We start from the raw sequence: 72,089 nt of genomic DNA, 5'->3' as shown, positions 1-72,089 counted from the left end.
TCGGAGATGAGAGGTGACGGTGGTGGTTGATGTTCTTATTTGGTGGTGTGTTGTTGCTGAGAAGGTGGCGTCCGGCGTCGATGTGGGCCAGGGTGGGGGTGCGTCCGGCGTCGAGGTGGGCCAGGGATGCGCTGCGCTTCTTGTGGTGTTGGAAAGGTGGCTGGGTTCACTAGTGGTTGTGGCTGAGAGAATGTAAGGGGAGGTGGTGGTGGTGGTCTGGTGGAAGGGGATGGTTGTTGGGGTTAGTTTTTTTTTTAAAAAAATTTTGTTTTTTTTTTTTAATTTTGTTTTAATTTCTTTATTTATTTTTCATCCAATTACATATTGACACGTGTGCAAAAAAAATAATTCACAAATGTTTACCTGATTAACCGGTTGCAAGTCATTTGGGTGCAACTAAAATTAATACCCCCTAAAGTTGGGAGTGATAGATAATAAACGAAAGTTGGGATTAATTTCGACGGATGAGGCAAAGTTCAGATTAATGGGAGCAATTTTTCCTTAATTAAACTAACCTGAAATAGATTACTACTTGAATGAACAATAGATTAGTTAATACTTGGAAGGATTGTTCGTTGATGTACAATTATATATGCTAAAAAAATTTGTTAATTTTTCACTTTTTCGTTTGAAAGCTGGAAGAGGTGAGTTTAATTTATTGGTAGTTATAATTATAGACAGTGATGAATGAATCTATAGGAATTACAAAAATATATATATAACACAGTACAATGTAACCGTCAAGAATATAACTGCATGGTATTGGTAATTGTATCCAGTTTTTTTTCTTTATTAATTTACTATATTATCCTTGTAGAATATCTTTGTCTTGTATAGCTCCTCCCTTTTATGAAGGATATTTATGGAAAATGAAAATTCCCAACCAAAATAGGTGTTCTGTTTAAAGAGTAACATAGATTTGAGTATATAAAGTTAATTTACATATAGTTGACTGATAATCATCTATTAGTCGCCTCAATAGATTTAAGATAACTTTTTGCCAAGCTGGAATTTTTTTTAATACTCCATATATATTATTAACTTAATCCTTTATTTGTATAGTATTAATTTAATCCTCTTATAATGTAAGTTAGTCCAAACTATTATGCTTAAACTATTAAGAACAATATACGTCGTATTATAGTTGCATACTCTAAAACTCACATTCATATACTTATTAATTTAATTTTTTTTTTAAAGCGTGGAGCAAAGAGAATTGCTGTCATTTTTTTTTATGGATTATGTACAATCTTTGTTTTTTGTCATGTAATTTAAAAATAAAATAAAATAAATAAAGTAATTAAAATTCTTCTAATAAAGTACTATACATATATATCTAATAAAATTTATATAATACACATATATCTATTAAAATCTATAGAATATAATAGTTACATAAAGGAACTTATCAACTAAAGTACTTAAAAGAGTACTAATAGAAAAAGTGTCGAGATTTTCTAAAGTATGTACAATCTAAGTAAGCAAACACATATACACATAAAAGTTCCTAAGAAAAAGTTGAAGATAGATTTTGCGCCCATCTTATGATTTTTTCACTGAGTTGTTGATATCATTATGTATCCTGCAATGTAGAAGATTGAATTAGAGGTAGTGAAAATGTATAAAAAAAAATTATTATGTATCCTGCAATGTAAAAATTATTAATAATTAAATGATAAAGGTAGTACAAACCTTTGGAGTAAATGTGCACACTCTTATTCCCAACTGACGGATGTCACAAATTTGACTTTGTAGGGTAGAGGAGAATGTGTACTTGGAGATAATATTGTGAAAACATATGCATTGTACAAACACAATTGACACTTCTCCTTAAGTTTTGATCCTTCATTTACCTATAACAATATAGCGGGACAACAGTTAAAAAATGAATTAACTTACATGTATAAATTAAATTAGTTGAAATCAATAATAAATATCGTAAATGATTAGGGGATTTTGCTCCCACCAATCGGAATGCGCCACGTGGGCCAATCAGGTCCTGCCAAGTGTCCCCCAGTTGGAACTGTCAGGGCTTGCCACGTGGCACACGCTTATTCGTCCATCTTGGACCTGTTATGTCATGACACGTGGCATACTCCATGCCTAATGGAGAAACCGGCCACCCAGGCCCAACTTCCGAGGGAAGCCCAATCGGCCCTAGGTTAACCTAAACCTAGGATTGGCACGTTTCCCAAGGTTATAAATACCTCCCTTAATCCTCATTAAGGGGGAGGACAGAAAAAACACATTGATTACACACAGAGTTACAGGCTGATTACGCTAAAAACTCACACTAAACACTCTCACCTAGAGAGACCCACTTACTTTAATTTCCGCATTAATTACTCCTTAATCAAGTACTAACTTGACCGTTGGAGGCGGAGCTCCCACCACCAGGAGTCTCCGTTGTTTTGCAGGTACAGGCGTCCGGTTCCAGTCTCGGAATTGTAACCCTCCCGCAGGACATCAGAAAACCCCGAAACATTTGGCGCCGTCTGTGGGGAGAGTACTTCTGAGATGGCATCCAAGTCTGTACCGACTCCTGAAGAGAGGCGTCCCCTAGACGACCCTCAAGTTCAGTCGGACCATGATATTGAGAGTGAATTTGAAGTTGAAGCTCACACAGCTTCAGACGGGACCCTAAGGGCCCGACGTACCCGTCATACCGAAAGGAGGGAACGGGAACATCTTCAAACAGAAAGCGAGCCAGCAGGCGCACCGCTTGTTCGGCAACAGCCGACTGATGGATCTGCTCCCATCACAAGAAACGAACTCATGACCTTCATGAGGGACTTCAAGGGAGAAATTCAAGAGTTGATCAACAAAAAGCCGCCTGCTCTGGTCAAGGAGGAGTCGGCTAAGAAACCCTCCACTTCACTGAAGAGGAAGCCAGTTCAAGGGCGAGAGGCGACTCCTCATCCTAAATCTAGGAAGCGGGAGCCACTTGCCCTTGATTTCACAAAATTCCATTTTCCTACAGGAAATAGGAAACCTGTTCGTCATATTCAGGCGGACGGGTCGAAGCAAACATTCACAAACGCTCGGCTACTGCTAGAGCAGAAGAAGAGTGGCCGATTGTCAGAGTCGGCCTCTACTTCAAACTTTCAAGACAGTCTGCGAAATGCCTCGATGAGGCATACTCAGTCGTATCATGAGAGTCAGTCAGGCGGTACCTCCCGTCAGTCCGGCTTTGATAGCGACCAGGCGGTACCAAACTTACCATTAATGCCGCAACAACAGTATTTTTTGCAGCCACCTCCGTTTGGTGGACCTGCAGCAAAAAACGTCCAACCTATGGACTGGCAGCTACGGTTGCTTAGACTTGGTGAACAGCCGTCGGCCTTCTCCAAGGAAATGACTGAAGCCGCTCAGCCGGCCAAAGTGAAAAATGTATTAGTAGGCGCCTATGACGGCACTACTAACCCAGAAGACCATCTCATGGCCTTCACCAACCTGATGTACCTTCAAGGGTTGGATGATCCCACCTGGTGCAAGTGTTTCCCAGCGACTCTCAAAGGAATCGCACAACAATGGTTCGGCAACCTGCCGACTGGTTGTGTAAATAGCTTCAGGACGCTTGCTTACTTATTAACCTCCAACTTCGCCATGAACATCCCTGCAAAGAAGACGACCCTTGATTTAGGAACAATTCAGCAGGGCGAGAAGGAGGGGCTTCGTTCTTACATCAGGCGTTTTAACCTGATGAGAATACAGATTCAAGGGTTACCGGATGAGGTAGCCTATACTGACTTTTTCAGAGGTCTCAAGGACGGGTCGACCTTCAAATTTGACTTGGTCCGAAAGAGGGTGGAGACTCTTCAAGAGGCCTTGATTGAAGCGGAAGCCTATATACAGGCGACTGATCTTTGTACGGTAAAACAGTCGGACGGGAAAAGGTTCGACAAAAGAGAAGGACGACAGAAACAGTCGTCAAACAAAGATGAGAAGAGAAAAGAGGTCTGGGCGGCTGATTCCTCCAAACAGCCGGCCCAGAAAAAGAAAAAAGAATTCAAACCATACTCACCAAAGTATGCGTTTAACAAGGATAACCAGTTTATCCTAAAAGAAATCAAGGGACGGATCTCAATTGAGAAGCCGGTCCCCATGAAGGGTTCTGCAAACAACCGAAACCAAGATAAATTCTGTGCTTATCATGATGATGTTGGTCATCACACCAATGACTGCATCAGTCTCATGCGGTATCTGGACCGCCTAGCTGAGCAAGGTGATCTTGACACTTATGTCAAGAAATCCGCGGGGAACACTTCCTCAAAAAAGCAGTCGGCCAAAAAGAATCAACAGGCCGACAGCTCCGATACAGATGATGCAGTCGTCTACACCATTGCAGGCGGCTTCTCAGGAGGCGGCCCCACTATTAGGGGCAACAAAGACAATATCAGGCGGTTAGATGTAAATTCCGTTCACCAAGAACGGCCGTCCAAATATTCATTTCCTGAGATTGTCATCACTGAAGAAGATCTAGGAGGGGTAAGAGGGCCGCATGACGACCCTATCGTTATTGAATGTAAAGTGGCCAACCAGAGAGTTGGCCGAATCCTCATAGATACCGGAAGCTCCTCAGATCTCATAAGTAGCAAATGTCTGTCGAAACTAAAATATCAGACTGATTGCATACATCCGGCCTCCCACCCTTTAGTAGGGTTTGGAGGAGGAGTCGTCCACCCAGTGGGACGAGTGGATTTACCCATCCGTCTGGGCGAAAAAGGGGAAGGACGACACATGGTAGTCCGTTTCCTGGTAGTAGAAGAACTCTCGGCCTACAACATGATTCTGGGACGACCAACCCTGAATAATTCCAAGGCTGTTATAATCCCATCTCTTATGTTGCTCAAGTTTGAGAGGGATAATGGAACAGTCGGCTCCCTAAGGGGAGATCAGAGGATGGCCCGAGAGTGCTATCTCTCGGATGTCAATCCCACTGTTATGGCCACTGGGTCAAGTGGTGAAAAAACAGACCTTGACAATGTCAAGAAGATTGCGCCTGTTCAAGAAGCAGGCGACAAGAAGAGAAAGGCATCCCAGACGGGGGCCGCAAGAAAAGAAAGAAAATAGCAATCATTGGCAGAGGAGCGGTCGGATGAGTTCCGCCCTCAGCCGACTGGTGAGCATACGGACCTGATCTTAGACGACTCACGTCCTGATCGAACAGTCAAAGTTGGGACGACTGCTCTGAGAGACCTTGGTGACGACTTTCACACACTATTGAAAGAATACAAGGACATCTTTGCATTCAAAGTCCATGAAATGCCAGGCATTAGTCCTGATCTGGGGGTACATAAACTGGCCGTGGATCCAAAAAAGAAGCTAGTACGGCAGAAGAAACGGAACCATGGCGAAGAAAGAAGTCAGGCGGCAGCCGCCGAAGTTAAAAAATTACTTGATGCAGGGTTCATTCGGCAATGTTACTTCCCAGACTGGGTTGCAAATGTGGTGCTTGTTAAAAAGCCGAATGGCACCTGGCGAATGTGTGTAGACTACACAGACTTAAACAAGGCGTGCCCCAAAGACAGTTACCCTCTGCCTAAAATTGATAATCTGGTCGACTCAACAGCCGGCCATGCTTTGATAAGCTTTATGGACGCCTATTCTGGTTTCCATCAAATTCCTTTGTGGAAGAAAGATCAGGAGAAGACGACCTTCGTCACTGATCAGGGGTTATACTGTTACACGGTCATGTCGTTTGGTCTTAAGAATGCCCCGGCTACCTTCCAGCGAATGATAAACACTGTGTTCTTTGATCAGATTGGGAGAAACGTCGAGGCATACATTGATGATATGATTGTCAAAACTAAACTTCAGAAAGATCATTTGTCGGACCTCCGAGAAACTTTCGCCACACTCAGGCGGCACCATGTCATGCTCAATCCCAAGAAATGTGTCTTTGGAGTTGAGTTTGGGAAATTTCTCGGATTCCTTATCAATCAGAGAGGAATAGAAGCGAACCCTGAGAAGGTGCAGGCGGTCATTGACATGCAGTCGCCTCGTACCATCCGAGAGGTTCAGAAGTTAACAGGTTGTCTGGCGGCCTTGGGAAGATTTCTAAGCCGATCAGGCGACAAATGCCTATACTTTTTTCAGGCAATTAAGAAAAAGGCAAGGTTTGAATATGGGCCGGATGCTGAGGCCGCCTTCCAGAAATTGAAAGTTCACTTGCATTCCTTGCCGAGGCTGGTCAGCCCTTTGCCCAAAGAAGTACTCTACATGTACCTGGCCGTCTCTGATCATGCGTTAAGCGCTGTTCTCCTTGCTGAAAGAGACGGTTGTCAGCTCCCGGTCTACTTTGTCAGTCATGTACTGAAAAATGCTGAGTTGAGGTATCCCCTAGTGGAGAAATTTGGGCTTGCACTCTTCATGGCTGTTAAAAAATTGAAGCCCTACTTTTTGGCACATGCAGTCGTCGTGTATACAGACCAACCTATCAAGCGGCCACTGACCATCATGGAGTCGTCAGGCCGAATGATCAAATGGGCCATAGAAATACAGAGCCTCGAAGTTACTTTCGAGCCTAGAAAGGCAGTGAAGGGGCAAGCCTTTGCTGACTTTATTGTTGAGATGACTCGTCCTCCTGACTCTCAAGTTCCAGACCAAGTCTGGAAGGTATATGTGGACGAAAGCTCTACTTCAAATGGTTGTGGAGCAGGCGTCATATGTCAGTCGCCAGAGGGCGACAGGTACGAGTATGCTCTACGCTTCAGTTTTCAGGCCTCAAACAATGAGGCAGAATATGAAGCTTTACTAGCCGGAATCCGCATGTGCAAGGCGGCAGGGGCAAGAAAAATAGACGCCTGTTCCGATTCACAATTGATAGTGAGTCAGTACAATGGCGAATACGAAGCAACCCATCCGGTCATGATCAAGTATTTACAGGCGGTCCGACAAGCAGTCGGCTCCCTTGAGGATTTCCATCTGATCCAAGTGCCGAGATCAGAAAACAACCAGGCGGATGCACTGTCAAAATTAGCATCATCCGCCTCCTCTGATACTCCTCGAACTGTTTTTTGGGAAGTAATGGAGAAGAGAAGCATCGAGGAAGACCCTATTGGAATCCTAGACAGAAGCTCAACCTGGATGGATCCAATCAGGGCATATCTGACAAATGGTACCCTGCCGGATGACCATCAACAGGCGGCAGCACTGAAAAAACGAGCAACCTGTTTTGAAATAATAAAGGGAGAACTTCACAAAAGGGGGTACCTTCAACCTTTCTTAAAGCGTGTTACTCCAGAAAAGGGACGAGAGATACTAGACGATCTTCACTCTGGTTACTGTGCTTCTCATATAGGCGGTAGGACGCTTGCTCAAAGGGCAAGGCGGCAGGGCTACTTTTGGCCTACTTTGGAAGCAGATGCAATGGAGATGGTGAAAAAATGTGACAAGTGCCAAAGGTTTGGAAAGCTAATTCACCGTCCGGCTACTGACCTCACTACCATTCATAGCCCACTACCGTTTGCTAAGTGGGGCATGGACATTCTGGGTCCATATACGCCTGCTACAGGCGGAAGGAGGTACATACTTGTTGCCGTCGACTACTTCACTAAATGGGTAGAGGCGGAGGCTGTAAAGGGAATCAAGACGAAGGATGTAATTTCATTCATTTGGAAAAATGTCATCACTTGGTTCGGGGTTCCCATGTCTATGGTTTTTGATAATGGTCCCCAATTTGAGACGCCTGTTCTCAAAAGCTGGTTGGGTGACCAAGGAATTGCACACTACTTTGCATTTGTCGGCCGTCCACAAGCAAACGGCCAAGTAGAAGCCTTTAATAAAATCATCTCAGACGGTCTCAAGAAAAAGATTGAACGAGCAGGCGGCCTATGGGCGGATGAACTACCACATGTTCTCTGGGCCATTAGGACGACTGAAAAAGGGGCGACTGGAGAAACTCCATTCCCCCTAACTTATGGTGCGGAAGCTGTTCTTCCAATAGAACACTACGAGCCGACTCTTCGAGTAATGCTATATGACGAAGAGGCAAACTGGGAAGCCATGCGCCTGGCATTGGACTCACTTCCTGAAAGGAGAGGCAATGCTGTCTTGCGCCATGAAATTTACCGCCTGAGAATGACTAGATCATACAACAAAAAAGTACACAGGCGTCCACTCAAAGTGGGGGACTTTGTACTTAGAAAAATGGAAGCAGTTGGTAGGGCTAATGAGTCTGGCAAACTAACTCCCAACTGGGAAGGACCCTACCGAATCTGTGAAGAGGTCAGGGACGGTACCTACCGTCTGGAAACACCAGACGGCAGACCGTTGCCTCGAACTTGGAATGTAGACAATCTTAAGAAATATTTCTTTTGAATGATGTAAATAGTCAAGAGCTACTTAATAAAAGTTTGCATACTTACTATTCAATTTTGTACTAAGAGGGGCACGCCTACTAACAAATAGTCGGCTACTCTCCATGTTTAATTTTTATTCTTACTTAAGAGGGGCATGCCGTCTGTACCTTTACAGTCGGCTACTCTCCATTGAGTATTTTTACTCTACCTTCAGAGGGGCATGCCGTCTGTACCTTTACAGTTGGCTACTCTCCATTGAGTATTTTTACTCTACCTTCAGAGGGGCATGCCGTCTGTACCTTTACAGTCGGCTACTCTCCATTGAGTTTTTCACTCTATCTTCAGAGGGGCATGCCGTCTGTACCTTTACAGACGGCTACTCTCCATTTTCTCACCATATGGGCACGCTGTCTGGACATATAGTCGGCTACTCTCCATAGAAGAGGGCCGACTGGTTCCAAACACACAGCCACCCCCCTTATACTTAGCTAAAAAGATTAGGGCCTGGCCGACCCTGTGCCTAACAGGCGGCTACCCTCCTTTTACTTAGAACCTACGTTCACCAAGAACTTACCAAGGCCACAGGCCGAATGATCAGACCAGGCGCCAAGCCAACTGATCCAATCTTCAAAACTAATACGACCTGTCCCAACATCATAGCAGGCGTCCGGCGGCATCCCTCCGGATGAAATTCGTCGCAGAGAGCAGCTCCCTTTTGGGTGGAACATTGCTCTATAAACTAATTACACGACACCTATACGCTTGTCCCCAAGGGCAACCACGTAGCCGTTTTTGAGACAAGGATAACTCTATCACTAACCAAATCAGTGGTAGCAGTTGACATCTGAGTCAGATGACCGACTGTATTACTTGGGATAAATGCAGGGGGTACCTCTTGAGTTAATAGCCAACATTGGCGAATCAAGGGGTCTAGCCGGCCTCCGCCGCCTGGTACCTCTACTTCTCAAGCAAGAGTGACGGCGACTGAGTAACACCAACGTTAACTCAGTCACTCCCTCAAACTTAGTATGGAACCTAAAAGGTTTTGAGTAGACCGCCTGTTTTTTGGCAAACAGCGGCACTCAAACCCCTATTCCTACTAGGTAACCTCTTGAGTTAATAGCCAACAAACATTGGCGAATCAAAAGGATCAGCCGGCCTCCGCCGCCTGGTACCTTTACTACTCAAGCAGGAGTGACGGCGATTGAGTAACTCCAAAGTTAACTCATAGTCACTCCCTCAAACTTAGTATGGAGCCTAAAAGGTATGAGTCGTCCGCCTGTTTTTCGCAAACAGGGGCTCTCAACCACTACTCCTGCTAGGTTAACAACTTATGAGTTAAAAGCCAACAAACATTGGTGAATAAAGGGGAACAACCGGTACCCACCGCTTGATACCTCTACTACTCAGTTCCTTGGCAACTAAGTAACAATCCTGTTCACTTGGTCAGACCACTTTCCTACTTAGTTAAATTTACAAATGACAGGACCGCCTGCCTAAAAAGGATCCAGTCTTTAAAATAGTTCGAATACTGATTGGATAAATGGCCGACTGATCGTCTATCCTGGAAACAGACAACCAGTCGTCCAGGGGCATAGGCGGCGTGACTAACTATCCGTACCTGTCTGCAACTATCGGCTATGTAAAATAGTCGGTGTAGTGAACAATTGGATATTAGAATATTCAATACTTAGACAAATTTGAAGCAAAACAAAAATTCATTAAAAAGAAGCCGGTCATTAAAGACCGGCAAAATATTCAAAGCCCCGCCCCCCTGGCCGGGTAAATACAAAACAAACGGCACGCAGGCCGTGGAAAGAATACATAAAGCTTAAGAAGGGGGCAGATCTTCAATATTAGCAGCTGCCGCCTGGTCAGCACTCTTCTTGCTGGACTCGGCTTCAGCTGCATCCTTTTTTGATGCATTACCCCCAAGCGGCACAAGCGCCACTACCGGCTCCTCCTCCTCCAACGCTTCCTCCAACGCCTCTTCCTCAGCAGCCGCCAGGATCTCTTGATTATATGTATCAGAACACTGGCGGTACTTTTTTTCCCATGAGGCAAAGTCGGCATTGGGGAAGAGGCGGCCCCAAGTCATGCGCTGGATTTGAGCGGAGTCTTCCATCATCTCCCGGACCAGCTCTTTATTCTCTTGCTCGGCCTTTTCCGAGAGCTCCTGAGTAAGACTCTTCTCCTAGGTCACCAGGCGTTCCTTTACGTTGGCCAAGGATTTCTCCAAGGCTTCGTATGAGTACATCTTTAGGCGAAGAGGTTTCAGCTCGGCCTTGAGATTGGTGATGGTCGCCTCCAGCTCGCCATTTCTCTTCTGGGCCGCCTCTAACTGAGCCCGAACAGCGGCGGTAGCCTGCGCCTGATAATAAAGAATATCAATGGTCAGAACTTCATTTTTAGCAATTTGAAACATTGCCTTATCACAGTCAGAGGCGGCCATAGCTTTTGCAGCCTTTACCTCTTTGTTCTTCCGGTCAAGCGGCTTGCGAAGGCCGTTCACTCGGAGCAGGGCCTAAGTACAAAGGAACAGGCGTCAGTTTCCAAAAAAAAGAAAACAGCCGTCCTGGAATTCAAATACTCAAAAATATGCTAAGTATACCTCAGTAAGGACCCCTGCAATTCCGTCTAGGTCAAGGGTGCCGACACCCCTGACCGCCTCCCTTTCAGGTGGAGGAACGACCCTGATCATAGACTTGGCCACCTCTACCAAGTCAGGCTCCTGAGGGCCGGCTGCATAAAGCATAAACAAACGGATTAGACCTAGTAAAAAAGGGAGCAAGTCTAAAATTTACAAGGACAACTTCATACTTCTAGGCGGCCCAGTTGGAGTTTTAGAAGAAGTGGCCGGCTGTTTCTCAGCCGCCACATGTTTCCTGGCAGAACCAGGAGAGCTCGCAACAGTCGTCCTCCGGGCCTTGGGGTCCGGTTGTTGGGAAGATGAAGCTCTTGGAGCACCCGTCTAAAAGAGAAGAAAAAAGTCAGTATATGCATAAGCCAACTCCAAAAAGAGGGTGAAAGGTTCGGAGCTCACCAAGGGTGCCCCCTTCTTGGGGGAGTCGGTTGAAGCTTGTTGCATGATGGAGGCCCGCAACATGGCCGCCGCAGTCTTGGAGGCGGTAATTTTGCTCATGGCGTCAGCTGCAAAAACAAACAGCAAAGTTAATAAAAGTCATAACAAGAAATGTATGGAACAACAGAGTATTCGACAGGCCGAATACCTCTTGAGCACCGACTGCTGAGGCCACAGGAGGCCAAAAAGTACTCGTCGTAGAGCCATTTGAAGCTCGGGACGCAGTGCAGGGGTACTTGCTCTCGTACCCCTGAAGTAGAGTCGACCCTCGACTCTACTTTAAAGAGTCCTTTATCAAGGATCACTTTCTTAGCCTTGGGGGGAACAGGCGGCATGCTACGGCCGCCTGCAAGAAGGGGCGGATTCCTGTTCCACCTATTGAAGCGCTTGTTCAGCTCAGTGTCTGAACTCTCAATGATGAGGAAGGTGCTCTGCCAGTCCTTCCACTTGTTTGCTTTACCTCTCGTCATGAGGTAGCCCCTGTGGCTTGTCAATTGATACCAGCCGGTACCGCCTGCCTTAGGAGTCCGGCTGAAATAGTTCATATGGGCGAAAGCCTCGAAGCTCGGCTCCACCCCGTGCAGTTCGCACCCGGCCACATAGCCGAGTACGTTGACCCAGGAGTTTGGGGCTAACTGCCATAACCCCAACTCATACCCATCCAAGATCCGCTGAACAACCGGATGTAATGGGAAGCGCAGCCCAGCCTTGATGGCCGCCTCGTAGCAGCCAAAGCAGGCGCTATCATAACTGGTACCAGCCGGCCAGACGACTGTGTCTTCTGGATCCGGCACAAACACTAAAAAGTCAGGGCCCATTGTGTGGTTTGCGATAAAGCTCTCCACTTTCTCTTGCATGACTGTAATCCGGCCCCGAGGTACCGTGCAGTAGTAAGGGGTATTTTGCTCTCGGTAAGAGGCGGATGGCTCCGCCCAATTGTCCCCCTTCTCAACTGCGTGAGAAAGCCTCGCCTCTTGCAGGCGGCTGTTTTTCTCTTCTGTGTCCAGAGAAGCATGGCCAGAAGAGCTAGACTCGAAATCGCCCTCTGACGAGTTAAAAAATGAATTAACTTACATATATAAATTAAATTAGTTGAAATCAATAATAAATATCGTAAATGATTAGGGGATTTTGCTCCCACCAATCGGAATGCGCCACGTGGGCCAATCAGGTCCTGCCAAGTGTCCCCCAGTTGGAACTGTCAGGGCTTGCCACGTGGCACACGCTTATTCGTCCATCTTGGACCTGTTATGTCATGACACGTGGCATACTCCATGCCTAATGGAGAAACCGGCCACCCAGGCCCAACTTCCGAGGGAAGCCCAATCGGCCCTAGGTTAACCTAAACCTAGGATTGGCACGTTTCCCAAGGTTATAAATACCTCCCTTAATCCTCATTAAGGGGGAGGACAGAAAAAACACATTGATTACACACAGAGTTACAGGCTGATTACGCTAAAAACTCACACTAAACACTCTCACCTAGAGAGACCCACTTACTTTAATTTCCGCATTAATTACTCCTTAATCAAGTACTAACTTGACCGTTGGAGGCGGAGCTCCCACCACCAGGAGTCTCCGTTGTTTTGCAGGTACAGGCGTCCGGTTCCAGTCTCGGAATTGTAACTCTCCCGCAGGACATCAGAAAACCCCGAAACAGTAAATATTCATGTAAATGTATTAGTATATCGGTTCAATCCATTCCTTAACTTCAGATATTGTAGAACGAAGAAGAAACTCAATCTGTTTGTTGAATAATATTAGACGCATTGACCCACTTGAGTCTCTAATAGTAATTGTAAGAGCAACCCTAACAAAATATAAATGAATAAGAAAGCTACGACTAAAAAATATAATGTTGCAAAAACTTTAAATAAAAATTAAATAAATAACTCACCCTTGAATAATTTGCACATCTTTTTTGTGACACTTATAAAATATTACTTGACCAACATTGTAGTACACCTTATTGTTGCAAATAGAGCACGCGTCATACCAATTGAAATTTTTTTCATTTGTATCGATCAACATTCCAAGTATTATGTAAATTTTCCCCTGAAATAAATGACAGGTTAAAAAATATTGAATAGACATTCAAAAATAGCTAAGTGATTTAGTAATGCAAGGTAAAAATCATAATAAAAATGTAGGTAAAATTGAGATAAATTACTTTTGGCATTGATGGAAATTGAGATCTTGTTGTATGTCGTACATTTGATGTTGTAAGTGCCTTATCCAATGAAAAGTCACGTGCTTGTATCCACTTGACTTTTAATTGTGCAAAATAATCATTGTGAAACCTGAGATAAATACATATGATATTGTAGTGAGTGAAATTTTTTTTTTGAGATAGTATCGCATACATTACATTTCCTTTTATTATATAATGGGTGTCATCGTTTTAAGCCTATCAAGAGTATGTAGTTGTTATGGTGATATTCCAATTCTTATCCTTTTTAATGTCAAATAATTTTGTAGGTGATAACATATATCAAACAATTAAAGTATATAATTATCTACACGTTTTTGGGATGACACTGGTTTTAAAAAATCTATAGTCTATAGTACTATATAAAGAGAAAGGGCATTTTGGTTGATAAAGTTAACTTTTTCCATAATACCCTTCTCTTTTGCACAATTACATCTAATAACAACAATTCAAAAAAAAAAATCATAACTTCCCTTACGTGGTACTAATAAAAAAAAATAACTTCTCTTGGGTGGTTAACTTAGGCCTATTTTTTTTATATTCACTTGTACTAACAAACTTCTTGTTTGTTGTTTAGTACTAATTCATTTGCATACATATATATCTTTCCCTAAATAACTACCCCTTATTCATGTTAAAAAAAAAAAACACTACCCGTAAAAACTAACTACTCATGCCACATTAAAAAAAAAAATAACTACCAATAAAAACCTTTTTTTTAATTTTTTTTTTTTTTACAAAATCAAAGTACAAAACCTGCTTTTTATTTTCGTTAAAGTAAAATTGCTTTTTTTTTTTGTTAAAATAAAACTGCTTTTTAAATTTAAAATACACTTTAAAAAAATACAAACTACTTTCTTTAATCATACATATATCTTAGGAACAAAGTGGTTCAAAACAAAAAAGAACATTGATGATCTTTTAGCCATGGTTAATTTTTATCATGGAAAAAATTATTAATTTCTTTATATATAGGCAATATTTTTTAACGAAAAAAATTATAAATTCTGAATAAATTAAAGTAATAAATTTTATATATTGTACACGCGTAGCGTGTACTTCTTAACTTCTATTAATAAACAACAAATTTTTTTGTCAAAAAAAATCAAATTTTAAGAGTAACACACTCACATGCTATAGAAAAAAAAACATGCTAATCAAAGAAACAAAAGTTTTTAAGAGTAAAGAAAAAAAATACTCACCACTGCATCAAGCTAGAAGAAGTAGGATCATTGTGGTTTATATAGAACCTTGTGTATTTGCCCGTTGTTATAAATAATGACCCTGAAAAATGTAATGAAGTTAAGGTAAAAAGTAATAATGATACAGTATACAACACAAAAAAATATATAAAATAAATAAATTAACATTAAAGTATTTAATTTGTAGCCCACACCCTAGCAAGATGTTATTTTGGTGAATGTTTTCCAAACTGTGTTTGCCGATTTCATTCAAAAAATTATTCCATAGGATCAATGTCATAGCAAAGCAACTGCTACAATAAAATTTATTATGTTCGTAATGAAAATATATAATATTTGGATAAATTAAAATAAAAAACTATAATTACCTTTGGTCGAGTATAACAATGTCTTGTTTAATACTCTCTTCATTGTCAATCGGGATAGTTCCAGTTGAATAAATGATAGTTCCCATGACATCTACATTATAAACAAACAAAAAATTGTAGAGTTAAAGTAATATATGAATTTAAGAAAAAGAACCTATATAATCATCAACTGACTACAACTGACTACTTATAAAACATCAAATTTTAAGTAGTATTATAAGAAGATTAAAATACCTATCAAATTTTTTGCGAAATTTTTGAAGGAATTTACACCATGTAGGGAAACTAAATTGTAGAAACTTTTTGGGAATTCGTCATCATTTGTATCAATAACTGACACCTTTGTTTCTCGAGTTATATTAAATTGGTATTAATTTGGTATTAACCTTAATCAATCATCAACGTCAATTACATCTGCACCTTCAAATGAATTTACCAATCCCTCCTGTAATTTTCCAACAAACTGATCGACATCATTTGAGAATATGACACATTGAATTGGCTCTCCCTAACAATAGGAAACAAAAAACAATAAAAAAATTATAGGAGTTAGTAAGTTTTGTGTATAAAAAGTATGAATTAACACAAAAAGTATAGAGGAATAATGGTTTGCCGTAGCGTCAATTAAAATCATTTTCCATATTTTTCGACCATGTCTCATATTTTGAATGTCAAACTATTTGATAAGCCGGGCTTTCACATTTCACTTTCGAGAATATGGATGTAAATATATAAAAGGTACATATGGTGTAGACATACTGTAGGCAAACCTCAAAAATATATAATTGTTGAGTTTTAACCATAAGAGATTGAGCAATAGACTTAACTCTTTTTGTAAGTGGAGTTTGAATTCATTCCTGCATTATGAAGAGGAACTGGGAGCAATAGAATACGTGGGACTTTTATCCCAACATTTTTCAATGAAGTAAAACGTGGATAAGTTTAAAAAAAATCCTTTTTTTTTTTTTTTTTTTAAGTAACCAGCTAAAACGTGGTTTTAGGGTGTGTTCGGCGCTAACTTTTGAGTAGTTTTTAGGTAGCTTTTAGTGGTTTGACCCTGTCAAATCACTACTTGACCAAAAAAGTGAGTGTTTGGCAAAATAGTGGTTATGGTAGCTTTTAGTGGTGGAGGTAGTGTAGGGAATATTTCAAGCATTAACCCCTAGCTTGAACCCCATTGTGATCATACACTAAAGCATGGTGGCGTCCAAAGGAAAGAAGATAGAGCAAAAGAGTCGCCAACAAGTTTTTTAGGAACTTGTAAACCGCTCACGAGGTGAAGGTTACACCCTTAACGATCCAAGAGATCGTCAACTCCATAAGGTCTTGAACCAAATAGGATTCGGGAATGAAGGTACAAATCCAACCTAAAAGAGATTGAACCTGCCCTAATAATACGCCTCTACTTTATTCTGATCGTATTCATGTGCGCTTTCTGACTAACATACAATCAATAGGTTTAACCCTAAACCTGTTTATCTATGTTAGTTGAATTTAATGCACAAATAAAACTATTATTGGCGATCACTTGAATTATAATCATAATTAACCCTAAATAAGATTATTAATTATCTTATTAAGCATGATTACAAGTACAAATTTCCTTTAAATATGCATAAAAGGTGTGATAAAGTAATAACAATAAATATATATCAAGCAACATAATAATAATCATAAATCATAACAATAATAATAATTATAATCATAATAAATCATGTTCATGTTAAAGCACAATAATAATAGCAAGATCCTAGGCATGATACTAACAAGATTAATAACAAACCCTAGCATGTCACTAAACAATAAAGATTAAAGTTTTAACCCTAACATGATACTAACAATCATAAATATTAGGAAGAACATAGGAAGCTTCATACTTTTAATCATACTTAATATTAAAGTTACCCTAGACATGATACAAGGAATCAAAATAACAATCTAAGCATGATTTCTATATAATAACATCAATAAAAACCATTAAAATACTTACTTTGATGCCTCGTACCTCTTTCTAATAACAAAATACACACGTTAGTAACTTCAAGGAAAATAATAAACAAACAATTAAATTAAATAATTGAAAGAGAGATTTGGGACCAAACCCTCAGAATTATCAAACCTTTCACGTCTAGGGCGAAGGCAACTTCGAATATGGCTAGGTGTATCTAGATCTTGCGAATGCGGAATTTTATATTTGAGAGAAGGCTAGTTTAGAAAAGAGAGAGAGAGAGAGAGAGTAATCAAGAAAATCTTGATGAGAGTTGGTGAATGAAAATGGAGTTTTTAACACGTTATTTATAGAGAAAATCAACTAAAAAGATAAAACATCAAAAACAGAATTCTGACGCAAAAGGCCAAGTTAGCGCCTAACGCTGACCTTAACGCCAGACGCTAAGGCTAGCGCCAGGCGCCAGGCGCCAAGTGTAGCGTCAGGCGCTACAGCTGGCGTTTGGCGCTGACTCAGAAATTCAAGCGTTTTCTTAAAATCAGATAGAAATTGCCGTACAGGAGGATACAATCGTATTTTTCTCAAAAACGTTCTTTTATTCTGATTAAAACTCTAAAAAGTCAACAGAAGTCAATTTATCAATGCTAATTGAATTAGGAATAAAAATAACCTTCTAGAAGAATCTAGAAGACTAAAACCATTTCTAATTGCATTAGGAATAATAAATCTATATTAAGCCCTCCTCTAGATCATTGGGCCGCATATAAGGCTCAAACCGGGCCCAGTTCAGTAAATGGCCATAACTTCCTCAATATTCATCGGAATTGGGCTTACAGTATATCGTTGTAAAGCTCTTTTCAAGCCCAATCCAATTACACTACTATTGGACCCATATCATGGACCAACCAAACTGGATTGACTGTTTTCTTAAAATAAGTTTTCAAAAACAGAGAGAAGAGAAAAGAAATTAAAACTATCCGCAACACTAAACTTTCCACACTTTCACTTCATTCGATTATGATTCGACGTGAAAGTTACTCATCACCGGGTTTGGTTTTGGGGAGACACAAATGGGTGTCTACAGAAGCCCCCACTTTGACTGAGTTTGGAGAAACACAAGTTTCGAAAACAAAAGTCAAAGTATCGATAGGGACGGAGATTGATTCAGAACGTTCAGCGATCCTAAATCACTCTTGCAACGCTGATACCTTCAAACTAGAGTTAGTTAAACAGATAAAAGAGTTAAGAAACGCGTATCTTGCACCGTCGAGCACACGTCTCTGAAAGTAACCAATTTGCTGCCGCTTTATTATTATTTTGATGACCTCCTGCCAAGAGAATGCCATCCCGCTTGAAAACCGCTACGCTTGTAACTGCCTCCAATATAGAAGATTGCTTCGCGTGAAACGATCCTCTTCCGGTTTGATAATATTCCACGTCTAAGGGAACACTATTGAAGATTGCCTCGCTTGAAACAATCCTCTTCTGCTTTGTGACCATCTTCCACGTTTAAAGGAACATGATCGAAGACAACTTTGCTTGAAATCACCTTCAGTTGTTTTTGACAACTTTCCAAAATCTAGGGAACGCTGTCGAAGATATCTTCGCTTGAAGCTACCCTCACTTGTTGCGATAACTTTCCAAGGAAATTACCGAAGATCTTCGCTTGTCGATTTTTAAAAGTTCGCTTGAACTTTGCTTCCGCTATGCCTGTACGTCGGCACTTTTGCTACTTTGAACCTGTATGTCGGTGCCTTTTGAATTATGAACCAATATGTCGGTGCCTTTTGCAAATGAACCAGTATGTCGGTGCCTTTCGCGATGAGCCAATGCTTAGGCTCTTTAAGCTAAGTGAGACGATCTTTCATCAGGTCGATCACTTTATGCAATCAAGCCGATTACTAAAAATCGTGTCAAATTGCTTAGAGGGGCTAACTGGCGTACCAAGGAACCCAAAATATATTGCAAAAGATTATAACAACCGTACCGAGTGGCTGACTGTTCTGGCGCTGCTGAAATAACATCAGCGCCGCATAATTGGCCTTAGCGCCAGGCGCTGGAATTAGCGCCATGCGCCAAGCCTATCTGTTGACGCCAAGGTCTGGCGCTTGGCGCAGAGTCGGGTTTTCCTTAAATACCCTTCTCTTCTTCATTTTCGCTACCGCTCTTCGCATTTCGGCTTCGAAAATTTCTAGAACTTCAATTGCTTCGTTCTTGCTCGTTTCTTAACCAAATTCGCTCAAATTTGTTGCAAATCAAAGCTTATTCCATCCATTTACTCGATCTATGTAAGTTTTCTTCAAACTCACACCGGTTTTTATGAATTTTGCATATGTTTATTCTCAAATTTCATGAAAATTCGAAACTTAGAATGCTTAATTCTCTTTGTTTGTCAAATTTTATGTCATGAAATTGCTTGGTTATATATTGCCTTGGGAGTAATTTGAGACTTGTTTGACTCAATTTGGTAAAGAAATGAATAAACTGCCATTGTTGAACCTCTTAAGGTCGGGAATACAATGTGGCTTGTTCTTGATGTTTTTGCTAGTAATTTTGTCCAATTTGTCACAATATTTACTATAGTATTGCAAGAAATTGTTTGATTGCTTGAAAAATGTCGTTATGCTCAATTTGAATTTGTGCTCTGTTTAAGTACTACGTACTCTGCTTTTTTGCGAACATAGTATCATGTGGCTAGACAAACCTTAGATACTATAGAACCTTAATTTACGAAAATTCTGCACAATGTAGCATGGCTAGACAGCAAGGTTCCGGTTTACGGTCTCGAGATGTTCGACGGGAGCACGAGCTCGTAGAGGACGATGCCGAGTCATCCACTTCGCTTGGTCGACTCCCCGAGTGGGATGAGCGGATCTTGTACTTTTCTCCCGTCCACCACATTTCTGAGAGGGTGAGACGGGGCATTACCGTTGGGAGGACGCGCTGTCATGGTTCTGACTGTGACGGCTTGGGCGATCTGTACAAGATGTACATCGCCAGAGATGATCAAATGAGACTTCTATGGTCTTGCGGTCTTACTGCGCTGTACGAGACCTCCGAGGCAATGGTTGCCTCCAGCAGGGGTCACCATGTAGTTCGTGCTCTGGTGGAGTTCTTTTGGGACACCACCAACACTTTCCACTTTCCCTGGGGTGAGATGATGGTCACTCCTACCGACTTCAGTCTCATCACAGGACTTGAGTTTAGTTCCGTGCCACTGCCGTTCGACAGTGGTATCGATGTCTTTTTCCCTGAGGTCGAGGAGCTATTAGGTCCGATTGCTATTCGGGCTCGAGCTGAGGTAGAGTCGTCTCAGTTCAGCGCTAGGGGGATTCGCCGCTCGACTCTAGCAGTAGCTTTGGACGATGGTGTGACCACCCGAGAGCAGCGGGTGCGCATCTTTACACTTATTTTATTGTTAGGGACGTTCTCCCGTGACAAGGGTAGTAGGGCGCTGCTTTACTACCTTCCTGTCGTCCACGATCTACACCGGATCGGGACTTATGACTGGGCCAGCTTGGCCTATGCTGATTTCATTCGAGCATTGAGGGACTCGTGTCGACATCGGTCCTTTGGGACGAATGTTGCTTTGTCCAGCTTTTGGAGGGTCGTAGAGGTAAACCTTATTCCCTATAAAGTTTAGCTCTAAATTTAAGCTAGCATTTACTAATAAATTTAGCTTCTTGTAGATATGGTTCTACGAGTACTTCCCTTCTGCTGCGTCGGCGAGACCGTCACCGCGCAGGTTTCTAGTTAGCGCTTCCTAGGGCAGCCGCCGTGTGGGGATGTCCACTGCATATGTCCGAGATTGGATCATCTCAATATGATTCCTTTCTTATTTGACATTTTGTGATGCCTTAGATAGACTCTTTCCTGATTGATGCTCTTTGCAGGAGCCTGAGGTGTTGTACCAACCATGGGTCGACTTGGCAGTCCCTAGGTTAGCCGCGCAATATTCTACCGAGCGTCGCTATTTCTTAGGGACCTATGGAGCGATTGCATATCATGGAGAGAGGGTTGCCAGACAACATTCCTCCGATACCTTTGTTGTTCCTGCTCCTCCACCTCGTCACATGTTTAACGCCGCGAGGATGTTGAGCATGTCAGAGGGAGCTGGTACCCCTTGGCGATCTTACACGATCCCTAGGAGATGCTATGCGGAGGAGCTACTGCCGTTGTTAGCTCCAGTTCCTATACCGGCTGAGGATGTGGCGGTATGATTTTTCAGCTTTCATCTTTCGTTAAGTAGCCCCCAAGTGATGCTTTACTGAATTTGTTTTGCCTTGTCAGGACGACGCAGCTGAGTTCGTGCCACCCCGTATGTCTATCCATTATCAGGGGACATATGGGCCGATTGAGGAGATGATTCCTCCGACTCCTGAGGACGAGCGCTTCGTAGAGTGGTCGATTCCTCGCCACCAGACTCGGGTAAGCTTGTTTATTTGCAACTTCTGTCCATATACATTATGCATGTTTACTAACTGATTTCTTTGAATGTTCTCGCGCGAGGTGGTTTCGGCGATGGCACGATGTATAGATGCCTTCCGAAGCCAGCTTGTCCGGATGAGGAACGTGGCTACCTGCCGTCGAGACAACGCCGTTCAGGAGGTAGTCTTCCTTTCATATGTTTTTGTATTACCGCTTTGATTTTGCCTGTTTCTGATTTTAATTCCTTTTGCAGGGTCAGCCCATTCCTTCTCGTACCCGCACGAGACCTAATGTGCGGAGGGATCCGGCGAGGTCTAGCTTGATACGTTGCCGCACCACTTCGCGAGGTAGGGGTGGTCGTTCTGAGGCCGCCCGTACTAATGTGGTAGAGGGTTCAGGTTCTTCCTCTGAGGGTGCACATGCTGCGCCGGTAGGCCAGGGAGAGGCTACCTCGGCTCTTAGAGGTGGTGGGATGTACGAGGTCGGCTCGTCATCGCAGTAGCCTCTGCAGCCTCAGCCCCAAGTTGATTTCGGGTGGACTGGTGGAGAGGTTACTCCTCGTATAGCGGAGTTTTATGCGATGATGGGTTTACGTCCTCCAGCGCCGTAGCTTATACCTGTGCTTTATATTATATATTTGACTTTGTATAGAACTTTGCCTTTTGGTTAGACTCATTTTTTAGACATATTTTGTATATACATACTATTATGAGTTTATTTTATTTATCAAGTTTTTTCATTTATTATTATTATTATTATGTGCATGTTTGTGTGTGCAAGAAAATGTGACAAATAATTAAAAATACCATCATTTTTTATTATTGATGGAGGGTATCCGACTTTCTCCCCCAAAAAGAAAAAAAATGAAAAAAGGAAAAGTCAAATAAAATATTGGATTTATAAAAACTTGGAATTTAGTCTAAATAAAATCCAAAAAATAATATAATTAATATAATAGCTATATTAATAAAAAAAAAGGAATAAATGAATATTTAGAAAAAATAAGGAAGTCGTAAAGTCATTAGCAGACTCGGATTAATTAAAAACACGGTTTTAGAAAGCGCGTACGACGAGGCAAATTGGCGCCATCTGGCGCCACGCGTTTTGGTGTAGCGCCAGGTGCTACACTTAGCGTTTGGCGCCAAGCTCTGGCGTTAGGCGCCAATAGTAGCGTCTGGCGCTAAAGGGCGCTAACTCGGTATCCTTCCCTGATTAAAACTGCTCCGATTTCGTGCATAAATAGCCCCCTGCCCAGCCGATTCTCTTCATAATTTCAGCAGATAAAATATTTCTTAGCTTTAGAAAAAAATAATATCATGTCTCTAGTCACCAAGACTTTCACCAACTACACTCATGAATGGTGTCGGTCTCTTAATGCCAAAGAAAGAAAAGAATTAGACGTATTTCACTTGGGGGGTATTTATGGTATCAAAGGGGTAGATCTTGACTTAGATTTTATTCATACCGCTCTAGAATATTGGGATGTTGATACTCATTGCTTTAGAATAGGGTATGATGAAATTAGCCCTTTGCCAGAAGAATTTGGTGCTATTTTAGGTTTCCCTGCAATAGATTTTATAGTAATCCGTAGGATAGATTCTTATTATTATAAAGATTTTGAACGCTTCTTCAATTTAAAAGAAAGGGATCTAACAAAAATAGTAGATGGCAACATAGTTAATTTGAAAGAATTTGCTCGCCATTATTTTGATAAACCTTACTCCGAATCTTTTCATATTAATAGAAGAAGGGCTTTCTTATTTTGTATGCTTAATCAATTTTTTCTTACTAGTGGTAAAAATAATGAGGGTCAATCAATTATAACCACCGTATTAGAACAAATTGAATCAGGGAGAAATCCAATGCCATTGATAGTTGGAGAGACTATGATTAGTCTCGATGAATTAAAGAGGAATCCAAAAGCACCTTTTCGGGGCTCTCCAATTTTATTATAGGTAGAAAAATAATATTTTTAATTACAGAAATCAAAAATATATTTTTTTATAGTAATAATAATTTATTTGCATTGTAATTCTTTTACATATATGGCTAATGGAAAGGCTGGAGTTAATTAGCCCTCCAGACAGTATTGAGAAGTACACTCCAAATTGCTTCGTGAGGAGGAAGAAACGCTTCTCTAAGATGGGGCGCCACAAGTGGAAGAGGGTCTTCGAATCCTGCAATTTTGCCATCAAGTGGGTCATCCCTTGGTGGAAAATAGAAAGGATGGTTGGTGTCAACAAGAAACCTTTCTGCCGTCTTCCAAGCTTGTCCCGTATGACTTATTATTATCCCTGCAGGGTAAAAAGGCAATACGACCTACTTCAGACTATTCCTTCTGGAGATCTTCGTCCTCCCTACGAGTTCCCTGTCTCCTAGGAAGTAGACAAATTTGATGCTTATTGGAGCGCCAGACCTTTATGGGAAGTAATTACCCAAAAGGTTCCTCCTTCCTTGCCCAATGATGTGAAGAAGTGGCTGCTGAAGAAACCTTCAAAGGACTTGAAGAAAAATCAGGGTAAAACTGATGTGAAGAGTCATCTAGGTGACAAGGTGGTTCCTGTTAGGGAACGCTTAGGTGAAAGAATTGAATTCAAAACACCTGCAATGCCTAGGAAGAAAAGTACTACAAAAGATAAGGGAAAAAGGAAAGCTGACACCACAGAGAAAAAAGCTTGGGTAGAAAAGAAGCATGGAATCCTAGCTGAAGGGGAAACTATCTACTCCAAGATTAAATGTAGGTCCTCTAAAGGATGCCTACTAGATAAGGTTATGGATGAGGAATTGAGGAGGAGGAAGCAGACAAAAATTGGAAAAGGGCTAGGAAAGAAAAGGAAGATTAGGAGCATTTTTTAATTTCCATTTATTAGACTTAGTTTATTTTTTTTTATTATTTAAAGTTAATTTATTTAAGCTTTATTTAAATTCCATCAATAATGTAATTTATTTTATTAAAGAAATTCCAGCTTTTAATTAAATTATTTACTTTAAATTTATTTTATTAAAGCAATGAAAACCGAAAAAAAAATTAATTTTCCAGAAATTTTTCGAGTACGGAAGTCGAAAATTTTCCGAAAAACACCAAAACATTCTCAGAATTTAACTGTGAATTGGCGCCACGATTTCGAGACTAGCGTCGGCCATGGAAGTCTGGCGTCAGGCGACGTACACCGTCGTCTTGTGCTGATGGTCATCGGTTGGCGCCAGAATTTTTTCTGCGACGCCAATATTTCGCCGATCTTCTGTCGAATTTTTAATTAATTCTGGGATGCGATATTTTACAAAATAAAGTGGTCGCACCCGTAAAAGGGTTGCCTACGTATCCTTTCTTAAGGAATCAGGCCAAACGTAGCTCTCTTTAGTGTCCTACTTAAGTAATTATGGGTAGTATTTCTTAAGTTGGTCAAGATTTGTCATGTTCGAGAACTCATTGCCATCCATATCAGTTAATTTTGATGCACCTCCTAACAGGATTGTTTTGACAATGTAGGGTCCAGACCAATTAGGTCTAAATTTACCCCTTGGATCTAAAACATTTTTCCTTAATGCTTTTAACACCAAGTCTTCTACTTTGATGTTTCTTGTCTTGACCTTCTTATTAAAATGCCTAGCCATACGAGTTTGATAACACTGAGTGTGATGTAGAGCTTCTAGTCGTTTTTCATCGAGTAGAATTAGCTCTTCATATCTTGTCCTAGTCCATTCAACTTCATCGAGTTTGCTCTCTAACGCGATGCGTAGAGATGGAATTTCTAATTCGACAGGTTGTACGACATCCATTCCATAAACCAAGGAAAATGGCGTATTTCCTGTTGATGTGCGAATTGACGTGCGGTAAACCCACAATGTGAAGTGAAGTTTGTCAGGCCAATCCTTATAATTTTCTGTCATTTTCTCGATGATAGTCTTCAGATTTTTATTAGCTGCCTCGACTGCTCCATTTTCTTGACGCCTATAAGGGGAAGAATGATGATGTTGAATGCCATATTTTTGTAGTAATTCTTCACATTCGGGTTGAAAGTGAGTTCCATTGTCACTTATCATTTCATGTGGGACTCCGTATCGACAAATAATATTCTCTCGATGAAGAGTGCTACATGTTTTGCAGTGAGTTTAGCGTATGATTGCGCTTCAACCCACTTTGTGAAGTAATCAATTGCTACTAAGATATATTCATGGCTTCCTGTTCCTGGGGGAGTGATTTTGCCGATGATGTCAATTCCCCATGTAGATAATGGCCATGGCGACATGTAGATGTAGAGCAAGGATGGAGGAACATGTTGTAAATTGGCATAGATTTGACACTTAGGGCATCTTTTTACATATTGATGGCAATCTCCATTCAAAGTAGTCCAATAATATCCTTCTCGCATTATCTTTTGGACTAACATTTTTCCATTTATATGAGTGGCACAGATTCCTTCGTGGACTATCCTCATTGCTCTTTGTGCATCCTTTTTCCTACACATAAGAGAGCTCGACCCTTAGGTACCCTTTTATGTAGCACGTTGTCTATGAGTACGTATTGGGAAGCCAAAAGTCTTAATGCTCGCTTTGCTCTTTTGTCAGCATGGGGAGGGTATTCTCCTTTGGTGACATAATTGAGTATATCCGTGTACCACGGTTCTTCTTATTCTTCTTCTTCTTCGTCTTGGACTACTTCGTCATCTTCTATAGCCTGGATGTATGCTGGTTTGTGTCTTTTTTCTATAGTTAGAGGCATTTGCTCGATTTCCGTGGGAATCCTAACCATCGAGGCTAGTCTTGCCAAGGCATCAGCAAATTGATTTTCTTCCCTAGGTAGATATGTGTATTCTACCTTCTCTTACTGATCAGTAAGAGTTTCTAGATAGGTTTGGTAAGGGGCTAGACTTTCACTCCTTACTTTCCACCGTTTAGATATTTGATTGATGATTAATGAAGAGTCTTCGAATATCCGTAACTTTTTTACTCCCAATGCCAAAGCTATTTCAAGGCCTACCACGCATGCTTCATATTCAGCAGCGTTGTTGGTAACATCGAAATCAAGCTTTATGGAGATTGGAACATGCTCTTCTTTAGGTGATACTAGTAATACTCCAACGCCACATCCATTTTGGTTTGAGGCTCCTTCGAAGTACAAGGTCCAAGTATCATCTTCAGTAACCATTAAGTCTTCATCTGGAAATTCATTGTCTTGTATTGGCGTTGAGTCTTCTATTGGAAAGTCTGCTAGAAAGTCTGACACCACAGATCCTTTGATAGCTTTTTGCAGCATAAACCTCACATCAAACTGGGCTAAATTGACTATCCATCTCGATATGCGTCCATTGAGTGTAGATTTCTCAAATAGATACTTGAGTGGATCTAATCGGGAGACTACGAAGACGGTATGGACTAGCATGTAATGTCTTAACTTGGTTGTGGCCCACACTAAGGCGAGGAATAATTTCTCAAGTGGTGTGTAACATGCTTCATATTCGATAATTTTCTTGCTTAGATAGTAGATTGCGTTTTCATTGCCTTCTACTTCTTGTGCTAGCATAGCTCCCATTGTCTCTTTGATAACCGTTAAATACAACCTAAGAGGTATTCCGGGAAGTGCTGGTGCTAATACGGGAGGATTTGCGAGATAGGCTTTGATCTTTTCAAAGGCTTTTTGACACTCGTCATCCCATATCATTGGTACATTCTTCTTGAGCTTTTTGAATATTGGTTCACATATCTTCGTCAATTTTGATATGAACCTACTTATGTATTGCAATCGGCCAATAAATCCTCGAATCTGTTTCTCAATTTTAGGCGGTGGCATTGACATGATTGCTTTGATCTTGGTTGGGTCTATCTCTATTCCTCTAGAACTTATGACATAACCCAAAATCTTGCCTGAGGTGACTCCAAAAGCACACTTAGATGGGTTCAACCTCATATTGTATTTTCTTAGCCTTTCAAAAAAATTTCCTTAAGGCTACTTGATGGCCTGGACGGTCTTTTGATTTCACAATCATGTCGTCGACATATACTTCGACTTCTTTGTGCATCATGTCATGGAGTAAGGCAGTTGCTGCACGTTGGTAAGTGGAACCCGCGTTTTTTAACCCGAATGGCATTACCGTGTAGCAGTAAGTGCCCCATGGTATTATAAAAGTTGTTTTCTCCATGTCTTCTTCTGCCATGAGAATTTAATTGTAACCTGCGTATATGTCCATGAACGAGAGAAGCGCGTGATTTTCCGTGTTATCCACCAGAATGTCGATGTGTGGTAAAGGGAAGTCGTCCTTTGGACTTGCCTTATTTAGATCTCGATAGTCGACACACATTCTTGCCCTTCCATCTTTTTTGGAACTGGGACAACGTTGGCGACCCATACAGGGTATTTGGATACCTTGATGAAACCTGCAGTTATTTGTTTTTGGACCTCTTCTTTTATTTTAAGAGCTACGTCGGGTTTCATTCGACGTAACTTTTGTTTTACAAGTTTCATTCCTGGAATTAGTGGTATAGTGTGTTGAGCTATTTCTCTATTAATTCCTGGCATATCTTTGTATGACCAAGAAAATACATAGATAAACTCTTTAAGTAAGTTAATTAAATCGGTTCTTTCTTGTTCGTTAAGTGTTAGTCCGATTTTAACTTCTCTTTTATTGGTTGAATCATTTGAGATATCAACCGTTTCAGTTTCTTCAATTACCGGTGTTTTATTTTCGAGTGTTTCCATTGCTTTAATAAGTTCTTTGTCTTTTTCATTGTTAGTTAAGCAATGCTCGTCATCTTAGGTTAGAGAAGAACACAAGAAATAAGGAGAAGAAGAAATATTATTGTACTCTGAGATCATTACATCAAAGAGTGATATGTCCTCAGGGACTTGATCACTAACTATTCTAGGAGAAGAGATAGAGGGGGAAGATGCTACTACTAAAGACCTAGATGACTCTATAGGGAAAGAGTCCGACTCAGATTCTGACTCAGACGACTCTTCGAACATCGGTCCTTGCCCTGTCGTGATAGATATCTTTCTTCCACTTGGAGTAGTCACCTTGACGGTCTTGCGCCACCCTTGTAGTGATCCTTAAACTGGAGTGATTAGCTTTGAGGGATTGAAGCTTTCGCTTTGTAGGACTGTTTGAATGAGCGAGGAGTTATCCTCTTTGTAAGTTGGCTCATTCTTTTCTCGCCAAAATAATAATCTCATGACGTTAAAGTCAAAGCATGGGGGTGCTTTCTCCTTATGGACAGGAGTTGGGATTTCATCTGTGAAATAACAATCCAAGAAAATCTCAAATCCCGGTTGCCTTATGTCGTTTACAACAAATGGCTCGGGAAATTCATGGCATGGATAGTCCTCTCCTTCTTTTATAAATTGCCATTCAGTGTAAGAGGGTACTGATCCATTGGGATTGCTTTCTTTTGAGTGCGAGCGTCTCTACGTGCCTTTGATTTTTCCTAGGATCGATTGAGATCTTTCCGAGTCGGTTCGAAACCAAGTCCGAAAGTTTCTAACTTAGAGAGATCGGGTGACTCCAGCAGTTTTGCTATTTCTTTCTTCTTTCCTAGGGTCATCCTAGGAAAATGTCCTTGTTTCTTTAGAATAACATTTACAATCATGTTGGAATGGGGGTCATGGAAAAGAGGGGTCCTTTCATCCTCCTGGATTAAGGAGACCTCTTCGTTAAAGCCCCATAAGTCTTCATCATCCTCGTCGTGCTCCACATTAATTTGGGATTTTCTATAGACTTGATTCTCATGGGTGAAGCATCGATGGTGATAGGAATTCCCCCAACTATAGATTTTACTTGTTGGTGGAGAGATGAGGGGATGGCCTTTAGGTCATGAAGCCAATGGCGTCCCAACAATAAATTGAATGAAGCTTTAATGTCTACTACTTGGAAAGTAGTAGCATGTTCTATTGCTCCCGCCGTTACATTCATGGTAATTTTACCAAGAGCTTGACGACGAGTGTTGTCGTAGGCCCTTATTCCTTGTGTAGACGGAGTTAAATCTTCATCCTTTATGCCTAGCATCCTCGCAGTTCTAAGTGGACAGACGTTGATGGTCGATCCATTGTCTACAAGAGTCATAGGGACATTCATTCTCTTGCAAACTACCGTGAGGTTTAATGCCTTGTAATGTTTGTCACCTTCTGGAGGTAAATCCTTGTCGGAAAAGGTGATCAAATTGATTGGACTAGGAAGATCACTCGTGAGGAAGTTAGCCAACCCCTCAGGAGTGGTGTCAAGATTTATCCTTATTTTGTCCAAGGCATTCATTATAGCCAACCTATGTTCTCGGGATGTCGCCAAAAGTTTCCATACGTTTATTTTAACTTTTGTTTTCTTAAACTGCTTGAGGATATCATTGTCTTCAATGATAGGTATGGGAACTTGCTGTGTGGTTGGTATGGGTTGTGTTGAAACGGGAGGTTGCATTCTCCCGGATCTTGTGAGGACTTCTATCGATGAATCTTCTTCAGCCCAAAAGTCATCCATAGCATATGACACAGAAGTTGGAGATCCTACTATGTCTTTTAAATAGACGTCTTCTTCATCACTGTCCCAAACTCCATTAATATTTGCATCCTCTTCTTGAGGGACTTGGAAAGTAATACCTATCTGTCCATTTCAGTGATTCAAATGGTCTCGGTTCGAGAGGTCTGATCCCGCCACTCTCGGAGAGCATTTCGAACATTTGTACATATGGGATCCCAATTGGGGTGTAGAGTATATTACTCTTCTTGGGTTTTTCGGTTACTTGCAAAGAAAAGTGTTTCCTCGTTCCCTTGCTAGCTAGAGGTAATGAGATCTTATTAGCTTCCACAAGATCTTGAATTAGGTTTTGAAACCTGTAGCATTCATTTGTGGTATGACCGTTTCCTTGATAGTACTTGCAGTAGGACTTGGGATCCCACCTTGAAGATCGCTTTTCTGGTGTTGGATCCTCTATAGGACCAATAGGTTTGATTAGTCCTTGATCATAGAGATGATCAAAAGTAGCATCATAGGTCATTCCCATGGGTGTGAATTCTCTCTTGGGTTTACTTTTGGAGGCTGGAACCTCGTCATATTTCTGCTGAAGTTCTTTTACAACTTTGAGAGCTTCACGTAGCAAGTGTGATCCTTCCATCATAGACAATGTGAGCGATTGAATGTCTTCTTTACTTGCCGGTTCTGGAAGGCTATCCATGGCGTCGAAAAAGATCTCCTCCTCTTCTTCGATGGCATGGATTTCTTTAATAGGTTTGATGAGAGACGAGGGGTCAACCTCGTTTTCCTCATCAGAGATAGCCAAGGCATGAGCCAGAGGTGCATTATCAATACTTGGCTTCTTACTGGCAGGGGGCAATGGCAGCTTGTTGTTGTCGATTTAGCCTTGGATAGCTTCCTTAAACTTCCAACAGTTTTCGGTGAGATGGCCCCTACCTTGGTGATACTTGCAGTGTGCATTGGGGTTCCAATTAGCCGACCTCTTTTCGACTGGTGGGTCCCCAAATGGTCCAATAGGAGTTATAAGACCTTTTGCATTTAATCGATCAAATGCGGTGTCATAACTTATGCCAATAGGAGTAAAGTTCCTCCTAAATGGTTTCTTTTGTCCTTGATTATTTATAGCAAGGACTTCGCCTAGGTTAAAAGTGCTAACGTTGTTTGAGTGGGTGGTTTTGGAAGAAAAAGGATTGTCGTTCTTCTTTCCTTTCCAGCCCACTGTTGGAGTTATTATTGGCAGCTTTCAACTTAGCCAGGTCGTCTTCAATATTGATCCCAATGTCATAGACGGCCTTAAAGGTATGGAGATTGTTTTGATACTTGAGATGCTTGGAGTATTTTTCTTGAAGGTTTTTGATGAATAACCTTACAGACTCTTTTTCACTCGACACCTCGATCATCTTAGCTGAGGTTTCTCTCCGTTTGTTAAAGAAGGAGGTGAAGCCTTCGTTCTCCTTCTGCTTGAGGATTTCAAGCTCCCTATGGTCAGTCTCAACTTGAATGTTGCACTTGTATCTATCAACGAAAGCGTTTGCTATGGACTCCCAGGTGGAGGTCTTTTCTTTCTCGAGAAAAAATAACCATTGTTGGCAAACGGTCTCGAGGGATAGTGAGAACAGAGAGGGGAAAACCTTCTTATCGATACCCTTAATACTCATTATTGTCTGGAAAGCTCTTAAATGAAAATAAGGGTTATCAGTTGCTTTGAATTTCGGGATGTCGTTGCCATTAAACATCTGTGGAAGAAGATCTTTGTCCACCGAGACCCCTTGTGAACTAATCCCTTGAAACTTGTAGTCGCTAGATAGCTTGCTTAGACTCTCTTGCATGAGGTCCATCTGTTGTTGTTTCACGGGATCATCGATCTTGAGTGTTAGGAGCTTCAGTGCCTCAGTCACGGTAACCAGTTGGTTCCTAAGCTCATTGGCTTCTTCTTGTGTTGCCATTATTGTCCAAGCTTTCCTCTTACGAGCTATGGGTTTGTCGAAAAGTTGGACTTGTACGAAAAGGTTGTCTTTAATTAACCGTCCTTCCTTTCTTGACCACGCGCTGTAATTTAAACCATTTTGCGTTTTAATTACTTGACTCAAATCGACTTGACTTTACGGTTTTTAAGAGGAAAAAAATAAAAAAATGGGTGTATATATTTTTAGAGCTAAGTATAGTTTTTCAATTGGAGGATTAATATCCGACTTACCCCCCTAAAAAAATGACGGAAAAAACGTGCAGATAAGACTCTCTTAAACATGGTCAAAGTGTGTGTGTTGGTGTGTGCGTTGAGTGTAAGTGACATGTTTGGACTCTTGTGTAAGACCATGGGACTTAGTGCCTAAACTCAATTAAAGACTTAACAAAGTATTATTGACAGTAAAATTTAACCGAATTAATTAGCAAACTGGTTAATTAGACACTAGGTGATGACTCGATCAATAATCCGAACTGTCGTCAAAACGACAGAGCTGTCGCCAGGCGCCACACTCTACAGAGTGACGCTACAGTTCAGACTTTGGCGCCATTGCTGGAGCTTCAATCTGGAACTGTTTTCGGTGTTATTAATCAACAGGGGTATGCCTAAAGTCGTACTAAGTCAATTCTGATTAAAATATTAGACTTTATTTACTCAAATTAATTAATTAATTAGGCAAAGTTCTTTAAGTCATTAATGTATTTAATCTTAACACAAGTCAAACAAACGGTTAAGAAAACATAGTATATGCACAACAAATAATGCATAATTAGTCAAGTAGGCACAATATGATGCAATGAGTTTGCAACCTAACCATGGCTCTAGTTCTCTAAAGTTCGGGATATGGTTTAGTCAATAGAGGGTCCATGGTTAATTGTCCTGATGCACCGCGCGGAAGCCTAACCGTGAAGGGTTGGCGCGAGTGGATGGGACACCGCGAGTTTTAGAAAAAACTCGCTTCCATGGTTTGGTGAATTCAACAATCTCGGATGTACCCTTTGTTGCTCAGAGCGTTCAATCAGGTAGATGGAGCATGAACTCCCAGAGGGTTATGTCCATATGTAGAACACATATGGGTTTCAGAAAAGTGAGAAAAACTCAATCAGGAAGTAAGATCGAGCAAACAATGCGAAAAACTGGTCGAAATTAGAACGCATATTTCTGGCTCGGTATTGGAAGAATTTGGCGCTAGCAAACAGAGATTGGCGCTAGGTTTTAGCTGTAGCGCCTGGCGACAGAACTATCGTCTGGCGCTACAGTTAAAAGTCTGACGCTAATACTCTGGTCGCTGACACTAATTCCTACATGCCTCAGCAGCTTTCTGTGCTCGATAAAATTTTCCAGTTTCGCGCAGTGTTATTTCGGTCCTAGTTGTGAAAGATATTTCTCAAATTTCCTACGTGTAGGGAATATTTCAAGCATTAACCCCTAGCATGAACCCCATTGTGATCATACACTAAAGCATGGTGGCGTCCAAAGGGTAAAAAGATAGAGCAAAAGAGTCGCCAACAAGTTTTTTAGGAACTTGTAAACCGCTCACGAGGTGAAGGTTACACCCTTAACGATCCAAGAGATCATCAACTCCATAAGGTCTTGAACCAAATAGGATTCGGGGATGAAGGTACAAATCCAACCTAAAAGAGATTGAACCTGCCCTAATAATACGCCTCTACTTTATTCTGATCGTGTTCATGTGTGCTTTCTGACTAACATATAATCAATAGGTTTAACCCTAAACCTGTTTATATATGTTGGTTGAATTTAATGCACAAATAAAACTATTATTGGCGATCACTTGAATTATAATCATAATTAACACTAAATAAGATTATTAATTATCTTATTAAGCGTGATTACAAGTACAAATTCCCTTTAAACATGCATAAAAGGTGTGATCAAGCAATAACAATAAATATATATCAAGCAACATAATAATCATAAATCATAACAATAATAATAATTATAATCATAATAAATCATGTTCATGTTAAAGCATAATAATAATAGCAAGATCCTAGGCATGATACTAACAAGATTAATAACAAACCCTAGCATGTCACTAAACAATAAAGATCAAAGCTTTAACCCTAACATGATACTAACAATCATAAATATTAGGAAGAACATAGGAAGCGTCATACTTTTAATCTTACTTAATATTAAAGTTACCCTAGACATGATACAAGGAATCAAAATAACAATCTAAGCATGATTTCTATATAATAACATCAATAAAAACCATTAAAATACTTACTTTGATGCCTCGTACCTCTTTCTAATAACAAAATACACACGTTAGTAACTTCAAGGAAAATAATAAACAAACAATTAAATTAAATAATTGAAAGAGAGATTTGGGACCAAACCCACAGAATTATCAAACCTTTCACGTCTAGGGCGAAGGCAACTTCGAATATGGCTAGGTGTATCTAGATCTTGCGAATGCGGAATTTTTATATTTGAGAGAAGGATAGTTTAGAAAAGAGAGAGAGAGAGAGTAATCAAGAAAATCTTGATGAGAGTTGGTGAATGAAAACAGAGTTTTTAACACGTTATTTATAGAGAAAATCAACCAAAAAGATAAAACATCAAAAACAGAATTCTGACGCAAAAGACCAAGTTAGCGCCAAACGCTGACTTTAGCGTCAAACGCTAAAGCTAGCGCCAGGCGCCAAGCGTAGCGTCAGGCGCTACAGCTGGTGTTTGGCGCTGACTAAAAAATTCACGGGTTTTCTCAAAATCAGATAGAAATTGTCTTACAGGAGGATAAAATCGTATTTTCCTCAAAAACGTTCTTTTATTCTGATTAAAAACTCTAAAAAGTCAACAAAAGTCAATTTATCAATGCTAATTGAATTAAGAATGAAAAGAACTTTCTAGAAGAATCTAGAAGACTAAAACCATTCCTAATTGCATTACGAATTATAAATCTATATTAGGCCTTCCTCTAGATCATTGGGCCGCATATAAGGCTCAAACCAGGCCCAGTTCAGTAAATTGGCCATAACTTCCTCAATATTACAATATATCGTTGGAAAGCTCTTTTCAAGCCCAATACAACTACACTAATATTGGACCCATATCATGGACCAACCAAACTGGATTGACTGTTATCTTAAAATAAGTTTTCAAAAACAGAGAGAAGAGAAAAGAAATTAAAACTATCCGCAACACTAAACTTTCCACACTTTCACTTTGTAATACCCCAAATTTTGGAGTATTTTTAGTCAACGATTTCTTTTCAAAAATAAATAAATAAACTTTAAAACTAATTATTATTATTTTTTAAATTGTAAAAATTATTATTATTATTATTATTATTATTATTATTATTTTCGGATTTGATAAAATAATAAAAAAAATAAACTGATTTTGGATAACATACAGAGATTGGTTCGGAAGCTGATAAAAAGGAATTTTGAAAATCTGTTTACTGAGTTTATATAACAAACTCAAGATAAGTTTGACCCTTATCTTGTGAAATTTCTAGAGTGCTAAACAACTCAAATTATATAAAGCCCCCTTAACCTCAAATTTCAATACCGTACTTTCAATCTTTTCTCAGATAAACTATCTCTTCTAAAAAAAAATTTAATAATAAATATTTTGACGAGTTCGGAAGTCACCGCAACTCGTCACTCCATTGTTTCGGTTTCAGTATGTATTTGGTCTATTGGATTTTTGTGCTTATTGATTTCTAAAATTTAAATAAGAAAAAAAAAACGATTTTGTATGGCTTCAGTGGAATTTGGTATTTGGGTTTTAGTGGAATCTTGGGGATATTGGTGATGATGATAATGTCGGTGATGATGATGATGATGGTGATGGTGATGGTGATGATGTACTCTGTAGTCTAATGGTGGAGATGATGATGATATAATACTATCCATCTAACTCTATAATTAGTTGTTTATATTTTGTTTTTGGGGTGACTAGATTATGGATTGTGATAAATTAATCACACCCTCAATTTTTTATATATATAGTCGTATAATTATCTAACTTAGAATCGTTTATTTGTAGATGGAGGCTACTAGGTGACCGTTCCAGGGGTTAATTACCTTGAGTTTTACGCACGATCAAGGTAATTTTCAGTGTCCATCATCTTTAGAATCCCGTTAGGAAATTATTTTGAAATTATATGTGATGAGTGTGTTATCGTATGATATTATGGAATCATATATTATATATGAGTTTTCTATTTTGTGTACTAGTATATGTAATTTCGAAAAAAAAAATATGATTGTTTGTTATCGTATGAGTTTTTTTAAAATATAATCTTGGGTATTGGATGATTGATTATACGTGATTGATGGTCTATATGTCATGTAGGATGACTATGGTCTAATAATACTGAAATTGAAGTGTTGCTACTTGAAATTAAATTGATTTGTGCAATACTTGTGTACAGTGTAATTGGATGATATAATCGAATAAAATGTACAGTGAAATTTAATTAAGAAGGGAAATGAAACCCGAAAGGGTGAAGAACAGGTTGCCCACTAGTAGTGATGGTTGCTACTAGTTGGTTTAATTTATTGTATATTGTTGTTAGTTTTCCTCCTAATCACTGGGTATTAGTGAGGGGTGTGCACACTAGGGACATTCTATTTTATTTTATGGCCAATAGGGGTTACGCGCGACCCTCTGTAAAGTAGGTGGTGACATGGATTAGTCCCGGCTTACTGGCGTTCTCTTTCCCTTTCTTAAATAAAGTAATAATATGTTATGTGACTATTTGAACTTGTTGAGTATTAAAATATTTATGAGACTATATTATGTATAAACTGTTTTGAAATAAAATTTATTTATTTTACGAGATGGAGTTGGAATTACTCAGTTTATCTGATTTTTGGGAGTTTTCTCTCTTTTCTTGTTTCTGATTTATTTTGCAGGTTGGTAAAAAGGGTACTCGGTTACGTGTGAGGAGACGTTCTAATAATCACGTAACTAAGAAAATTTAGTATATCCCCGAATTTAATTATTTCCTCTCAATTATTGGTTTCAAATAATTGCAGTTTTGATGTAATGACTATTTTATTTTGCCACAACTTAGACCACTTAGTTATTTTAAATATTATGTTATTTTTGCTTTGCACTTATTTTCTACGGAAAATAAGTGTAGCAATAACACTTCCAGAGTTCGATGGTTGGGTTTTTGAAAGTTAAAGGTTACTCTTATTGTTTTTAAAGACTCGAATTTTGGGGGTGTTACATACTTCATTCGATTATGATTCGACGTGAAAGGTACTCATCACTGAGTTTGGTTTTGGGGAGACACAAATGGGTGTCTACAGGTAGCTTTTATGAAAAGTTAGAAAGATTAGCTTTTGAAATAAGAGGTAGCTTTTGAGGTAGCTGTTGAAAATTTAATCTATAGTTTTAAAAATAAAATGTTGATTTTTATATGTAATAGCTAGTCAACCGCTACTTTATCGAACCCTCATATCTAAATTATTTATCTTCACAGCTAACAACTTGTTGATAGCTAACAGCTACATACACAGCTCACAGCTATCTCCACAGCTACAACTAACTTCACAGGTATATTTTGCCGAACATAACCTTACAGGATCAATTTTTTTTAAAAATTCGAATATTTTTTTGTAAGTGACCAACTGGCAACTGGAACGTGTTTTACTGTGTGGTTTTATTATTTTAAATTCTTTTTAACAAAAAAATCTTTAGATAATTTAAGCTATTTAACTGTTTTCCTTTTTTTTTTAAATGACTATTATAATTATCCATTTACTATAGCTATCATAAAGAAAAAAAACAATATATTGTGAATTTTTTTGTAAAAAAAACGTAAAAATAATATGCTGTTAAGATTTTTTTTTTAATGGATTGTTTTTTTTTTTTAGTGGAAAGTTAATTTCTTAAAATAAAAGTAAATTAGGAAATTGAGAAGGGCATTTTGGGAAAACACAAATTTATCAACCAAAACCCCCTTTCTCTTTATATATTTAAGCTCTATTTATTTACATTTGGGCTACTAATACCATTGATACAATATGTTGGTGCATAGAAAAAGAATTTAAATTAGATTAATGCTTATTAATTTAACATAGTTCAAATAAATTTTGCATAAACTAATTTATTTAATGAAAAAAAAGTAAAATATTTATTTAAATAATAGAGGAATATATAATAATTTATTCTAAAATTATGGGGGATTACATACATGTATCTAAATTAGCGTATCAATAAACATGCACTAATATGATTTATTGTTAGTAATTATTTTTCTACAAAAAGACTTGCGTGGACCTGGTGCACAATAATATTATTGTGGAGTCGAGGTTTACACACACGCAACAAACATTATATTGAATATAGTGATCCTTATTTTTAACATAGTAACCTTACTTATAACATAGTAACCTTTATTAAAACTTGTATAACGTTTAATATTATTGTGAACTTGAAATACGACATTATGACCCTACTGTGTCAAGTATTATCGGACGGACAAAAATGAAAACTGTGTCAAGTATTATATGACGGAGGGAGTACATAATATTATCATGTTCATTATTAATATTATAGATGTTCTTTATATATATATATATATATATATATATATATATATATATATATATATATATATATATATACATATACATATATATATACATATATATATATAAACATACATATATATATATATACATACATATATATATATATATCATGGATGTTCTTTATAAAATAGTTACTACCTCCGTCAAATGTTATGTGCAACTTTTGCAAAAAACAGATAATCAAGGTCATGTGCAACTTTTCATTTTCTTTCCTATTTTAGAAAACAAAAAAACTTTAAAAGACCGATATACCCTTACTTAAAAATCAGTGGGGTGGTCCCATTTTCTCTTTCCCTCCAAATAAAATCAGTTTTCCCCACCTTATTTAAGTAGGGTGGTCCCATTTTCTCTCTTCCCTTTCTTTAATTACTTTCCGTTAACTCCCTCCAAAGTTGCACATAACATTTAACGAAGGTAGTAAATATTCTTTTCGCGTTTTTTTGTCTATACCAAGCAAGATACATGCGGCAGTACCTAAAAATTTTCATGTGGCAAAATATAAAATACTCCCTTCGTTTTTAAATATTGCTCCATTTCTCTTGGGCACGAATGCCGATGCTAATCTTTGATCAATAATATCTTTAATTACCAATAAGTATAAATTCTAACAATTGAATTTTAATAATCTATTAATTGAGATGATTCCAACAAGTATCCACAAGATTATATTTTTTCTTATGTATAAATCACAAACATTAGTCAAAGTAGGACGAATAAATAGTGTAAAAAATAGAAATGAAGCAAGTATTTAAAAATAGAGGGAGTAATATTTTAAAGAAAGTTGATGGACCTTATGATGTTGAGTTGACATTCACTTTACTAAACAATGAAAGTTTAGGAACTAACAAGATGACTAGCTGGCACAATTTATTATACTATTGTAAGTTTAGGGACCAATTACGCTTATGTGTCCGAGCTCATCATTGCAAGGGAAGTTTAGGGACTTGTCCATATTTTAATGAATTCCATAATGATTGGACATTTGGACCATGTTGATATTAGGGATTAATAATTAGGCAAAGACATTTTATTTTCAAAAAAAATTAATTATATCAATTTATAAGAGATTAATTAAGATATTTTTAAAAATTATATCAAATTCACTGAAAATATACATAATAAGTTTTTTTTTTTTTGAAAGATATAAGCATTTTTTTTATTTATATTTAAATTCATTTTTCTTATTTAAATGGATAATGCTAACAAATTATCCATCCAAAGAGTACAAAGAGTAGCAGCTTAATTTTACTTTGGTTGTACAAAAATTCTTCAACATTAATTTTAAAGTCCCTAAAGTTTTTCTTAGTCATCACTCTTAGTCCCTAAACTTCGCTTAGTCATCACTCCCACTCCCTAAACTTTCTGACTCGACGCTAAAAAGCAGACTTCCCTAAATATTACTGACTCAAAAGTCCCTCCACTAAAGATGGCGAGACAAGAGTAATAGATAGACCAATTTACCTTATATGAAAGACGAAGGACCTTCTGTCAAAAAAAAAAAAAAAAAAAGAAAGACGAAGGACCAGATATATATGAAGTAACTAATAACAAAATTTAGAGACCATATTTTAGCTTATCTCTAATCTAGGTAGAGGGGACGAGTCTTTAATGACAGAGTAATGTTAGAGCATCTTTAAGGGTGAACATTTTAATAGTTCACAATGAGTGAACAAATAAGGTGGTGGCTTAATGGCAAACTCTTTAATTGTTCATGTTGAGTGGTCATGGGTTCGATTGCAGGAGCAAGCACTTGCATGAATTAATTCGCTGTGGGCCCCACCAATATTTTGGACTGATATTCATGCAAAACGACGTCGTTTTGCTGTTTCATGTTGCAAAACGACGTCGTTTTGCTGTTAAAGGTCAGAAAAAAATAGAAATCAGCGGCTGGGAGCGCGCCACTTGGCCCAGCCGCTGCTTGACACGTGTGTACTGTTTTAAATATATCCGTTGTAATTTTACAACGGATATATTTTACAAAATACAAATCAAAAAAAAAAAAAAATTACCAACGACTCTATTTTTTCCCCCTCTATAAATAGACACCCATATTGATATACTTTTTTCAACTTTGAAAATTCATTTTTTTCTACTATATTTTTCTCTTCAAAAATCCCCTCTATAATTACCAATATTATTATTATTTATACCAATATTAATATTATTATTGTTATTATTATTTTTAATTATTATCATTAATATTATTATTATCGTTACTATTATTTTTATTATTATCGTTATTATTATTATTATTATTATTATTATTTTTATTATTATCGTTATTATTATTATTATTATTATTATTATTATCGTTATTATTATTATTATTATTATCGTTATTATTATTATTATTATCGTTATTATTATTTTATTATTATTGTTATTATTATTATTATTATTAAATTTTTATTTTTTCCAAATATAAATTATAATTATGGATGCTAATACCAACCCCAAAACAAATAGAAAGAAGAAAAAAAATTTGGGTCAAAATATGATCCCGAATCAAGCCAATTTTCCTCCAATTCACCCAAATTTTTCACAAACACCCACAAATATTCCCCATAATTTTTCTGGAGTTTATCCTCAAATACCCCAGTCAAGTTTCCCAAATAATCCACCAAATTTCCCTCAAAATTTTAATTTTTCTCAAAGCAGTTCAAATTTCCCACATCCATCCATGATACCAATGGGTTACGGTGAATATGGTGCTGCATCTTGTTATTTTCCGTCACAACAACCGAATCCCAATATTTGGGAATCGAGCAATGTCTTATCTGAAGAAGATGAGGCAAATGAAGAATGCGAGGATGATGGTGAGGGAAATGAAACTCCTTCTCCCCATCAAAACTTCACTCAAATGTTACAGCAACCACTCCAAATATCCAGCTACATGAACACCAGCACCGACATAATTACCGGCACAAATCAAAAGAAGGGTGTATTTTGGAAGAGAGTCTTGGACGCATACGATGCTGCCAGGGAATCGAATGCAGATGAAATATCCCTACGAACTATTAGTAGTTTGAAGGGAAGGTGGATGCGAATCTCTGAAGCCGTGTTAAAGTGGTGCAGAAGCTATGATAAGGCCCGGAAGCGAAAGGGAAGTGGCTATAACGAAGATGATGTTATCCAAGAGGCCCACAAAATCCATGAGAACTCATTCGGACGATTCACCTTCTACGAGGAATGGATCCAATTAAGGAAGTGGGACAAATTCCGGTCTTTCTTGGACCAACAAACATTCAAGCCTTCGGTGGGACGTCCACATTCAACTCCACTGACGGATGAGTCTGTAGGGAGCGGAAGTAGTGGGAAGAGGACACGGGATGAGGGTGACAATTCCTCACCTACCACACCAACCAGCGTGGGTGTCGGTGATGAGAGAGTAGCTCGTGCTGAAGGTATTAAAAAGGCTAAGTCGAGATTGAAGGGTAAAGCTCCATCAAGTCAAGCATTTAAGGAATTAGAAACATTCAACAGCCGATTGCAGCTACTTGGGGATTCGATGAATGTGTCAAACGAAGCAGAAATGAAGAGACTTGAAATACAGGAGCGCAAGGAGGCAAGGAAACAACGGAAAATTGAGCTAGAGCAATATAGGATCAACTGGGAGCAACTATCTCGTCTAGAACAGAAAGTAAACCGAGAACAGTGGGAAGACGAAATGATAGTAATACTTCGGAACAAAATGAATTCTTACGTTTGCAGTTACTATTAGCAAACCTCACTCTATCTTACATTTCTTACGTACAAAATGAATTCAAACAGTTTAAACGAAAGCTCAACCGATTCCTCTTCATCTTCATCTAACTCGAATGATGAGGGAAGGGAGCTTAGAGTTCAACAACGTAATGAAGTGTGTCTTATGATACAACACGTAATGCATGAGTACATTCCACCAATTATTCAAGCTGCCACTCAGCAACGCCGACGCAAATCTACTGAGCCCCGAAAGGATAGGGGACGCGAAGAAGGTCATGCACGGTTATACAATGACTATTTCGCGGAAGTCCCAGTTTATCCAAGTTCCTTGTTCCGACGCCGGTTTCGAATGCGTAAACATGTGTTTGAGCGCCTTCTCAACGCAGTGACCCAACATGACCCCTGGTTTCAACAAAGGCGAGATGCGGCAGGTCGTCTTGGTTTGTCTCCACTTCAAAAGTGCACTGCGGCCGTTAGACAACTAGCTTACGGGTGTGCTTCAGACGCTTGTGATGAGTATGTCCGTATAAGTGAGGCAACTTCACGATTGGCACTCCAAAAGTTTACAGAAGGTGTCATCAACCTGTTCGGTGATCAGTACCTACGCCGTCCAAACATCGCAGATATGGGAAGATTGCTACGTATTGGGGAAGAACGTGGATTTCCTGGCATGATAGGTAGCATTGATTGTATGCACTGGGAGTGGAAGAACTGTCCACACGCATGGAAGGGGCAGTATCAAGGAAGAGAAGGAGTTGCAACTCTCGTACTGGAGGCAGTTGCGGACAGAGATCTATGGATATGGCATTCGTTCTTTGGGATGCCAGGTAGCTGCAACGATATTAATGTGCTTCATCGATCCCCTGTGTTCGAAGACATCTTAGAGGGTCGAACACCTCCTGTGAACTTCGTAGTCAATGGTCATCATTATACGAATGGGTATTATCTTACTGATGGAATCTACCCTAGATGGGCTTCTTTTGTGAAATCCATTACGAGTCCACAAACTCGTCAGGATCGTTTATTCGCAAAACACCAGGAAGCTGCAAGGAAAGACGTTGAACGCGCATTTGGGGTCCTTCAAGCTCGTTTTGCCATTATTAAAAAGCCGTCTTTGGCGTGGGATACAGACATACTCCACAATATCATGCTCGCCTGCATCATAATACATAATATGATCGTTGAAGATGAACGAGAGACGTATCAAAATAACGTTAATACCAATGAGTTTATGAATGCTGGAGGCAACGCTAATGAGGACACTACCGAGTACCGTACTGATCGTATTGTGGATATCGGCTTATACTTGTCTCGTAGAACAGAGATTGAGGATCAACAGACTCATTTGCAGCTAAAAAACGACTTGGTCGAACATATATGAAATAAATTTGGTAACAACGAAAACTTAGGCAACTAGGTTTACAACAAATGGTTATTCCTAAGGACATCTTACAAAACGATGTGTAGTTGTTTTTTTTTTAAATAAAATGTACTAGATTATAGTTGTAGAACTGTAATCACGATTTGTACCTTTTTTTTTTGTTAATTAAAATTAGCTGCGTTGTTGTTTAAAAAATATTAATCACAAGAATTAGTTTTTTAAAAAGCTGATAAAAAAATGCGATAATTTCTTAATTGGTAATCACGATTAAAATATTAAATACGTCAATTAATTACATTGACATCGGGTTAATAAATTATAATTATGAAACAAAAAAGATTATATTTACAAAAATAAAATAAGGTGGGGTAGGGAGTATTGATGATGAACCATTGTTTAGTGTTCATTGTTAAGAGTGAATATTGTAAATGGTTTGTTGGGTTGATATGGATGAGAGAGAAATGGTGATAGTGACCCATGAACCATTTTTTTGTGTTCACCAATAATGATGCTTTTACATCCACAACATTTGGATTACCACGGCAGTTAAAATTGACGCATAGAATAGTCAGCCTTAAGTCAAACCCAGTCTATTAAACTATTAAAGTTGTCACACTCTCATACTTTATTTTTTCTTTTTTAAAATTCTCAATTAAGACATCAATTACCTTCTCCTTTCTTCTCTTAATACCCACCAAACTCACAATACAGTTGATACTGTGTTACAGAAGACGCTACTCAATTTCATTTCATAACAGCTGAATTCTCCAGGTCTTCTACTCGAATTCCTCTTATTTTTCTTAATTTCATCTTTAATGTTTGATTTCTGCATTATGTTGTCAATTTTGAGTTGAATTTTTGTAGTGTTTTTGAATTTGCCTTTGTTAATTAATCTGAAGAATTATGCTATGAAGAATTAGTTGAATGTAATAATTAAAGATTTCTGAAGTTAGGTTGTCGTTATTGTTGGTGGTTGTTTCTGTTTTTTTATTTGCTTATTTCTTGCAGATGACTTCTTCAATTTGCAGTAATTGTATTGATTTTGTCTCCATTAAAAAATCCAAATTATTAATATCGCCCTAAATTTTCGTAATTGTTTTTCTTATTTTATTATTATTATGAGTATTATTATTATTTTTTTTTGGCTCTGATTAATAAAATTTAAAGAATGTTAGCTTCTGTTGTAAGTTTCTTGCCATGTCACCAATTCCGGCGGAATTTCAGATTCCCGACCATTCTTGGGCTTTTGTGCTTCAAAATTATAGACACCTCATTTTTTTTTTTTTTTTAATATTGCGAATGAGCCACGAGACCATTACAAACGAGGGTGGGGATTTAAAGTTTAAACATTCCCTCAATCTTAACCATTAGACCAAGACCTTGTTGGTGAGTAATAAGCATAACAAGGTACCCGTTAAAATTCTTGGAATCGGAACCGGAACCTGTTGCTTGGGAACCGGAACCGAAACCTAAACCTAAACCTGTTGAACATGTCCTCGAAATTGGGAACCGGAACCTATAGGTTTTGGTTCCAATTTAGGGTACCCTGTCTTGTAATATATTTAATATTTTTTTTTGCAGATTTTTGTGTAAAAAACTAGATGGTTACTAATATAATGTTTATAACTCGCAAACAAAACAAACCAATAGTAATTATTGAAAATTTGTAATGCATATATTTATATTTATAATTGTAATTTTGATATTTATTAATTAAAAAAATAGTATAAAATTGGTGTAAAATTTGAATTTAAGTGATACTATTATTAGATTACAAGGTACCCTACACGTTCCGGTTCCAAAAAATTGAGAACATGAACTGGAACCTATTACAATAGGTTCCCTATTTTGCTACTCGGAACCGGAACCTCTTGTACAGGTTTCGGATTCGGAACCTGCGGTTCCTAACATGTTCCGGATCAGGGTATCCTAATTTTTGCTCAGCTCTAATAATAAGTTTGTGATGATAATGATTACTGTAAAGTGGTACGAGTAATTAACTTTTTTTAGGTAAGTTTTTACGTCTTCACCGTGTCACAAAGGTACTCCGTTTGTGATGGAGATGTCAGTTTTTGACCCGACCTGTGAAACTTCTGTAATTGACCTGCACCCAACCTGGTTACGAATTATGACATAGGAGTTGGTTATGACCTGATGAGTATCAGAAACTGATACCAATAATCTAAGACCGGAGTCCAATCTGCAATTGATTTGAGTCGACCCATAATAGACTTGATGCATATGTAATGACTTGCCTAGAGTCTGGAACTGAAAGTCTGGAAACATTATGTCCCTGAATTACTTCTCTACCTTTGTGAGCTAAAATGGTTGGAAAACTCACTCCCACAATGCCACACATAGCTGTGCACAACTATGCTTACAGGTGGAACATTGGCATCACATAATTAAAAGATGTGGTCTGATGCCCTAGTCCGAAACTAGAAATGATATTTTCTGATGAGTTGCCATGTAGGCAATAGCCAGAATAATGTTTACTGATATTGGCTTAACAACTCCTGCCCCATGTTTGTCCCAATTAGAGAAGCGGTGGGTCACTCAGATTAGTCAGATACCAATATCACAGCGACACTGTGACAATGCGGCCTGGATGAGATCTGAGGCCGAATAGATCCAGGTGTCTAGCTGCTTTTAACTACCTCAACATCCTTTACTGTTAGGAGATAACCATACCAGTTTTGGTTCTATTCCTTATTTTTATGTGTTTAAAAAAAATCTTTCTTAAACGGCTAAGTTAACTGTCACAAAATTCTCAAAGAAAACATTGGATTAATTTGCTTGTGTACTCAATTTTTGGTTAGTCTATAGTCTTCACTGAGACAACCTGGCTATGCTTTCTTCATATATGATATGATTTTATGTCTATCCCCCAGCCACACACCCAATTTTAATTTCTAATAAGGTGGTGTTCATTTAGGGACAATAACTGCCATAGCACCAACAAGTTATAATTTTCTACAACTCTAGTAGAATTGTGAATTTCTGTACTTGCTATTGTAATTGAGGGACTATGACTTACATGTGGCACCGTTCTTTGTTAAAATTTGGCAGGTTCGGGAGCATTGATATGGATGCTAATGAAAATGAAAGGGATGAGGTGTCAATGTTGTCTGTTAACCCTCGACTAATTTCCGATGATCCAGAAGATTCTTCATTCTATAATTTTACATCACGGGCTCGAAGTGCATCTATGTCTGCTCGTATGAGCTCTTCAGAGTCTTGGCGGGAAAGTAATTTTTTAGGACATACTGGTCCTTTAAGAAGTGAAAGAACTTCATTTGTACAGATGAGTGGTCCTTTGTATGTTAGAAGTAAGGCAGAAAATTCTTATGATGACAAATCTGAATCTACTGATAAAAAATTGCAGTTGAATCACAAGTATCCTGTGAATAATGGAATAATCAAGAATGAACAGGTTCATGATAGTTACCCTGAGAAAAACGAACATCTATTGAGATCTGGTCAACTGGGAATGTGCAATGACCCTTACTGTACAACTTGTCCCTCATATTACAATTACAGGCTTCCGCAGGGAAAATTTAGGAGGACTTCTGATATATTTGATACAAAGGTGATTTCTCATGTATTCTCGAAATGCATCATTTTGAATGGCTTCTCTATTTTGTGATACTATTCTAGCTCTAGATGAACATGGAATATTTTATGCATCTAATCTGCTTCTTGCTTTACTTATTTTTGGGCTCATTGCACCCATTTTCATTGTTCTCATCTTGGTTCTTTCCCTTTCTTCATTACTTCAGTGTTCTAGTGGTTGATTGTTGCTCGTTGGGGTGCTACTATATCCTAGGAGCCATATAGGTAGCTTCAAAATCAATGATAATGTTATCCAAATACCTTTAAAGAAGATCTTATTCAAAGTGGGGTGGGGGTCAAATATATGTATCCTTACCATTGTAACAACAGAGGTGTACTTAGCAATTTTAATCTGTTATGCAACATTGTTCTGTTACTTCACAATTAGTGGAAATGCAAATACTTTAAGGCCTTGCTTGGATTGGGGGTAATATATTAAGGAGTTAATAAAAGTCAAACTTGAAAAAAACATAAGTAATTAGAGGTGTTCTTGTAGGAGCCAATGTGTTTACAAATAAAATAAAGTGGTTGTGCCAAGAGGAAAATAGAGAGATGGAGGAATTATTACTTAATATTGAGGGTAATAGCTACCCACCCTCCTCCTAGTGTAACTATTACCCCAAAATGAGCACTTCATACCCCAAAATGGTCCATCACTACATAATTTTCCTTAATCACTATCTTTTCCTTCCTTATATTCACTTTCATTTTGCTTAGTTTGACTTTTATTACCTTAGTAATACATCTCTCTCAATCCAAGCGTGCCCTAAGGAGCGATTTTGATTAGTCCATTATTATCCAAATATCTGCAACAGTGATTTACCAATTTGTTTGACTGTGTACATCATGTAGATATGTTAATTGTGGATGTTAATAATTTCAATTTCTTTCCTCCAGTTTCAATATGTGGACAATATGCTTTTTCTATTTGTGTAGATGTGACATGTAAGTGTTCTAATTGTCAGACTGTCTCAAATTCAATCTGTCAATTGCCTTACCTATATGAGTGGCTTAGTTTTGTATTTTTCCGTAGTTTCTGTTTGAGAGCAGTTTGTCTTCATATTTTGTATTCTCTAGTTGATATTAATGTATAATTCTTATTTCTACAGATTACTATAAAAATAAATAGTTGCATAAGTTTTGAGATCTTAATACTAGTGCTATATGACATCTTGCTTCATCAGTTATGTGCTTTATATACTGGCTGTTAACAATGTGACTGGTACATGTTTGTCAAATATATGTAGTAAGTTAAGTGCTCTATAACTGCCTGTTAACATATTTTATCTCCCTAAGATGAATAAGAGTAGACATGGTTTTTAGTTAATGAGTAGGATGCTAATGTTGACAATGATAGCTGGAAGCTTGTATGTAAATATTTATTTATCTACTTGCTGTAAATTTTTTTGGGGCAATATTCTTTTGCACATGTTGTTAGAACAGCCTTGCTACTTCCTAGTTTATTTTAAAGGCATGCAGACGTGTCTTTCATTTGCACTATTAAATTAAAAGCGAAGTTTAGCCATTTTTTTTTCCATAAATTCCTTTACTAGTACATTTTTCCATATTAAGTGAAATATCTGATTTCATCCTGCTGAAATGGAATCGAAACAAGAAAGGCTGCGTGTTGTTAGACATTGAATTTCACTTCAATTGCACGTCCTCCTTTGTCTACATTTAGCTTTATGTAATGTAGTGATTTCTCATAGGTTGAGGAAAAGTTCCCAGCTTTTTTTTTTTTTTTTTTTTTTTTGGTTAGTTATGTTATCATTTATACTGTACTTGCAAATATGCATGATTTAGCTTATGATCTCCCTATAAACATCAGGACTTCTTTATCAATTTTTCTTTCAATCTGTAAGTTATTATTTTTTTTTTTTTTAATTTTTTTAATATTTTTTAATTTGCAGTTTCATAATGCACTCTATGGAGATGCCAAAGGATGGGCAAAGAGATTGTGTTCTTTTCTGTACTCATATCTCCCTGGAGTCATGAATCCTCATGCCCGAATCATACAGAAGTGGAACAAGTTTTTTGTCATCTCTTGCCTTGTTTCGATTTTCATTGATCCATTGTTTTTCTTTGTGCTAGCGGTACTAAAGGTAACTCTCTTCCTTTACCCTTTGTTCTTTCAACTCCTTTCTCCATCTCCATATCTCATGTCTATCAAAGTGTATACTTTCAATTTCATGCACAAGCATGGCTGCTACATACAACAAGGTGTGCACAAAATGAGTAAGGTGCCTGTTTTACATCTCTAGCAGAATGAGGTTTCACATGGCTGTTATGATAATGATATGTCTCCAATGAAATCAAAATTCTCTATTAGCACTCAGCCAGTTGGGATGAGTGGCGGATGTTCATTGCATATACAATTTGCAAGTGCTTATTCTTAATTGGAAGAACATGGGATTTTGGCTTTTATGAGGATAAGTTGCTTGGTGGGATTATACAAAGTAGAAAAAATTCAGGTTACTAATGGAAACAAGAGGGTTTGATTGAGCAAGGGATTCTGTAGCATAAGGGAAGGTAGGGGGGATGGACTGTGCGAGGTGAAGGAAGCTTATGGAGTTGTGCATGCAGAGTATTATTTTTTTTTTCCTTGTCTTTTTCTGTGAGCTTTTCAAAGTATGTCATGATTGTTATCTAGAATGCTTTTGTATGTGTATGTGGTGATTCTGGTGAATGTTTTGGGGAGTTATCCTAAGAATTAAGTAAGCTTTCCTAGCAATATCACAATATTAATTTAAAAGTGAATATTAAAGAGAGGTTATCTTGTGTTTCGTCTTCAAGGGAGAGTTACAATTCTAAATTGTGGGTTTTGGTAGGGCAAATAAGTTTCTTTATCAAAATGCACTGACAGCAATCTTTTGGTGGTTTGGCATAGATGATAGGATATTACCGTCCTGTTTGATTTTCCATGGGATAATGTGACGGTTTTAGCTTCATTGTGGGTTAAGATGGCTATGGATTTCCTAGTTAATCTATGTAGGCTGGATTTGTCCATAATGCATGCTACTTTCTCTTCAACTCACAAATATGTGATTTTATTCTTATTTTTTCCTTGCTGCACTACTTTCTTATTGGAGATGTAAAACCTCAACTGATTCAACATACCAGTTATATTGGACCGTGTCTTAAGGAAAAGTTTATTCGTCCTATTTTGGGATTTTGATAATGCTGCACTTCTATAATTGGTATAATTCTTCTCTTTTATAGGATTCAAAGTGCATAGTCATGGAAAAGGCTGTGTCAACCACATTGGTAGTTTTCAGAAGTCTTACAGACTTCATTTACATATTACATATCATTCTTCAGGTAAATAATTCAATTTCTCATACTTAAGAAGTCATAAATGATTAAGATTATTGTAATGTGAATCATCAACATTTGCTGCTTTAGGTTATCATATAATAGATTCTTGCAAAATTGTCAACATATTTTGTTTGCGGTTGTTTATCATGGGATGTGACTTGGTGAAAACATGTTCATGCTCAGTATAAGTCAATAAATAGTCAACAATTTCTATGTCCTTTTTATTTGCTAGTAGATAATATATTACTATAGTAGCCCATGGTTTATACTTTAATATTTTTAGTAAAATGGAACTACATGTATTGCATTGAGTGTTCTCCATATCATTATTTTATCATTCTTTAAGAATATGTTTCCTCATGTGGCATTTTCAACATGAATTTTGGGAGGTGTTCATGTTTGTGAGTATGACCCTAATGAATTCCAATTAGCAAAATTATCCACAAGCCAGAATTCTGCCACTGACAACTTTACAGGATCACTATCATGATGGTTGAAATGTCCAAACAATTAAGCTGAAGAAAAGCACAACTTGAAAAGCATAGTATTGGGACTTGGAACTTTGTTTAGGGAGCAAAGCCTTTGATTCCGCCATCACTGTGAAGAATCCATAATAATTACAAATAACTTGAAAAAGGGGTGCGTTTACTTAAAAGAATGTGATAGGCTTGGTGTCCTTTTTTTATATAAATATATATTTTTTAAATCAATTCTAGCTACATTACTGGGTGTTTTGTTTATTGTTTAATCTATTGATCTTCCCATATTGAAATTCTGACTTGCTGTAGTTTAATGACAGTTTCGGTTGGCTTATGTTGCTCCTGAATCTATGGTGGTTGGTACTGGAGTCTTAGTTGATCAGCCAAGCAAAATTGCCCGTCATTATGTGACTGGATATTTTTTTATTGACTTTTTTGCCGCGTTGCCCATTCCTCAAGTAAGGTTCCCCCCCCCCCCTCCCCCCTCTCCTTGCATGCTAATGTGGTTAATTACAACTAAGCAGTGTGCTTTGGCCTTGCTGAGTAAAAAATGAAATTAGTCTTCCTTGTACTAGAAATATGTAACACGGATTGCTTACTATACGGATACTGTCCTTTTTTTTAATTTTATTTAATTTTCTGGAGAATCATTGTGGAATCATGCTGTGTATTTTTTTTTTTTTCGGTGCTTATTGCATTGTATTTTAAGAACAAGAAGTATTTGTTCTGAATGGATATCATAAGAGTAGAGGAAGTAAAATTTAGTGTGCAGTGATGTTGACACAGTAATGCCAAAATAACTTTACCCTTGTAATTTACTAGCATTCTTTTCCCCAATAATACCGGTGAAAGGATATCATAATGTGCAAAGCTCTAGAATATCTTCCTCTCTATATCCTCCCGATTCTCACCCCCGCCCTTGTGGCTCTCTAACACCAAAAAAAAAATGATGTTGGAGACTACACAGTCATGTGACTCATGGTACATGATTATGTGCCTCTTTGTTAAGAAGAAGGCTAGTTATATGACACGTGATTGTGTAACTTGTTCTTTTCAGAAATGTGTGTGTTTCTCACTTAATTTTAGGGCCTACTCTATCAAGATCATTGATAGTATAAGTGCGTGCTATAGACTAGGAATTTCAGAGATTAATATTCTAGAACTAGGATGTAAGTAGATGAAAGCTTGGATATTTGATTAATGGCTATTTGAAACTAACGGTTACAAGGAATATAGCTTAAGGCTATAACTCTTCAGGAAGATTAAAGCTACTTCTACTCTACAGCCATTCTCACAAATCTCTTGCATACTACTGTTTCATTGCTACTTCTTTTTCTACCAAGCATTCATCCATATCCATGTACCCTAATAGTAAAGACTCTTGTCTTGTTCTGCCATGGTGGCCTTCAGAAAACAGAACATCAGCTACCACTCTCCAAAGTGCTTCATTAATAACTTTTGGCCTCACTCTCTTTGTTGATTCTCCTAGCTGCCCTGTTACAGACCTTGTCCCCCAATGTTGCCTTGCTGTCTCTTCCTTCTTCCATAGACACGAATAGCCTGAGGTTGTGGTTCAATCCGGTTGATTGCAGTGCATATCTAGACCTAATATGATCTTAAAAAGGCCTTTAATTTAGGGCTTACTCTATTAAGCTCATCATATTATAAGTGCATCACTCATTCATATTGTTAGCTATATTAAATAGCTTGCATCGATCTCCTATGCAGATGCATGATCCATCCTAGAAACTCATGCTTAGGCATCAAATGCTTGTGCACGATCTAAGACCTTGGTGCTTTGGTCACTCTGGATCCCATCAAGCACTTCATGACTCCATGAGTCATTGTATAGCATATGCAAGCGGCTTCAAAGCTATCTGTAAGCCATGCCATTCTAAAGGCATGATTAACTTGTCTTGCCTACATTGACTAAAGTAACAGGAATCTTGTTGCATGTTGCTGTTGGTTACTTCTATTGCTTGGACTCACTGCCCCCTTTTTTTTTTTTTTTTTTTTTTAATAAAAGCCATTAATATAGTAGGAATCCAAAATTTACAAATTGTTAGCAAGCTTTTTAAAGAGCAAGTGTGAGAAAGGAATCACATTCTTTCTAACTATGAAATTTGAAATAGCTAAATTACACAGGATGAGAGCAAAACATGTAGTGAAGAATGATCATTTGCCTACCTAAAGTTTTCTTGATAAACGAATTTTATATATGTTCCTCTTAACTTAAAGTCTAGGATAAAAATATCGAAAACTTTGATATGAAGATTGAAAACAAATTGAGACAATAATTTTCATGTAAATGACTGCACCGAATGAACATTTTAGTGGATATCATTCCCTTTGTCCATATGTGTAGTATACTACTATGTATTGAGTGATGCATTGGTTAGCAATTGGACTTCCTAGCTTATTAACGATAAAATTGAAAAGTTAATGAACTTCCACATCTATACTATTCCCTTTATCTCAAAATAATTGACATAGTTAAATTTAGTACACATGCCAATGCTCTGGTTTGACCAATATATATAATTAAATATGAGTAAAGTTATAAAAAAGTTTATTATAAAACTTTATTAAAATATCCAAAAACAGTATTTCACAATGAAATTTGTATTAACTGCTTAGTAAGAAATTATAGTGAAAGTTAATATATGAATAGGCAAACGTGTTTAGTTATTATAAGATGGAGGGAATAATATTTTTAAAAAGAGAATTTTACATGTTAATATGCCACGTGTCATACCTATGAATTCTTATCCCTTATTTTTATTCTAATTTTATGTATATATCTATTTTAATTAATTTTACAAATATCCCATGATCTCTTTTCTTCTCATTTGCTGTTCAATTTAATAAATTTTATTAAACAATATTATCTTTGATGATAATCATAAATACGTCTTGTATAACAATAAGAATGTCATTTTCCCAATACATTTTACCATCTTAATCTTCAATTTTTGTGTTCTAATTTTTTTTTTTGTTTTTTAAGAAAAATAAATAAATTATAAATTCCTTTAACTTCCAATATTTGTTCCCTTGCAAGTTTGATATATTTGCTACATGTACATGGAGAAACTATATAGCTTTCTCGTTTATCCCATGCATTAGCACAGTTACATTTTAGGAAAAATAGATTGTTTGTACTTTGTATTATCTTGTGTTAAAGTGTGAATTTTTGACAATTTGCCAAATTATTATTATTTTTTACATTATCCACATGCTATACACAATCTTCTATACCTGCTTTCCTGAATTTATTTTAAAAGAGTGACTTTTGCATCACATAAGCAGAAAATAAAATCAATAATTTATTGGAAGGTTATCCACGATTATAAAGATTGTGTTTCCTAGAATGATAGATAATGTGACTATGTCCAAATCACATAGGGATTACTGTACTAAAGATTTAATATATAGTTCATGTATATTAGGAATCAGTAGAGGGCGCTGAGTATTAATATACATGTGTTCATGTATATGCAAACACGTGGAATATATCTTGTATTTTCATTTAATTCATGTGGAAGTACACAAATTAGAGATACTCGCTCTTTGTTTGGTGATTTTCCAACGTCTTGTTTTGACTAGTTTATTGTTTTACCTTCCTTGCAGATTATAATATTGTTTATATTGCCTACATACTTGGGTTCATCTGGTGCAAATTATGCCAAGAATCTCCTCCGTTTTGCAATTCTTGTTCAGTATATACCAAGATTGTATAGGTTTCTACCTTTGTTAGTTGGACAATCACCCATTGGCTTCGTATTTGAGTCAGCATGGGAAAATTTTGTGATTAATCTGCTCACGTTTGTTTTATCTGGACATGTGGTGGGCTCATGTTGGTATCTTTTCGGTTTACAGGTTAGTGAGGATTGTTAGCCCTAGCATATTTAATTTTATACCATTTATTGCGTGTCTCTTCTCTAGTTTTTTTTTGAATGAATGTCTCCTATCTAAGCTCTTGAAGTCATGATAAGTACTTTGAATAATAGAGGAAAGTTAATACAAAGCTAGAGTTATATTAGGCCCTGTTTGCAAAACATAGCTGTAGGGGTAGCTGTAAGTGGTTGTAGTAGTTGTGTTAGCTGTGGGAATAATTGTTAACCGTCAACAAGAAGATATGTTAGCTGAGAAGGTAGATAATATAAGCATGAGTGTTTGGTAAATTAGATGTTGTGCTGTTAGATATTTTTGTTCCTATATTGTAGAAAGAATATTAGCTACTACTTTATCATTTAAAAGCTAATGATATTAGCATTTGATAGAAGCTACCTCCACCACTAAACACTATCCCCACCATTGCTTTTCCAAACACTCAACAACTACTTCCTCCATTCTCATCTACTTGCAATGTTTGGAAACTGCACTTTTCACATTTTATCATTTGACCAGCTTTATTGATTTATCTGTTGCAAAATCTAGTCATATGAGATCTTGTAATATTAGTCTCAATTTATATTTTCACAATATGAATTTTTGCAAAATTAAGGGTTTAAATTATGCTTGGCAAACGTGAAACGTTGCGAGTAAAAACTTGGAGAGTAGGAGATTTGACCTGGAATCCTTGTATACCTACGGGATGAGACTATTAATGGAGGTAATGAAAGGAAACAAACACCATGGTCTGATTGCGATAACCTTGTGGGCAAGACTTGATGCTCACAAAATGAGCAATTCCATGAACCTTATGAAAGTTTAATCACTTGGGATTCTTGGCTTTAAACAATTTGAGTCACATAAATGTGACTTAATACCCTCTTGAACTAGTACTTGTGGTCTCTCTTGGGTTGAGGATGGGACTCAACTTCGTTAGAGAAATAATCCTAAAACATTTCATTTGAGGAGTCTCCTTCAAAAAGACAATTTTTAAAGCAATGATTTAATTCATCATTGCCAACCTAAGCTGGGTATGTTCGTTCTTTCACTAATCCGATTAATATCAAGGGAACTCAATCATTGACCACAGAACCAGTCCTCCTTTAAAACAAATGTTGATAAGTATTGCTTAGCTAGAGGACCTTGTAAATACTGGCTCCCACTTTTCACTTTTTTTATCATTTATCGTCCTGAAGTACTTAGTACCAACTGAGGCACTTCTAACTTCAGAACCATGACCTCGAAGAACCATGACACGTGAGTTATTCTTCACAAGAAACCACCAACTTTTAAACACCTAGATTTGGAGTTAATACAGACAAACCCATGCTCAACAGGGATTGGACATTTCCTTAAATCCCAATTATTGCCAAAGCTGAGCATATCGAAGAAACATCCAACCTTGAGGAATGGTCATGCAACTACAACCAACAACCTCAACCAATAGATCTCCTCTAGCAAGATACAAGATTGCCAAGAAAACTGCGGATAACAACTGAATCTAACACAAGGAAACTATAAAACTCCAAACACTACATTAAGCAGAGAATGAATTAACTGAAGAGGATTTGTATGCTTACCCCTTGAAATCAGATCTGAAATTCTAATTGGAAGGTAAATGTATTCGAAATAGAAAGTCAATCCCCAAATTTGCTGATTTGACAGCCAAAAGCTTGAATCCTTGTCATTTTCTACTGAGATTAAGGGGTTGCTATGCATGTTCAAAACTTACTGGGAGTCCTTTTCTAGTAACCTAGATCAGCAGGAGGATCAACCTAGCTTGGAAAAGTAATTGGAAAGTTTATTTTATATCCTTTTTCTCCTCCTTCATCTGAGCTTGAGACTGGTAGTGAATGGCACTAAGTGACATGCACATGCAGAGTTGGTTTATGAAAATAGAGATAAACCAATTTTCTGTTATCATAGCTTTTGTTTAACTATTCTCGTGACCACTCAATTCTTGACTTATATTAATAGAAGGAAGAGATGGAGAAAGACTATAACATAGTAAGAGAAGGAGAAAAGGAAGGGAAGTGGGAAGAGTATGAATTATGAGGAAAAAAAAAGTTGGAACATCTATTAATGATCTTCATTACCCATTTACCCCTTTAATTTTTTTTTCGCAAAATTATAAAGAAACACGTGGGAATTCATGAGCGCATGGCACATAATTTTGGGTTTGAATTTTTGTACATTAGGTATAGATTAATTAATTGGTTAATGTATTGAGTATTGACAAATTCCAACTACTTTTCTTCTTCCCTTGTTACAGAGAGTGAATCAATGCCTGCGAGATGCTTGTCACCGTACTGGAAATAGTTCATCATGTATGAAGTTCATTGATTGTGGATATTCAAATCCAAAGCAGCATGCATGGAATTCAGAGTGGCCTAACTGGACCAATAATACAAATGCTCTTGATTGTTTTGTCAGCTCAGATGGTTCTTTTGATTATGGGATCTATGCAAAAGCAGTGAACCTTACATATCGCAAAGTTGTGAGCAGATATATATATTCCTTGTTCTGGGGATTCCAGGTATGTAATTCTCACAAAGTGTGTGATTCACTGCTTTTTTTTCATTTATTAATGAGAATAATGGAACCATGAACATTATAGGCATCCTGAATTCCGATGTTCCTTTTTTTTTTTCTTATTTAATATGTATATATATATATTGTTATTTATTTATTTATTTTGTTTTATATTTTTAAATTTTCTTTTGCATTATCTCTGCTGCTAAAAACTTGAAGGTATAAATTGGATTAGTATCAAACTGCCGGTGAACTGTGGATTGGTCCTCAACTAGTTTGGTCCCAATAATCCTTGATGCACATCTTCACCATCATCCTATCGTTGCATCAATTGTTAGCCATAAGACATGTTTGTTTATGTTCATGCTCCATTATTATTCATCTCCTCTCCTCTACTCTCTCTCTTTCTCATGCCCTCACCAGGTATTGTCAAAAGATGACAAAGGCTATTATTTCCCCAGTGAAACTAAATAAATTAAACTTGATTGGTGGGAATAATCTTTACTCATCTTAAGCTAAATGCGAAGATGTATGTTTAATGGTTTGGTGTGTAATATTTGCATGCTGTAATGATTTCTGTAGAGACCAATGAACGTTTGTTGTGGAAGGCTAGTGAACACATAATTTTTTTGTCACCTTATGTCTATTAGCTCTTTTCTTCTTGCCTAGTGCCAACATTACCTCTAAAGGTGTCATGCTTGATTACGTGTTTGAATTCTCTCATTGTCATATCTTCCTTCAGTGATATTCTGTATACACATACAACCTGTGTATATATACTATAACCATGCATGCATGCATGCATTCATACATACATACACTCATATATTTGTCATGAAGGCAGTTATGCATGCATGCATATACCTTTGAATGGAATTAGATTTAAATTTTTTTGCAAACTGGCTAACTCTGTTTATTAGTTGTAGGAGGTTTCGTTAGAAGTTCCACTGACCTAGGGGGGCTAGGTACACGTTTTTTTCCATTTTGTGGAATGCATAACTTTGAAGCTTATGTCAAATGAACTATGTATTTTTGTTTTTAACAAGTACTTCCGCATTCTATTTAAAGTTTTTTCTGTGAGTTTCTAATATGCTCTATATAATTACTTTGGCACAATAAGAGAATGGAGTTATGAACTCAGATTCCTACTGTACTTTCGTTAGCTTGATTCTCTACAATATGATTATGCTGCTATTGGAAAGTCAACACTCACAACATTATCAAAGGCTGAAATTGATTAGCATGTGGGGTTATGCAGCAAATCAGTACTCTGGCTGGGAATCTTGAACCAAGCTACTTTGTTTGGGAGGTTCTTTTTACCATGGCTATTATTGGGCTTGGTTTACTACTCTTCGCTTTACTGATTGGAAATATGCAGAACTTCTTACAGTCTCTTGGCCGTAGGTAAGCTTACAATATTCCCTTGGCTCCTACTACTGTTCTTTCTTTTGATATATATATATATATATATATATATATATATATATATATATATATATATATATATATATATCTATATATATATTTTGTTTATGCACATGGATGTTTTCGGTTTGGCCCTTTGAATGTTGTAAGATGGTCATAGACATGTAATATACGTCTATACATGCTTAGGATGCAACTGTTTATAATGATGCAAATTGGCAAACTTTTTCCTGCAGCAATGCTTATTGTTGAACCGGTCAATCCCTATGGAAAGTTATATTAAATTGAGTTGCACATATCTGTTGTTGCATAGTAATTTCTGTTGTGACCTAGATTCCTTTCTCATATTTCATGCAGTCCCCTGAAATATTGCTGAGCTCAATACTACACTGTCACTCGACTTACATTTCAACCACAGCCATGAATATGATGAGAACATTAGGGAATTGGGGTCCTTTGGAGCTTAGAAAAGACAGTAATAGCTACTTTGATCTAGATTTATCTTTCAAGTGATGCTTAAAACATGACTGGTGATTCCAATTTTACTTTAGTTTACCTTTTATGTAATTCTTCTTACAGAAGGTTGGAGATGTCACTAAGAAGGCGTGATGTTGAGCAGTGGATGAGCCATCGCCGTTTGCCTCAGAACTTAAGAAGGTATTCTTACTTTACTCATAACTTGACGTTTGAACTTTGAAGAGATAGAAAAGAGTAAACTTTTCTTGTGGAAGAAGCTTGTCAAGGTTTGTACTATCTCTCCGCAATATGACTACTGTCAAAAAAAAATTACATTACTTAGGTTGCTGGAGAAGATTTTTGAGCTTATGTCGAATGTCTTTATCTCATAGGTATTATAGGGTGTTTTATGGGTAATATTAAAGGGTGAAACTGAATGTTTCATATGGAGTACTTGGCTATCAAAGATTAAAAGTAAATTATAGGGTATTTTTATGGGTAATATTCAGTTAAAAGTAAGTTTTCGATATAGTCTATTCTATGGGTTACCACCACACTGTTAATTTTACGAAGTTTCTGTCAATTTGGTGGTTGTTAGGTAGTTAACAGCTTAACAGGTGAACCAGTAAGAACTATTCATATTATCAAGATAGCAAAAAATTTAATGGTTTTTTTTTCAATTTATTTTTTTATAAAGATTTACTTAAGGCATAATTATTTCAATAAAACGCATATAACATTTATAATACTAATTTCAAGTGTCATATACAATGAATCCACAATCCAATAAATTAAGTTCTCTTTTTGGTCATGCAATTTTTTATCCACCCAATAAATTTTACCTGTAATTGAAATAAATTATCATGATTCATGAATATGCAACAAAAAATTAAAACCGGTATTTATGATCATTACTAGTAGATGGAAGAGGCTAAGTAACAATTACTACTATAGGAATTTATAGATGCGAGTAGTGGATTTCAGGAAAAAATTCCCTAATACCTAAACTGAATCTCAAGATATACACAAATTTTGTCAAAAAAAAAAAAAAAAAAAGATATATACAAATCAATTCAATCCGCCTATAGGGGAAAAAGAAAATACAAAGAAAATTTTCAAGACCTTAGTTGCCTACTGAAGTTCAGCTTTCGTAGCTGTGCAATTGCCTGTTAAGTCAATGGTCACGATTGGTTGCATCTCTTTAAACACCATTTCCTCTCTTTCGATCTTTTTGTATAGAGAAACCAAAAAAACATTTTGATCGAATATGCTAAAACGGGAATAAATATTTCATGGAAAAGATGTACTTGACACAAACAAACAAAATGTATTGTATGTTAAACATGTATGTCCATCCTGGCATGTGATCCAACAACCTTGCTTTTTACAAGTCAAAAATTTACAATCACTTCGAGCTTATGGACATTTTATAATTTTTACTAGATGTTTGGATGGTGTAGAAGAAAGGAGAAATATGGAGAATGTCGATGATATATATGCACTGATATTATTATCAAATTGCTAGTACTGACACACAATAAAAGGTTGGTTGTGCTACCTGCAGTCAACTAATTCAGGATTTCTTTACTGCAGAAAAATCATAGAAGCAGAACGTTACAATTGGGCTGCCACTAGGGGTGTAAATGAGGAGATGTTGATGGAAAATCTTCCGGAAGATGTTCAAAGAGAAATAAGACGCCACCTCTTTAAGTTTGTTGAAAAGGTAAGATATGTTACTGTTGATGGAATAGATCTTATAAAGGTAGGAAGTGTAGAATTTCTCATGTTTCTCAACTTTCCTACTATTTTTTTCAAAGAGCATCTATTTATTTTATTTTATTCTAATCAGTTTGAGATAATGGTATATCTTGTGTGGTGCCCATCACACGGTGTGGCCACATTAATTTATAAAAATAATTTGTACACATTCGCATAGTATAAAAATGTGGTCTCAGTTGCAATTGCGGGAACGGTTGTGGTATCACGGTAACTGTATTGATGTGTTGATCGTGGACCGGGTCGTGGTTGTGGCGGTAGAATTTTATTTAAAATTTATTAATCCAAATGTTATAATCTAGGATTTTAATTTATTTTATACGGGTTTTATAGTAAATTATTATACTCCGTACTTTATGACCTTTAAACCAAAACCATAAGTCCGTATTACTCCTAATAGTCTTAAGATTGTTTGTTTTTTGTTTATTCATTCACAACAATTTAAAAAATAAAAGGCCACCTATCATAGCAAGTGACCATTGGCCCATTATTGTCAACCAACTTATATTACTCTATAATAAAATAAAATATTAATTAAATAAATAAATACAGCCTACCAAACCCATTACTTCAACTTACATGTGATACCTTGTTACAGCTGACCTACTATTTACTCTCTCTCTCTCTCTTTGGTTTTAATCTAAGAAACTCATCAGTTTCAATGGAGTTTCTCCTTGTTTTTTTTTTATCTACAAAATGAGTAATTCTTCTAGAAATTAACTGTATTTTAAGTCAATAACGTTCCATGCGGACAAGATTAATTTCGTATCGGCTGTATCGGCCAAAATCTCAGCCTTTTGAAAAATGTCGTGCTAAAACGGTAAATATCGGATCGGTAAATTCAAAATATGTTACAAATCGATCAGTTCACAACGTAATGGCCGCATTTTTATACCATGCTGATTCGTGTGAGAAACCCAATTTATTCATAAAAGTACCCCATTTTGTCCGTAAAAGTAACCCAAATTCATTATATGAGTAATATCTATGTTGCACGGAAACGGAAAACGGAAACGGAGACGGTGAAACGGGGAATCGGGGAAACGGAAATTTTAAAATTATGGGAAACGGGGACACATTAAAAATACATAAATAAATACATTTAATCAGAATAAAATACCAAATAAACTAGCAAAAAAATAAAAACAAACTGATACCTCGTTCTGTAAATTGCAAGAACTCCTTTTTTTCCAAATTAAATACAAGAAAAACATCAAATTAGTGAAATCGTTCGGTGGTAGTTAGATCGACTTTGTTCTAGCTAGGCGGTGATGGCAGCAAACATGGATCTTCAAAGCATGGAAATGACAATTATAGAAACAACTCAAATAACTATGCTGGTTGACGGCTCGTAATTTGTGAATATAAGGGTTTAATTGCTTTCCATTAAAGGGGAAACGCTTATTTATATCCTTAATTAAGTTTCCCACAGGTTTTCGAACTATTAAATTATGCGAGACGCTTCACAAAACAAGGAAACTCCATGAGCCGTTTCGAAACGGGTTTCGAAACGTAAGAGGTTTCGGAAACGTTTTGGAAACGATACGTGGCTAAAGTTAAGAGTTTCCGTGCTTCATTGAGTAATATCAATTTATTTAAAAACTAATACATTTGTTCATTCAAATAACCCTATTCTTTTGTTTACATTTGTTAACTTATAAAGAAATGGAGAGAGAGAAAGAAAGTTTATTCAAGTAACCCCTATTCTTTTGTTTTACATCTTTAACTTATAAAGAAATGGAGAGAGAAAGAGAGAGAGGGGAGGGGGGGGGGGAGGGAGGGAGGGGAATAGAGAGAGAGAGACAGGGCATTATTCGGAGGTATCAACATATTTTCTAAATACGTAACCCTTCTTATCTTTTATTACTTACCTTCTCGTCTAGCAACTCTGGAGCATACTAAAGGGATGGGTAAAGAAGGGTCCACCTTCAAAGTTTTGATTGATCTCATGTATTTGTAATCCAAATCACATGCAATTTAGGTGCTACACGCGAGTGCAAATTGCTCATCTTGCTTCCGTAATATTCTTTAACTTTGAATTGTGATCTTTTGGGTGCATGATATGCATCATGCTCTTGAGTGCATGATCGAAGCGTTGTAAATCATAAACAAAAGAGAGAAATAGTAGGGTTATGAAGTGGATGTATTACAATTTTTCTAATCCCTCCATTTCCTCCAAATTCTTCACTGTCTAAAGCAACACTTCAAGTTTTTATGTGCAAGATTTGAAAATGATAAGGCACTATTAGCTCTTTAGACCCTATGTTACTCACACAAGGATACGAGTTATAGTCTTGGTTTCTAAGAAGCGCGCGAGCGCGCCTCGCTCCATGGGAATTTGGCTTTAGCTAGGGAGGCTCAGTCACTTACGGTCAAGGTAAATAACTAAGATTTAAGCTATAATTGAAGAATGATGGACATTTTTTCAAATTTAGACGACCTTAGTTTTACGTATATCATTATGTAATTTATTATGAATCTTTTTAATTGTCATTAAGTACAATTAAAGTAAAAGATAATTTGAAATAAATATATAAATACATGCGCCTTGCTTACAAAAGGCGTGCGCCTTTGCCTTGCGCCTTGCGCCTAGGCTGCAAGGACCATTTGCGCCTTGGTGTGTCTTGCGCCTTTTAAAACTAAGGTTATTGTACACGTAAATATCCGTTGGAAACTTGGAATTTGTATAGAAGACATGGGGAGGTAGGGATAGAGTTGTCAAAAGCTGACTCGAGCCGAAGAATTTACACGTGCCCGATTATGACCCAACTTGTTTAAACCCGAGAAAATGATGACCCGAATCTAATATGACCCCACCTGAAACACACCCTAGACCAGAGTTAACCGAGTATTTGAGACCCGAACCCGATCATGATCCGACTTAGAGATGACCCAACGTGAATATAACCTGTAAATTATTAACCTAAATCAAACCTAACTTGAACTGTGTTTGCCCCAAACCTATTTTAACCCGTTAAACCCTGAATTTAATCCGACGTGTAACTAACCTAACCTAAATTCAACTTGACTTGTTATTGACCCGACCAAATTCAAATCGACATGTTTCTGGCCCATCTCAAACTCACACTTAACCTGTTATTGACCTAACCTGATTTCAAATCACCTCAAATTTATCATGACCACCTTATTCATATATAGTTATATAGTTACCGACTAAGAATATGATGTTTGTTGTGCAAATAAGAATATAAGATAATATTATATAAATTTAATGACAATTTGTGTCCGATATGTGCTTGTGCCAACGAGTTACCATGAGAAGTTCAATAGTAAAGTGTTAGAATATTTCTATTTAAATTGAACCCGATCATGACCTGACGTGTTTGAACCAACCTAAAACCAACTCGAGACACGAGTTAACCTAGGTTTTCGAGACCCGACCAGACATAACCCAACTTTAAGATGACTTGAACCCGAGAATGACTATAACCCGTTATAACCTAATGAAACCCGAATTTAACCCGACCTGTTGTTAATCTGACCCAAATTCAACCCGATCTGTTATTAACCCAATCTGATCTCAACCCAAACCCGATAGGATGTATGATTCAATATGACCCGACCCACATCAACCCAACCGAACCCGACCCGCAAAGGAAATGATATTCACCTGACCCTAGTTGACCCGACCCACATTGACCCATCTCAAACCCGACCCGATTACTTGAATCGACTGCTCTAGGTAAGGGACAGTGTCCTAAAACTAGACACACTTGTGTTAACATGTCTTTTATATAATTACTTCCTCACGTAAATACTTGCATCTAAGAATTGCAAACTTTCAAGGTAACGTATAGAACCTAGTTTGATGTTGGATGTGCTAATGAAGCACATATGTCTTGTTTGTAAAGAAAGTTTTCAACTTTGGATTACTGTGGACTACATGAAATTCTCTGTAGTTTGTTGTTTACTTATTATTTAGTTGAAGGGATAAGTCACGTAAGTGGATCTGGGTTAGATAAGCGATAACAACCTCTCTAATGTTGTACCTGTAAGATGACTATTGTTTATATCTAATTGCAGCCATTTTGAAATTTTATGCAAAGTGGGTCAAAAAAACTTAGGATTTTGGGTTTAGGTCCTTTATAAAATCATCCTCTTTTATTTTATTTTTTCTTCTTATCCTTATTTGGTGAAATAATCAAATACATTTAGCAAAAATTAGGATAAAAATAACCAAAAGGATTATGCCTATATATATCTTACATGGACTATGTATGCAACCAGGTCATAGTGAAAATAAGGCTACACAATTTTGGCATCTTCTTTGACCTAGAGCAATGTTTAGGCACTAATGTAATGGTATGGAATAGTAGAGATTTTAAACACTCCCAAGTCTATCAGTACAGCCATGGAATATATTGGTATGTGAGTATTTTTTTGAGGTTTATCCCAATTTGTCACTTAAGTAGTAAATCTTGTAATATCCAGAGTTTATGTAGTATCATTTCATTAGTAAATCTTGTTCCTTTTCTCAAATGAAATTTACATCAGTATTCATAATCTTGATTTATCTTCACTTAAGTAGAACAAAACAAGATCTTACACAATCTACTGTATCAAAAATTTGTCTGCAGGTTCGAATTTTTAAATTGGTGGATGAGAAGGAGCCTATTTTAGATGCTGTTTACGAGAGGCTTAAACAAAAGACATACATCAAGGACAGCAAAATTTTATATCAAGGAGGTATTATAGACAAGATGGTATTCATTGTACGAGGTAAAATGGAAAGCATTGGAGAGGATGGCATTGTTGTTCCCTTGTCTGAAGGAGATGTGTGCGGTGAAGAGCTTCTTACGTGGTGCCTTGAGCATTCTTCAGATAATAGAGGTCTACCTTTACTCTTTTGTTGGTGATTGGTATAGTATGTTGTCTTACCATATCTGACATCATAGTTACTTTAATTCCCCCTGCCCGATTGTGGAAATATCTTCTTACCTTTCTTTTGATATCCTTAGTTTGTAAACTTCGAATCTGGTATGAAGTTGTATTTACCGATGGGAACGATACATCATACTCCCTCTGTTCCATAAATATCTTCCCACTTTTTCGTTTTGGGTTGTTACTTGAAATTTTTTTGCACTTCTTTATTCCTTATTGTTGTTAATGAAAGACTAATCTTACCCCAATTTGGCTCACTTTGTAGGACTAGTTTTTTTTTTTTTTTTTTTTTTTTTTTTTTTTTCCCCTTATTAAAAAAAGTAAGAACAAGTAAGCACATACACTACTTCATTCATATTCCTTGGCAGGGTAGGTCCACAATAAGTAGGAAGAATAGTTTGTGGAGACTTTTTTTTTTGGTTGTGTCTGGGGGGAGGGGGTTGTTGGGGGGGGGGGGGGGAGGGGGAGGTCTTGAGTATTGTGTATTTTACACTATAATCTTCAACATCAATTGGTGTGTGACTACTCATTTTCTTTTCTAATGTTACTCACTTTGTTCCACCTACTTTTAAACATATTTCAATGCTACCGAACTGTATTTATTCTGGTTCTCGGGCTTTATTGCTTTTGACTTTTAGTACTCAATGCACTTGAAGAAATATTTACAAATGTCTCACATTTTAACTCTTGCTCTATGTGGTGATAAAATCACCATAAGTTTTTTTTTTTTTTTTTTTTCTTTCCTTTTTTGAACCTACTGATAATCTGTATGTCAATTGAATTTTGTTTTAGATGGCAAGAAAGGTAGGATATATGGACAGTGGTTAAGGAGCAACAGGACTGCAAGATGTTTAACAAATGTTGAAGCTTTTATACTCAGAGTTCGGGATCTTGAAGAAGTCACAAGTTTGTTTCCAAGAATCTTGCGAAATCCAAGAATCCAGGGAGCTATAAGGTTTGTTTACATCAATACTTTTTTCTTGATGAGTACGTAATTAGCAAAGTTGGCTTTGTTACAAAATATGTTCAATGCCTGGGTATGTTAGTTTTAAATATTTATGTGAGAAATGCTAATTAAGTACGAAATAATTGCTCTGAGGCATATATTCCCTTATCATGTCAACTTGAAGTCCATGAGCTCTTTTTAGAATAACATGTCTGTATTTTGTACAACAAAATTATTTTTATTTAAATTCTCTCCCCCTCACTTGTGTAGAATAAAGGTGGGGAAGAAGCTTTACATGTGCTCAGGTCAAAACTGAACAAAAGCTTCTCTAAGGCATATACTAAATGAAGAAAAAATCAAAGCTAGACTATAATCAGCAGCCAATAAACTCAGCACCAGACCACACCATCTGAAAAAGCACTCTAAAGTTTATAGTTTCAGAAAAAACAATCTGAGAAAGAACAATTTATTTTCTGCAGGCTTTGGTTGCTATAGCAACTTCAGAAAAACTTTGAATTGGTCTAGCAAATTTAGGTAGAGATAACACCCGATGCCAAATACCAGCATGACAAGATTTTGCCAAAAAAAAATAAGTGCCCCACAAAGAGAACAAGTGTAATCACAAGCTACGTTATTGCACTGCAAGAGTCTGTCAGTAGTAGCAGTTGTTTTGAACAGGCCATTGGATTAATAAACTCTTTGGACTAGCTTTTGTTATCGCACATAAGCCTCTTCCAGGTTACTTAAGATAACTACTCCTGTTCAGCAGGATAGAGATACTTAATAAAGATCCCTAGCCAGCTTGTTGACAGGTCCGACCACCAATATCATCAATATTGGATAGACAACCCAAAATCATTCTCATCATCTAGGACTTGCAAGTTTCCTTCAGTAGACTGTAGATCTCTTCTCATAATAACAGTGGATTCATTCTCTCAAAGATAGAGATTCTTCGTATATAAACTTTGTGCAGTAAAGGCATACTAACTGTGTTCAAAGAGACTGAAGCTTTTCTTAGGAGCTTCATTGCTATTCATCCCGAGAAACATTATGCAGCAAGACTCCACCTCCTTTTGAAATTTGGGCATAACAAAGAGCTGGGACCAAATGTTCACATGCTAAATTAATATCATAAATTTTTGAGGATAATAATGCCGTTTAGTGATTAGGTGAGGTTGACAATGAAGACAATGTCCAAATTTTTGTTTACAAATTGGAGATGCAGTTTCATTGCTGAGGAGAAGAGAAAGCACGCCCTAAAAGAAAATTAAAGGAGAAAGTATTAGTCTTTGAGCACAAAGGCCCTACTACCCTACCTAAAGTGGTCCTTTTTGGAACAATATGTTACTTGCAAAATCGGTTTCTGTGTTACCAAGACTCAGGTTTGGGTGTTCTATATAGGTACCTGTTTGAGTGAAAAGTTTTTAGATTTTATACTTCCAGTAAACACTTGACATTTAAAACATCCCAACTACTGCTTTGCAGCAAATTCTCAGGTTTGTAGGATCGAGCTTTCTGTTTGCCCAGGTGTTAATTTAATTATTATTATACCTTCTTGCTAGGCACAGCTTTTCTTCATCTCGAATGGGTAAAGTTCCAATTTAGAGCTGTGAAGAGAATTTTCTTTTTTCCATTATGGGATTCTAGCTCGGAAGTGAGTGTGGACACTTTATGGCAATTCCCCATCTCTTGGGACCCAAAAATTAGCTGGAAAAGGCAAATTACCATGGATAAGAGCTTTATAGTAGTTGTTATCTTGTGATTGATGATATTTTGCTCAAGTGGGATGTGATTGTTGAGAGTTGTTGTTTTAAGTGTGATGCGAGTAGTTCGCAGGAAGAGGGTTGGTGTAGTTATTATCTTGTGATTGATGCTATTTTGCCTGTTGGTATCTTGGTGAGTTGTCTAGTGTGCCATAGAATTATAATAGTAGAAGAATTTGGTGTGATGACCTCCCTTTCGAGTTTGTCATTGTGTGTTTTCATCGTTTGGTTTCATTTCTAGAAATTACTGCTCCTTAAGGCTTCCTACTTTCTCCCCATCCACACACACAACGAAAGTCAGGAATTAATGCTGCCTTGGTTATTAGCATGAGTTTAGCATAACGCCTTCTTATTTTCAGGTATGAATCCCCGTACTATAGATGCCAAGCTGCAACAACGATTCAAGTCGCTTGGAGGTACAGAAAGAAGTGGCTAAATCGCATGGAGACTAGAAGTAGGTCAAAAGCCTAGAGTCACTTGTACAAAGCTCTTACTGATTTGCTGTAGCTGTGAAATGACAACCCTTTTTGTATACTTCGTGTATAGAAACTCTTTTACACACTTTTATACTTGTAGACCTGTGGTGACTATTGTTATAGTCTTGTAGAATCTTTGTTTTCAGAGTGTGAAATGTGATGATTACTAACTGGTACAAGGAAACCTATCCAAGCCATTTTATTACGTTTCATTTTATTTCCACCAATAACACCATGTATCAAAATTTGTCTTACTCTACATAATTGTCTCATAGTAATACTACTATTTCTATCCCTAATTTTTTTTTTTTTTTTTTTTTAAGATACATCTTAGTATCTTAAAACATTAATATTTCTAATTTTGTACAGCAAAACATTTAAAATTTTTATGTTGATAAAAATACATTATTACGGAGTACGAATCTAAGAGTATTCTTAAAGATGGGCACGGGCCGTGTTGGCACGATTCCAGCACGGCATGGCGGTCGTGGGCCGTGCCGTGAACACAAATCTGGGAATTAGCACGGCACGAGGCACAGTGGCCAACCCGTGGGTCGGCACGCCGGCACGGCCGGACACGACACTTTTTTTTTTTTTTTTTATTAATTATATGTATTGTTGTTTTTTTGCTAAATTAATAAAATTATTTATATAAACTTAAACATAATTAGATAAACAATTTATATAACCTTGATTAAAATAAAGTTGTTCAAAACAAAATATATTAATATTGACATAAACATAAATTAATAACATCATTTATATAAAATTAAATTGTACTAAAAAAAAATATATATATCGTTTTTTTATTTATATTTATTATATATATAAAAAATTGGCACGGTTTGGCCCGCAGTTCGGTACGGCACGACCCGCCATGCACATGGGCCGTGCCGTGGGCTGGAGTGTGTTAAATTTAGGCACGACACGGCACAACACGCCCACCACTGTGGCACAGCACGACCCGTTGCCCACCTTTAATTATCCTTAGCCATTAACAATTTGGGGTGGTTATTAGGAGAAAGGTTGTAAAAATAAAAAATGTAGAGAGAGAAATCAAAGGAGAATTAAACCAATAATCTAGTTGAGATTATAATCGTTTCTCAAGTGTTGGTTTGGATACACTAAAATATAGTGCTAAATGGCAACTGCCAACTTTCATTGGATTCCTTTCCTCATTTATTATCTAGTGACGTGGGAATGGGAGGTTTTGACACACAATGCATTGATCAATGGTCAAGATGCATTTAGAAATTATAACCGTTGTAATTCAACAATCATAAGTTAAATATACAACTAGTGTGCACCTCAGACGATGATCCAGATTGCTAGTTTGTGTAATTCTGTAATTTATTTATTATGTTTGACTATTTGTATAGTTAGTGTGTGTGGTGGTTCGGGCGTTGCCTCGAGTGTCACTTTTTTTTTACATCATATGTATCTTTTTGTTTGTCTTATGAAAAATAAATGAATTATATATTACCTCTAATTTACTTAATAAATGAAAGGGAAATATATTATTTTGTGAAATTTAAAACATAAAAAAGTTGGTTGAGATGGTAAATTATCGCTTGTATGAATCAAAGGTTATAGGTTCAAATCTTGTTCAAAGCATATTCGATAATCTAATAGCAAAAAAAACCCACAAAATCTCAAAACTCATCGCAATCCCAAAAAATTTCGAATCTTCAAACTTCCTATTCTAACCTTCCAATTAATCTCAACTCATTTTCTGATACAAATTTTCAGCAATTTTTATTTAAATTCACATTCAACAATTTTTAAATTATAATTCATGTTGTCAAAAAAAAAAATAAAAAATCATGGTTCACAGAATGTCAATGTCTCAAATTCAAGTACTTTCACTCAATTCTCTTTTCAACCACCACAAAATCCTAAGTATTCATATTTTCAAAGTGTTATCCCATCTTTGAAGACTATTCAGATTTCTCAAGGTGATTCGACATTTCCCGTATCTCAACATTTTTTTAATGTCACAAGTAAAGGAGCATTTTTGAGTTTCGATTGCTCATAGACATCGAATGCATCAAACAGCGACGTCAAACTAGAATTTGAAGAAAATGAAGGAGGTCATGAAGGAGGCAATCAAAATGGAAGAACAAAGTTTTGGTAAAAAACTGAAGCGGTTCTTATGAAGGCTTGGCTTGAAATTAGTCAAAAAAAAACTTTGATTAAAAAAACGAGTAAACGAATTCGGGTCAAGGTATCATGTTTAGACCCGTACCCAGATCCGTTTTATTTTAAGGGATCCGGATCATTCGACTCGGATCCGTTGAGTCTAGATTTTGAAGACCCATATTCGTAAAAAACGAATATGGATCCTCGGATGCGGATCGGGTCCGTATCTATTGCCATCCCTAGTCTAGAAAGCTTTCTTCAACAACTTTCGAAGCAAATGTATTGATAAGTGTCATTTATGGCACTCTTAGGCTAGGTTTTCTTTGTAGTTTTATACTTTTAGTCTTCTATGTCGTGTTTTATAAGTGTGTTGAGTTTCCCGAGGTTTGATTACCAAGGAGGAAGATCGAGCGCATTCAAGGAGGTTGATGGAGCTATGTTTGGGAATCCAAACATGCAATTCAAGCTAGCTCCACAAGCACAAGGACCTTGGAAGCAATGCTTTGGCTCGAAGTTTTCAAGTGCTTGGAAGATAAAAGAGTTGCCCTACTTGCGGGCATCGCCTCGAGTGCACCAATGATAGGGATGCTCGAGAGCGTGGAGATCGATCGAGCAAGCGAAGGAGGCAGGCCACAAGCACCACAGCAGGGGCGCGGGCGCGAACCTCACTATGCGTGCGCGCAGATGCCGCTGTGCGCGCGTGCGGCCTGGGTGGTGCGCACGTACCAAGGCCCCCGTTTGC

General features: G+C 37.4%; 3 protein-coding genes across 4 annotated transcripts; all 3 read left to right on the top strand.

Moving 5' to 3' along the window:
- The first annotated feature begins 41,238 nt into the window (after positions 1–41,238).
- Positions 41,239–42,270, top strand: LOC110713169 (glutathione S-transferase T3-like). Its single transcript, XM_021891635.1, has one exon. It carries the CDS (start codon positions 41,239–41,241, stop codon positions 42,268–42,270), a length of 1,032 nt encoding a protein of 343 aa, XP_021747327.1.
- Positions 42,271–42,306: 36 nt separating this feature from the next.
- On the top strand, positions 42,307–43,635 carry LOC110713168 (putative nuclease HARBI1). Its single transcript, XM_021891634.1, has one exon. It carries the CDS (start codon positions 42,307–42,309, stop codon positions 43,633–43,635), a length of 1,329 nt encoding a protein of 442 aa, XP_021747326.1.
- A 462-nt stretch (positions 43,636–44,097) lies between these two features.
- Positions 44,098–69,502, top strand: LOC110713251 (probable cyclic nucleotide-gated ion channel 20, chloroplastic). Of its 2 annotated transcripts, XM_021891709.1 has the most exons (14): positions 44,098–44,406; positions 46,705–47,224; positions 49,158–49,349; positions 50,467–50,565; positions 51,362–51,499; positions 54,669–54,917; positions 57,205–57,259; positions 57,371–57,468; positions 58,723–58,868; positions 59,469–59,546; positions 60,939–61,068; positions 65,720–65,972; positions 66,816–66,978; positions 69,092–69,502. In XM_021891709.1, exons 2-14 carry the CDS (start codon positions 46,721–46,723, stop codon positions 69,201–69,203), a joined length of 2,217 nt encoding a protein of 738 aa, XP_021747401.1. In that variant the 5' UTR covers positions 44,098–44,406; positions 46,705–46,720; the 3' UTR covers positions 69,204–69,502. The 2 variants fall into 2 exon arrangements, with proteins under 2 accessions (XP_021747401.1, XP_021747400.1); XM_021891708.1 differs by having other exon boundaries at positions 57,205–57,468.
- The last annotated feature ends 2,587 nt before the right edge of the window (positions 69,503–72,089 follow it).

The sequence above is a fragment of the Chenopodium quinoa genome, unplaced genomic scaffold (genome assembly GCF_001683475.1).
Source record: "Chenopodium quinoa cultivar QQ74 unplaced genomic scaffold, ASM168347v1, whole genome shotgun sequence".
Classification (NCBI taxonomy): domain Eukaryota; kingdom Viridiplantae; phylum Streptophyta; class Magnoliopsida; order Caryophyllales; family Amaranthaceae; genus Chenopodium; species Chenopodium quinoa.
This window is presented reverse-complemented; position numbering and strand designations above follow the sequence as displayed.

Coding starts and splice junctions, on each gene's coding strand:
- LOC110713169 (XM_021891635.1), top strand. CDS start 41,239: ATGGGTTACGGTGAATATGGTGCTGCATCTTGTTATTTTCCGTCACAA.
- LOC110713251 (XM_021891708.1), top strand. CDS start 46,721: ATGGATGCTAATGAAAATGAAAGGGATGAGGTGTCAATGTTGTCTGTT. Junction 51,500..54,668: donor CCGCGTTGCCCATTCCTCAA/GTAAGGTTCCCC, acceptor CCTTCCTTGCAG/ATTATAATATTGTTTATATT. Junction 61,069..65,719: donor TCTTTAAGTTTGTTGAAAAG/GTAAGATATGTT, acceptor ATTTGTCTGCAG/GTTCGAATTTTTAAATTGGT.
- LOC110713168 (XM_021891634.1), top strand. CDS start 42,307: ATGAATTCAAACAGTTTAAACGAAAGCTCAACCGATTCCTCTTCATCT.